The 72,089-nt window shown below is 38.2% G+C and overlaps 3 protein-coding genes across 3 annotated transcripts; 1 reads left to right on the top strand and 2 right to left on the bottom strand.

Moving 5' to 3' along the window:
* Window positions 1-15,268: 15,268 nt before the first annotated feature.
* On the bottom strand, window positions 15,269-17,830 carry Zscan31 (zinc finger and SCAN domain containing 31). The gene is given in 9 exon segments (XM_027922170.3): window positions 15,269-15,597; window positions 15,600-15,711; window positions 15,713-15,747; window positions 15,750-16,046; window positions 16,554-16,602; window positions 16,605-16,706; window positions 17,463-17,508; window positions 17,510-17,706; window positions 17,708-17,830. Coding segments are annotated over 9 exon segments (1,290 nt in total).
* A 10,913-nt stretch (window positions 17,831-28,743) lies between these two features.
* LOC114080534 (zinc finger protein with KRAB and SCAN domains 3-like) lies at window positions 28,744-35,864 on the top strand. Its single transcript, XM_071613609.1, has 6 exons — window positions 28,744-28,831; window positions 29,616-30,095; window positions 31,477-31,624; window positions 32,793-32,857; window positions 33,064-33,187; window positions 34,687-35,864. Exons 1-6 carry the CDS (start codon window positions 28,784-28,786, stop codon window positions 35,586-35,588), a joined length of 1,767 nt encoding a protein of 588 aa, XP_071469710.1. The 5' UTR covers window positions 28,744-28,783; the 3' UTR covers window positions 35,589-35,864.
* A 25,478-nt stretch (window positions 35,865-61,342) lies between these two features.
* Zscan12 (zinc finger and SCAN domain containing 12) lies at window positions 61,343-71,053 on the bottom strand. The gene is made up of 3 exons (XM_027922169.2): window positions 70,591-71,053; window positions 65,742-65,829; window positions 61,343-63,545 (listed from the first exon to the last, which is right to left on the bottom strand). The coding sequence occupies exons 1-3, from the start codon at window positions 70,996-70,998 to the stop codon at window positions 62,470-62,472; spliced, it is 1,572 nt and encodes a 523-aa protein (XP_027777970.2). The 5' UTR covers window positions 70,999-71,053; the 3' UTR covers window positions 61,343-62,469.
* Window positions 71,054-72,089: the final 1,036 nt, after the last annotated feature.

Raw genomic sequence — 72,089 nt, 5'->3', positions numbered from 1 at the left:
TTAATTTATTTTCAAAAATGGAGTCACATAAGTTTCTCAGCCTCATAAGGGCAGACTACACAGAAGCTAGTAGACCTACAAACTCAAGATGTTTCAAAAGAATTTACTAAGTTACCTGATAAGCAAGCTGTAGAGATCTACAGGGATTGTAGACATTCCTGAGACAATGAGACAATGGAAAACTTTGTTTCTTCTGTCAAAGATAAAGCACTGGCCTGAAAGGTTCATAGATGTGGCCTACTTATATACACTGTATGTTCTTCTAGTCAAATGATTAGTGGTAACTAGAGACAGGCAGCAATGAGTTTGTAATAAGAAAGGGCAAAAATATTCTACTGAAGCAGAACTCTGGATCTTGACTTTGTCTTAGCCTGTGGAACAAAGAAAATTGACTTTAAAAAAAAAATCCCTAAGCACTAACATGTATGTATAACATCATAAAATCTAAGTTTTAAAATTTATGAATTATTATTCCCAGCTGCCCTGTTAACTACCTACTGGATAGCCATGCTTTTCTTTTTTCTTTTCTTTTTTTTTTTTTAAGAACTGGGAATTAAACACAATGGCCTTCTATCACTGAGCTACATTCCCAGTCCTTTTTATTTTATTTTGAGATAGTATCTCACTAAGTTTCCCAGGCTGGCCTCAAACTTGTGATCCTCCTACTTCAGATTCCTGAGTTGCTGGGATTACAGGTGTGTATCACCACTCCCAGCTATCAAATATGCATGCTTAAATGAGGCATATTAAATAATTCCCTTCAACACAGATGCCAGAACAATTAGTCACTGAACTAAAATCAGAAAACCAAAAATGGCCTCAAGTCAATAAATGCTATGGCATCTGTGGCAGGGACAAAAAGGAATTTTAAAAATATGGAGATGGCTTGCTGATGATTCCTTTTTGCCACATCCTGGGCTTAATTAAAGAAGCCCCAGGTTGAGAAGAGGAGCCACCTGGTTGAAAAGGAAATAAAATATTATACAATAGTTTCACCTGGGGCAAAATGGAGGCATCAAGTAAAGGTTGGTAGAATGGAGGCTTTTATGATAATTTGGGCTTTGAGGTGCAGATCCACAAGTTTGCATCTAAAACAAGTTTGCTGAGAAGGTAAGGATATGCATAGGAGATCTGGGATTTGTCAAGTGCAAGAGGGCTAAGAATGAGACATTAAACAACTTGCTTTCTCCTTTCTGCTTTGGGTCAGAGGCCTAGGAATAAATGAATGTATGGCTAGGGAGTTGGGCACATAAGTCAGTGGTAGAGTTTAGCACATGTGAAGACTTGGGTTTAATCCCTAACACATGCACACATACGAAAGATCATAGCTAGGAAAATGCTCAGAGAGGGTAAAGTGCTAGATATGTAATGCAGAAGTAGATTTGGGAAAAGATTAGAGAAGAAAATTCAGAAGCTGAAGTAAGCAAGATGAGGTGGTAAAAGAGCCAAGTACTCATTACAAGGTGATAAAGATGTGGATTTCCAGCCTAAGATGTTGCAAGAGGCAGTGTTACAAGTAGAATTGGTTAAAATGTAGATATAGTCTTATGATGATCTTAGTTTCTGGCAAGGTGCTATGGTGGTAGTTGCCACAGTTGTACCGAATCCAGGAGTGTTGTTTTAGTCAGATTTTTCATCACTGTAATCAAAATACCTGGCAAGAACATCTTAAAGTGGAGAAAAAGTTCATTTTGAGGCTCACTGTTCAGAGGTTCAGTCCATACATGGACTGCTTGATAGTTTTAGGCCTGAGGTGATGTGCAAAAGGTCATTGGCAAAGGAAAGCAGTTCAGAATATGGCAACCAGGAAACAGAGAGAGCTTTGTTACCGCTGTTGACCTGTGACGGGTCCTTGCTTCCCCAATGTTGAAGAATAACACCAGAGAAGCACACCGAGGACTTCTCCCGGAGGAAGAAGGGGACCCAAGAGATGGAATCTGTGGAAGTGCGGTTGTTTCCCCTTTTTATAGTTCTTTCAGTGATGGAATGTAGGTGGGAAGGCCCGAGGGGTGGGACACAGGTGGGCCAAAGAAGTAATCTGGGCAGGAAGGACTTCTGAGTCAGCGTCTTCAAGTTTGCTTTCTTTGGGATGGGCTCTGGGCCTTGGGCTTTTCCCAGACTTCATTAACATTCCATGAGTTGTCCTGCTGTTAGACCACGATGCAAGAAAAGACCACTGACTCCAATTAAAATCAAATTAAAGAAAGCTTATTATTTCGACCGGCCGGGCTGCCTTGCCCATCAAAATCGTGGGAGCCAAGGACAGCGGCGAGGCTTCTTTTAGGCCCAGTTTTATAGCCCCCCCCCAAAAAAATTATACAAAGGGGGGGTTACAGATAACAACACTCTGAGGAGCCTAACACAAGTTTACATTTTTGCTGGCCCCGGCATCAGAATTTATGGAGATCTTAGAGACTCAGAGAGGGTCGTTATCCGGCCAGGGAAGGCCAGAATTTATGAGGCGTCACTAAGGTTTAGAAAAGGGTTGTTATATGGTCAGGGAAAACTGGACATGGGTGAGTTCAGGGAACGGGCAGGCATTCCAATCAGCTACAACATCAACTAATGGCCAGGCCATACAGACATCCTGATATTTTTACAGAAAACAGAAATGAATCCTTCATAACTTGTGAAAGCTGGCTTCTGATCTAATGAGAGAACTAGGCTAGGTATATCACTGCTTTCCCGGAATTCATTCTCAACATGGCCTCCATTTTAGATCTTACTCGATATTAGACCTGATTTACCTAACTATACTGACTACCTAACTTTAAATCTGGCTTCAGCTTCACTCACCAGGGACAATATATAAACCCCAAAGACAGACCCCCCAGTGACCTATTTCCTCCAACCACACACTACCTGCCTATAGGTACTGCCCAATAAATCCACATAGATAGAGTAATCCACTGACTAAGTTAAGACTCTCATAACCCAGTCATTTCACCTCTGAAAATTCTTGCATTGTCTAATACATGAGCTTTTGGGGAATACCTCATATCTAAACCATAACAAGTAGTATATTCACCAACGGCCTTCCTGTATATTCTACTATTTTCCCCTGATAACACCTGAATATGGCCACCATGTTTACACTTTCCTAAGAATCTCCTGAGTCAGTAACAAAACTGAGGAAATGAGAGGGTAAGCTATAATTAGCAAAGGAGATTCTTCAAGCAGAATAGGCCCTGGTTATTCTCTCATTCCAAGTTCATGGAAAGAAACAGCCATCAAAAAGGGTCTTTTAATGTTCTTTTCTTTCTTTGGTGCTGTGTTCTGTACCTTGCTTCTTGCCTTTAGGGAGGCACCTAGAACAGAGAGCCTCTGCCAAGAAAGGCCAGGGTTAACATGAGAGCCATCTAACTTTGAAGGAGAGTACACAGAATTCTTAGTATGGCCCTAGAGTCATGTTGTATCTAGAATTGTGCATAGCAACAATGTAATGGTGTATAGACATTTATATCTTGATAGAAAAATGTCTTAAGATATTGGTCATTCTCCAAAGGGCTTATCCACACTTTTTTATGGTGAGGGATACAGTCAATTCTTTCTTGTCTAAACTGGTTAAATAAACACACTCAAATGATAGGGGGAGAAAAGCCAAAGAGAATAAACTGTTTCCTAAAGAAAAGGGTAGATATTAGTTCTGCTCTCCTATCTTCATTCATTTTCAAACTAATAAATACTTCATATGTATTAAATGGCCATCAAGGATTAATAAAGCAGGATCTTGATGAATGGGGGAAAACAATAAAAATAAGCCCGAAGATTACTTAGTTGTCTCTAGCTGGCAGTACTTCCACATCAGAAGAGATTCTGCTTTTCACCAAACTTTGGAATGGCACATGGTTTTGGAGATTTTCCTTCAATCTGATTTTCCTTTATGGATTGCACAGCTGGATGATTAAAGTGTCTATAATGCCCTTGGAGGTATTTTTTTCAGGATTACATCCCTTTTATGGAGATGGCTGGACCCTTATTCTTTAGAAATTATGATGTGAATTAGGGCTAAATCCTAATTCATGGGATTTATGGGAAGAAAGAATCAGTGCTTCATTTGTCCCTTCAGGGACTGCAGGGGTAACATTAGGTCATAATTTGGAGGTCCCTTAGTTTTCCAGATAATCTAAACCTCAATAATTTAATAGCAGGTTTACATCATTCAGCATCTTGTCTTCAGTCCCAATTTTTAAAAAAAATGAAATATATATGATAAATATGTGTGTGTGTACAACAAGAGATTATTATACAAAATATAAAGAATTTCTACTCACTAGTAAGATTAAAAACCCCAAGGAATATGAATAAAGAATTCACAGAAGAGGAAGCTGTGCTGTGGTGTTCACCTATAATCCCAGTGGCTGGGGGGGAGGGGGAGTGGCTGAGGCAGGAGGATCACAAGTTCAAAGCCAGCCTCAGCAAAGGCGAGGCACTAAGCAACTCAGTGAAACCCTGTCTCTAAATAAAATACAAAATAGGGCTGGGGGTGTGGCTCAATAGTCAAGTGCCCCTGAGTTCACTTCCCTGCCCGCCCCCCCAAAAAAAAGAATTTACAGAGGAGGAATGCAAATGTCCAATAGGCATATAAAAAGGTATGTAATTTCATTATATTTAGTATTAAAAATAAAAATAAGATATTATTATACACTAAACAGCTTGACAAGTATTTAAAAGTTTGAAAATATAAATATGGAGAAGAGAATGGGATAACAACCATACTATGCTGGTGGAAATGTAAATTGGCATAGCCAATGTGGAGACATTTTGGTAGTATTAAAATTTTACAAGCACATATGATGTGATTTTTTTTATTTTCAGTACTAGAGATTGAACCTAGGGCCTTGTACATGCTGGGCAAGTGCTCTACCAATGAGCTACACCCCCAGCCCTATGGTATGATATTTTAATTCTGTCATCCCCTACTGCCTTTGAGAACAGGTTTCTGTTTTTATTTTTTAATAAACTTCTTTTAATTTTATTTATTATTTTTGAGACTGGGTCTTGCTATATCACTCAGGCTGACCTTGAACTCACTATTCTCCCCACTCAAGCTTCCCAAAGTACCTGGGATTATAGGCATGTGCCATTCACATGGCTTGTGAACTGGGATTCTTGACACAGGAGAAAGGTGTCAGAAGTTCTCTTTTAAGATGTTCCCCCAATGATCCCACATCCCAGTTTTAGAGAACTTACATAATTTTCTCCCTTTAAATAACTTGCTTCTAAACAATAGAATACATCAAGATTGAGAAACCACTTCCATGATTAGGTTATAAGAAACTGACTTTTATCTTCCTAGCAGATACTCTCCCTTAGAGGTTCTGATAAAACAAACCTCATATTAAAGAAGCCTATATGACAAGGAACTGGGTGTTGCCTCTTGCCAATAGCCAGCAATTAACTGACAGCCTGAGTCCATGAACACGTAAGGAACTGAATTCTGCCAACAACCGCATGAACTTGAAAGCAGATCTTTCTTCACGTCTTCAAGTCTTCAGATAAGATGCCAGCCCTAATCACTTGATTTCAGTCTCTGATGCAGAGGACCCACCTGAGCCACACCTGGATTCCCAAACCCATGGAAAGATTATTTAGTTAGTTAGTTAGTGACACTGTATATACGAAGACTGGTTACGAGTTGCAAGCTGTTAAAGGTGGATGGACACATTCAGGTCATTTTTTTTTCTTTCAACTTTCATCAGTGTTTTAAATTCTCTGCAATAAAAACTTTAGAAATGTACATATGCTATGGTTCTTATACTTGTGCTCAAGGAGGAAAGTACAAGACCTGCCACTGCAGTGCTGTTTCACATGGTGAAAAATAGGACAAACCTCAATATCTAGCAATAGAATTACTAAATAAACTCTGCTCTCAATTCTGTAATATTGGAGGCAAATCAATGACTGAATAGAAGGCTTTGGCATTATCTGAAATGTGGTTAAGGAGCACAGAGAGCAGGCAAATCTGCTGCCTACAAGATGTGTAACTTGGGCAAGTGAACTAACTTCTTTAAACCTCAGTTTCTCTTTCTTAAAAATGGAAATAACAATCATGTTCAGATCATGTTTAGGGATTATATGAGTTATAATATTATAATATAATATGATAATCCCCACTCCCCAAACATCCAGAGACTTCTATTCCACAATACATAGCTGACTCTTTGCTTCCAATTCCTAACACTCTTCCCATCCACCCCACTCACCCTTCAAATGGATTTATAAGTTTAAACTGTATTGCCTCACCTCCTCGTATCTCTCACGAACCTAGAATTCATGTCTTTCTGCAATGACTCAGAGAAGAGAAGTAATTTACCCATAGCCACATACCTAGATAGTTACACCACTATGCTATATATACCAAATAGCAACTCAATGTATCTCCCATTCTTCCATCTCTACTCTTTTTGAGTTCTTCCTTCCCATCAGGCTTTCATTGACTCCAGAATTCCTGCATTTCCCCTTTCTCCCCAGCCTCTCACATTCAACCACTAACATCATATGATGTTCCAGGATTCTATCAGTTTCCTCCAACAGGTGTTCTGCCAATGTGGTTCCTAAGTGCTTATAGGGTAGAGCTGCCCATTAAAAATAATTACTCAACAATCATAAATATATATGCCCAAAACAATGGGGCATCTACATTCATCAAACAAACTCTTCTCAAGTTCAAGAGTCAAATAAACCACAACACACTAATTTTAGGTGACTTCAACACACCTCTTTCATCACTTGATAGATCTCCCAAACAAAAGCTAAACAAAGAAAATATAGAACTCAATAATGCAATCAATAACTTAGACTTAACTGCCATATATAGAATATTTCATCCTTCAATGAGTGAATATACTTTCTTTTCAGCAGCATATGGATCCTTCTCTAAAATAGACCATATATTATGCCACAAAGCAACTCTTAGTAAATACAAAAAAGGTACTATCCTGCATTGTATTAGATCATAATAGAATGAAATTAGAAATCATTGATAAAATTTAAAAAAATAGAAGCTACTCCAACACCTGGAGACTAAATAATATGCTATTGCATGAACAATGGGTTGCAAAAGATATCAAAGAGGAGATTAAAAAATTCCTAGAAGTGAATGAGAACACTGATAGAACATAATGAAATCTCTGGGATACTATAAAGACAGTACCAAGAGGAAAATTCATTGCATGGAGTTTATTCCTTAAAAGAAGAAAAAAGTCAACAAGTAAATGACCTACATTACACCTCAAAGCCCTAGACAAAGAACAAATCAACACCCAAAGCAGTAGAAACCAGGAACTAATTAAAATCAGAGCTGAAATCAATGAAATTGACACAAAAGAAACAATGGAAAAAATTGACAAAACAAAAAGTTGGTTCTTTGGAAAAATAAATAAAATTGATAAACTCTTAGCCAGGCTAATGAAGAGAAGGAGAGAGAAAACTCAAATTACTAACATCCATGATGAAAAAGGAAATATCACAGTGGACATCAGAAATACAGAAGATAGAAGTTATTTTGAAAATTCGTACTGCCATAAAAATAGAAAATATTGAAGGCATTAACAAATTTCTTGAGTTGTATGATTTGCCCAAACTGAATCAGGATGATACACACAAGTTAAACAAATCAATTTCAAGCAATGAAACAGAAGATGCCATCAGAAGCCTGACAACCAAGAAAAGCCTAGGATGAAGTGGATACACAGCTGAGTTCTACAAGACCTTCAAAGAAGAACTAATACCAATACTCTTCAAATTACTTCATGAAATAGAAAAAGAGGGACCACTTCCAAACTCATTTTATGAGGCCAATATTACCCTGATTTCAAAACCAAAGACACATCAAAGAAAACTTTAGGCTAATATCTCTAATAAACATAGATGCAAAAATTATCAACAAAATTCTGGCAAATCAAATACAAAAACATAGCAAAAAGATAGTGCATCATGATCAAGTGGAGTTCATCCCAGGGATGCAAGTTTGGTTCAACATATGGAAATAAATAAATGTAATTCATCACATAAATAAAATTGAAGATAAGAATCATATGATCACCTCAATAGATTCAGTAAAAGCATTCAACAAAATACAGCACCCCTTCATATTCAAAACACTAGAAAAACTAGGGATAACAGGAACATATCTCAACATTGTAAAAGTTATCTATACTAAGCCCCAGGCCAACATCATTCTAAATGGAGAAAAATTGAAAGCATTCCCTCTAAAAACTGGAACAAGACAGGGATGCCCTCTTTCACCACTTCTATTTAACATAGTTATTAAAACACTGCCTAGAGCAATTAGATGAAAGAAATTAAAGGGAAGGGGATAGGAAAAGAAGAACTCAAATTAGCACTATTTGCCAACAATAGGATTCTATACCTAGAAGACCCAAAAAATTCCACCAGAAAACTTCTAGAACTAATAAATGAATTCATCAAAGTAGCAGGATATAAAATCAACACCCATAAATCAAAGGCATTTCTGTATATTAGTGACAAACCCTCTGAAAGAGAAACAAGGAAAACTACCCCATTTACAATAGCCTCAAAAAATTACTTGGGAAACAACAAAATAGGTGAAAGACCTCTACAATGAAAACTACAAAACACTAAAGAAAGAAATTAAAGAAGACCTTAGAAGATGGAAAGATCTAACTTGCTCTTGGATAGGCAGAATTAATATTGTCAAAATGACCATACTACCAAAAGCACTATACAGATTTAATGCAATTTCAATCAAAATCCCAATGACATTCCTCATAGAAATAGAAAAAGCAGTCATAAAATTTTTCTGGAAAAATAAGAGACCCAGAATAGCTAAAACAATCCTTAGCAAGAAAAGTGAAGCAGGTGGCATCACAAAACTATACTACAGAGCAATAGTAACAAAAACAGCATGGTATTGGCACCAAAATAGACTCGTAGACCAGTGATTCAGAATAGAGAACACAGAGACAAACCAACATAATTACAGTTATTTTATATTAGACCAAGGCACCAAAAACATATTGGAGAAAAGATAGTTTTTTCAACAAATAATGCTGGGAAAACTGGAAATCCATATGCAACAAAATTAAATCAAGACCCTATCTCTTACCATGCACAAAACTCAACTCAAAGTAGATCAAGGACCTATGAATTAAACCAGAGACCTTGCACCTAATACAAGAAAAAGTAGGCCCAAATCTCCATCATGTTGGATTAGGCCCCAACTTCCTTAATAAGACTCCTATAGCACAAGAAATAAAATCAAAATTCAATACATGGGATGGATTCAAACTAAAAAGCTTCTTCTCAGCAAAAGAAACAATCAGTGAGGTGAATAGAGAGCCTACAGAATGGGAGCAAATTTTTACCACACACTAATTTCTAGGATACATAAAAAAATTCAAAAATCTTAACACCAAGAAACCCCAAACAACCTCATCACAAATGGGCCAAAGAACTGAATAGACACTTCTCAGAAGATGATATACAATTAATCAACAAACATATGAAAAAATGTTCAACATCTGTAGCAATTAGAGAAATGCAAATAAAAAAACTACTCTAAGATTTCATCTCACTCCGGTAAGAATGAGAGCTATTAAGAATACAAACAACAATAAGTGTTGGCAAGGATGTGGGTCCCACATTGCTGGTGGGACTGCAAATTGGTGCAGCCAATATAGAAAGTAGTATGAAGATTCCTTGGAAAACTTGGAATGGAACCACCATTTGACCCAGCTACTATCCCATTCCTCATTTTATACTCAAAGGACTTTTAAAAAAGCATACTATATGGATGCAGCCACATCAATGTCTATAGCAGAACAATTCACAATAGCTAAATTGTGGACCCAACCTGATGACCTTCAGTAGATGAATGGATAAAGAAAATGTGAGATATATATACATACATATACACATACACACACAATGGAATATTACTCAGCATTAAAAGAGAATAAAATCATGGCGTTTGCAGCTAAATGGATTGAATTGAAGAATATAATGCTAAGCGAAGTGAGCCAATCCCAAAAACCAAATGCCAAATGTTTCCTCTGATATAAGGATGCTGATTCATAATGGGGATGCAGAGGAGCATGAGAGGAATAGACAAACTTTAGATAGGGCAAAGGAGAGGGAGAGGAAGGGAGGTGTCAGGGGGTAAGAAAGATAGTGGAATGAGATGGACATCATTACCCCAAGTAGATGTATGAAGACACAAATCGTGTGATTCTACTTTGAGTACAATCAGTGACATGAAAAATGTGCTCTATATGTATAATATGAATTGAATCACATTCTTCTGTCATATATAACAAATTGGAATAAATAAAATTTTTAAAACTTTACTCAATACCTACTTATGTGGCATCACATATGTTATCTAGATGGGGAAAAAAGAATAATAGCTTCCAAATTGGGAAATAAAGTTTCCATGTATTTAGTAAAGAGCCCTAGAAATGGAGTCAGTCTTGAGTGAAGACCTTTGCCATCTTGCAGGTATTGACACTGAGCAATCATTTCATTCTATTCTGTTGATACAACTATAAACATGAATAGTAAATATCATGCTTTCCTCTTCCAGGAGGATTGTGAGGACTATTTTATAAACTCAATGGAAAGCTAATTTTATTCCATACTTTAGGACCTATCTACAGGCTGATCTCTTCCCAGAACACCCTTCAGAAAGCACCAAGCTGGCTCCTTCATCTCCTCCAAATTATAATTCATATGTCTCCTTTTCAATGATACCTCCCCTGGGGCTGGGGATGTGGCTCAAGCGGTAGCGCGCTCGCCTGGTATGCGTGCGGCCCGGGTTCGATCCTCAGCACCACATACCAACATACCAACAAAGATGTTGTGTCTGCCGAGAACTAAAATAAATAAATAAATTAAAAAAAAAATGATACCTCCCCTGACCACCAGGTAAATGAAAACTCATTCCTATTTTATGCTGCTCCTCTCTGTTCTGGTATCTTTTTGTTTTGTTTCATTTCAGTACTAGGAATTGAAGCCAGGAGAGCTTTACTACTGAATTACATCCCAGTCCTTTTTATTTATTTATTTTTTAAAGAGAGAGAGAGAGAGAATTTTAATATTTATTTTTTAGTTATCAGCGGACACAACATCTTTGTTTGTATGTGGTGCTGAACCTGGGCCGCACGCATGCCAGGAGAGTGTGCTACCGCTTGAGCCACATCCCCAGCCCCACCCAGTCCTTTTTATATTTTTATTTTTGTCACAATATGTGATGGAATCAGTGTCACTCCGTGTGGATTGGGCTGGCAACAACAACAAAAAAAAAAAAAACACACACACACACACAAACACAGAAAATACCTTTTTGGGGGTTCAGGATAGCTCTGCAGCCTCAAGAATCAAGTTCCCATGCTGGAAGGCAAGGAGGCAAGAGGCAAGAGGAAGAGGCAGGCAAGAGAGCAAGCACGCTCTGAACCCTGGTGTTTATTAGGAAAAAGTTCCACCCAAATAAGGCAGGGATTGGGTTTCAGAGGGTGGAGTCTTACTTGGTGATGTCTTATGGTCAGCAGTTTTAATGACATCTTGGAAAGTCACACCTATCTCAGGTGTTGTGTGGGATCATAGGCAGAGCTAAAGGAAAGGCACACATACATGGCACAGCCCAATCAGGCAGCATCAGTCCAGTTCCCTCATACACTCAAATGTGCATAGCTCACACACACACAGCCCATATTTTATTGATTGATTGATTGAGACAGGGTCTCACTAAATTGCTGAGGCTGATCTCAAACTTGTGATCCTCCTCCTGTCTCTCAGTCACTGGGATTACAGGCATGGGTTGCCACACCCAACTCTACTTTCTTCTATTTCTAAAGCACTGTATCACTTCTAATATGCTATATAATTTAGTGATTATGGGTTTTGTATATTTCCTCTTCTGCTAGAATAGAAATTCTGTGAAGAAGGGGTTTATTACTTTGCTCACTGATGTGTCAAGGCCTTACCACAGCATCTGATGGCCTTGAGCACGGAAGTAGGTATTCAGTGGGTGCTTGCTGATTAAGTGCGCCTACCTATGGTTTGATCCTCACTTCTTTTCTAGGTCTTTGGTGTTCCACTGATCCTTCTGTCACCATCATTGAGGTTAAGTGTGGGGAAGTGATGTCATACACTACTTTGGACCAGATCAATGAAAAAGAATTTGGACATAAACAAACCACAAAACCAAACAAGTAAACCATTTCCAACAATTCCCATTTCCAACATCTCCTATAATTTTCTCTTTACTCTAGTCTTGCCCCATCAGGCTCTTTTCTCTTCCGTGACCCCCTTCTCCACTCCTTTCTCATCCATTTGGGAAGTCCTTCCTTCTCTTAAAATTTCACCTTTGCCTCTTTGGTCTCTATTTTGTGACCACTTTCTCTTCTGTGAGCTTTTCTTTTCTTTTTCCTAAGTATGTGAGAGAAGAAGGGGCTATCTGAGCTCTGAGGTTGGAGTCACAGAGGGACCAATCCAGGCTTAAGTGCTGAAAGTATTTGTGGCATATAGTAGTACCACAGGTAAAGACATTTTAGCTGGGATCTTGTCCCTGGAGCCTAAGCAGCTCAGAAAGTTCAAGAAAGGACTAAAGATAAGGATTGGCAGGGTTGTAGTATGCTCATAAACATGCAGCAGCTCCTTCTTCACCCTGGGAATTCATGTGAGGAGGAAGAAAGAGGTGCTGAAATGCTGCAGCAGCATGAGTAGTATTTTCCTAAAGCAAACATTTATAGGTACCATTTAGATTTCCAGAGTAAAGATTTGGCTGAATTTGTGTGGAAGAAGCTGCAGGTCAGTGTGAATGGTACAGGTGTGCAGAGGTTGCTCATGGAAGGATAGGGAAGGAAGCTATCATTTACTTGGCACCTCTAGTATATCACAAAAGACCAAACCTGAGTATTGGTTAATACTCAGGGCTCTCTGGGGCCTTGATATTCAAAATATACTTCATGAAGCAGCAGCATCACCTGAGAGCTCATTTAAAATGCAGATTCCTGGGATCCCTTCTAGACTTTCTAATTAGAATCTGCATTTTAATGAGATCCCAGGTGATTCTCAGGCACTCTAAAATGTGATAAGCACTATTATAATTTGGATTTAACTGGCTGGTACTTATTCTAATCATGAATGAAACAGTAAAGGAATTTTAAAGAGGTTTTGGTATGGTTCCAAAGTTACAAGGAAAAGTATATACATATACATATAATTTGGGTGGATACTAGAGATTGAACCCAGGGGCACTTTACCACTGAGCCACATTCCTAGCCTTTTTTATTTTTTGAAACAGGTATTGCTATGATGCCCAGGCTGACCTCAAACTTATAATCCTCCTACCTCAGCCACCCAAGTCACTAGGATTACAGGTGTGTGCCATCATACCCAGCAGAGCATTATACTTCTAAACTGAATTTTTATTTACTCTTTATATTCTGATTCAGATTCTAATTATAAGGAAAAATATAACAAGAATATCAGCAGAAGCATTTAATATCCTATTTAGTTTTAACTTGATTACAGTTTCACCTACCAATACCTAATACCTATTAGATGGTATTATTTCTTATGTAACTCATAGTTCTTTTTATTTAAAGCTATGATTCAAGAGCTTTACAAGTTTGTATTCACTTAGTCTTATATATTTTATGAGAATGGTAGTGATATCTGTTTTCCAAATGGAGAGACTATAGCATAGGGGCATTCCTCAATAAATGATTAAGGGCTTTAGGTCCCACAATTACAAATAGAAAAGAAGGATTTGAATCTTAATCTGAATAGTCTAGTGTCAAGAGTCTGTGTTTAAGGTAAAAGGCCTAACATGCCAGTCTCTCCAGTTAAGTACCAGCTGCCTGAGATCAGAGGCTCCTTTTCTTTATAAAGCTACTTCAATGATGCTGCTTGCAATGGCACTTAAAATGGCTAACTAACACTCAAAAGGCAATGGCAAGGAAATAATAATGCTGAAAGAAAAGGTAAGTAAAGAGGTACTTTGTGGAGAACAGAGGTTTTAATATATATATATGAAATCTTAAATATGCTAATGACCTGCCCTGAGGACTTGGAGTCAGGTGTGAAATGGGACTTAGATTTCCACACCACCAACACTGCTGGTTTTACACACAGATTTTTAAGATTTTTAAACTGTCAAGACTACATGGATACTACTTCTTAGTTAATGAGTATACCACCCCACCTCTTCTAATGAAAGTGCTATGGAAGTTACCCATCATGCTGTCTTTTTGTGGGTGTGGGTGTATGTGTGTGTGAGAGAGAGAGAGACATAGTCTCACTATGTTGAGACCTTGAATATCTGAACTGCCACCCCTGACCAGCACGGGCAGCTGAACTAAGATCACTTGTGTGAATTTGCAGGGTCACAAAATAAAACACAGACACAATTTACCTTACAGAAGCTTCAGGATGGCTTCCCTGGCTCTCGGCCTCAAGCTCCCCAAAAGGGAGAGTAAGAGAAAGTCACGAGAGGCTGACGAGAGAGAGAGAGAGAGAGAGAGAGAGAGAGAGAGAGAGAGAGAGAGAGAGCGAGCATGCTCGGAAGTGAGCTTTTATTAGGAGGACTCTGTTCTTAGAAAGTTCTATCCATTACAGTGCAGAAGAGGTAGGGCTACAAGGGAATAGGTGAGTGTAACTCAACCCTAGGGTTGCGCCCACAAAGAAGACCTCCTTACTATTCAAGCATTCTCTGCCCAAGCCACAACAAATGCAGTGGTTGGTCAGAGCCTGAGGCATCAGGACTGGAAGGTGTGGTCATTCAGTGTGGCTCCCCACACTGGACTCAAGTGATTCTTCTATCTCAGCCTCTCAGGTAGCTGGGACTACAGGCCTGTCTTCCTGTCACATTGTTAGAGAAAACCACAACAATGATTTCCTATGAGAATGACTCCTATTCCCAGAAGCTTTAAGTGTGTTTAAAAAATAACTCCTACAGAAAAAAAAAAAAAGACTCACCTCTATATATCCTTTCAATTTACCAGGTCTTTAAAAAGTATGCATTCGTACTATCCTTTTAGGGTTGGTCATTGGTCAATATTCAGCATTACTCAAAAACAACCTCTCAATGCCAATTTATTTCCAGATAAGATTTGGTCCATTTAAGGGAAATCATTAAGAATGAACCAAGGGACAGGGAATAAGGAGGCTGCCCATATCCACAGACATCCACCCAGGAGACACCAGCCTTTGATTTATAGATAAGGTATTCATTCCTAAGCAAAACAAATTTGATAAAAATAGAATAAGTCACTTAAAAATCTTACTTTCCAAGAAAGTCACATTTAGGGGCCTGGAAGTCCATGAAATGAGACCAGTTCAGCAACAGTATGGATTCTAAAATGGCTAATAAGGTGGCAGTGATGACCAAAGTTTTCCCACACTCATCACACTTATAAGGTCTCTCTCCAGTGTGGCTTCTTTGATGTTTCATAAGGAGTGTCCACCTACTAAAGCTTTTACACCACTGACTGCATTGATAAGGTTTCTCATCAGTGTGGATTTAGAGATGCTGGAAAAGTCCTGCATTCTGACTAAAGGCTTTGCCATACTGATTACACTGATAGCATTTCTCTTCAGTGTGTAATCTAAAGAGCTGAGGCAGAAAGCCTTTCCACATGCTTCACATTGATAGGGTTTTTCTCCTGTGTGGATTCTTCTGTGTCTGATGAGGCCATTGCTGGCACTGAAGGATTTCCCACACTCCCTTACATTGATAGGGTTTCTCTCCAGTGTGGTTCCACTGAAAGCCTTCCCACATTCTTCACATTCATGTGGCTTCTCCCCAGTGTGGATTCTCTGGTGCTGAATAAGGACTGAGCTCTGAGTGAAGCTTTTCCCACATTCATTCCACTGGTGACATCTTTCTCCAACTGAATGGCAACTCTGCTTTTCTACCTTGTTCTCATGTTTACAAGTTTCTCTGTACTTAGAATCCAGAGAAACATTTTTTTGGAATCTGCTCTCCCCAAAATGTTCCATTTCTTTTAAGACTTTCTGTTTTGATACCAACTTCTGGTTTTCAGGTATAGTCTTACCCCCTGGAATAATAAATGGACCAAACAATGTCATCCTTCTCCATTATGAAAAAGCACTATCATAGGATGGAAATCAGATGTATATATTCTAAGAATGCAAACCTAACAGTTTAATGTCAGGAGTTTTAAATGGGGATATTAAGGTCAAGAGCATTGCTGAAATTGCTGGAAGGGATTACCCAGAAAAAGCAAGATTCCCAGAGAGGATGCACATGACCAGTTACTACAAACTATTCACCACAAGACTAGCACTGTTCTAAGTGTTTCATACATATTAACTTGTTGAATTCTCAACTGACTATTTGACTGAGGTATGATGATTAGCCCCATTTCATAGATGCATCAATTGAAGGAACAGAAAGCTTCCCTGAACCGCTTGTTGTCAAGAGCTACAGAATAGCAATGCTTAAATTCCAACTCAGGCAATTTGGCTCCAAAGTCCACAGTCTTAAACAATTTCCTACAGAGAGCCAATGGAGATCTCCTGAATGGACCTGTCAAAGTCCTTACCTTGTTCTTGAAATTGGTGGAGGCCAAAAGCTTCATATTTGAACTGTGTGTCACCATAGACTGGAGCTGGATGACTGTTGATTCCTGCTTGCCCTTAGGATGTACCATGTCCTCTGTAAGCACGTTAACATGTCTGTATTCCTGGTATGGGGCCTGAAGGCAGGTATATTTGGGTTCATAAGAGAAAGACTATGAGAGTCCAAGCTAATACTTAATTAAAGAGATCATATGGAATAATTTGAAACATTTTCTAAAGCAGTGGCTCAATGGAAGGAGCAGAGTTTAGTTTCATACTCTAAAAGAGAACAGGGGGATGGTTTAAAATAGGTAGTTTTTGATAGTCCTCCCTTTAAAAGACAGAGTCTAACTCCCCTTCCCTCGAGTGTGTACTGTACTTAATGGCTCACTTCTACTGAACAAAAGTGTGACAGAAATGATGGTATATAACTTCTATGTCATGAAAAGCATTGTGGCTCTTTCCTTTCTTTTTCCTCCTGAGAAAACCAGCTGATATGTCATAAAGATATTGAAGCAGGTCTAAGAGGAGACTGATGGAGCAAAGAACTAAAACCTCCTGCCAACAGCCAGAGAGAAAATTAAGCTGCCAACAACCATAAAAGTGAGCCATCTTGGAAGTGGATCCACCAGCCTCATTCAAGTTACCAGATGACTATAGTCTTGGCTGACATCATTACTGCTACCTAACAGGAGATTCTTCTAAGTAGCTCCCAAATTCCTGACTCATAAAAACTGATGTTGTTGCTATTGTTAAGCTAGTAAAGTTCAGGGGCAACTGTTTATACAGTAACAGAGAACTAAGACATGTAGTTAAAGCCAACTAACCTGTGTCACCAAACTTCACTCTTCATTTAGTATTCAATGTCTAGAAGCCCATCTTCCTCCTCTTACCTGGTTCCCAGGCTCACTAAGCTCTTGCTCCAGATCTTCCACCACAGCCACTCTCTAGATGGTGCTCCTGCACCCAGGCCTGTAGCTCCTCAGGTAGAATGATCAGGAGCTGCTCTAGCACCAGCAGCTCTAGAATATGCTCCTTGGTGTGAATCTCTAGTCTCTGCCACTGATGACAGAGTTCTTAGAGCCTGCTTAGAGCTTCTCAAGGACCAGGAGTCTCTTAGAAACAAAATTGCCTAAAAAAGTCCGTGTGAGGCCTCCTGGCCAGAAAAGCTGTTCACTGGAAGGTAGGTTTCTTGATCCCAGAGAGGATCTTCTTCCACCTTCACAATCTTAAGTTCATCCTGTTCCTCTGCTGAAGCCATTCTGGAACTAATTTAGAAGTCTCACACCAACTTGGGGTAAAAAAGAAAAATCTGTGATTTAAGATTTAATCTTCTTTTTAAATTTTTTTTGGTAGTTGTAAACAATAACTTTATTTTATTTATTTTTATGTGGTGCTGAGGATCCAACCCAGAGCCTTGCACGTGTGAGGTGAGCGCTCTACCGCTGAGCCATAACCCCAGCACTTTGATTTAATCTTCTTAAGGAGGATATACCTAATGATAGAACATTATGTATTAACAGAAAATAAAACAATAAGAAATGCAAAGTATTAAAATAAATGAATAGAATACTATCATTTATGTTAATAAACAGTATATTAGGTATTTAGTTTGTTTAGAAACCGGAAAAAGAGTATGGCAGAATACATCAATGGCCTCAAGTCTTCACCCTTCTCTGTAGTCTATACTTAGTAGTGCCCTCCCATTGTGATTCTGGGCTCAACTATATGACTTTGACCAATGTGATATTAGCAAATGTGACACAAACAGAAGCTTTAAAAGCTTAAAAAGGTTTTCTTACTCTTACCCTCTGAAATCTCCATGCCCAGGCTAGCCTTCAGATAATAAGAGGCATGTAAGGCAAATCACTCCACTGGAGCAGCTAACAAACAGGTGACATGTGAGTGTGCCTAGTCTGAGATCTGTAGGGCTGTTTATATTGTTTGATTGTTCTACCATACTTAATGAAAGAGATCACATAGAACCATACAACCAAGCAAACAATGTAAGTAAAAGTAACAAAGAGTCTAAGGACAGGCTGGGAATTCAGGTGGTTAAACCACAAAATGTTCAGTGTGAGAAAAAAATGTGTGACAAGAGAAAAAGATGCATTATATTAGAATTTAAAAACACTTTCAATTCTAGAATAAAATGTTTATATTTTATTATATGAAAACTGAGGGAAAGTTAAGATAACATTTAAGCTGAGCTTTTAAGTATAAATGGAATGGGCAACATGGAGTAGGATTGAGGAATGGGAAGAACTATTCAAAAGGCCTTGACACAGGGCATACTGTGGTCAGAGAAACTAAAGGATTGGATTTTATAAATACAACAAGAAACCACCAAAGGCTTTAAAGAAGGAAAGTGACAGAACTGGCCTTATGTAATGAGAAGTTCTGCTACTGGACAAAGAATAGCTGAGGGAATGAGGGTGAAGCCATTAGTGGAAGCAGAAAAGTCAAGAGTTGAAAGCAGGTGGGTGTGGAGGGTATTGTATGCAATTTGGAAAGACTTTCCATTTAGATGTTACTGCATTCAGCAACTAATATAACTTTGAAAAATACATACAAATGAAAGGAGAAACAGCTTAACTTTCATAAATGCAGTTCAGTCATTGTTCAAATATTTATGGAATTATGCTAAGAATTGTGAATACCAGAAGCTTATAGCTAGTGGGGATAAATGCACAACACAATGAAATAAAAGTTATCGTTTAGGAGGTGTGTATACACAAGGCATGCTCCTGGAGGAAGTAGGAGAGTTCTTTCTAAATTCAATATTCAGTTTCTATACATTAACTGTAATTCACAAAGAATTCATTTCACAAATATTTATGCCTACTATGTGCCTATTATTTGTGCCTATTACATCAGGCAGCAAAGAATGAAACAGAGTTTGATGTGTCCCCATTTTTCTTCATTACACTAAAAACAGCAGAAAGCATAAAAGATCATTTCCTCATTAGCTTCAGTATTTTTAGCAATAACAAAGAGAAAATATAAATCATAAACTACCTGTCATAAAATAAATCCCAAAGGATAACCAATCACAACAAGAAGGAAATAGAGGAACAACTTAAATACCCTGAAGAAACAAGCAAATCCAGAAATGGAGATACCATACTGGTACTCCTTACTGCCTTACTTCTTCAGAAAGGCAATAGGATGAAAAAAGGAAGGACAAGGTTGTATTAAATTAAAAGTGATCTTTAAAACTACTTGCAGCAGGGCTCAGCGGCACAGGCCTGTAATCACAGTGGCTTGGGAGGCTGAGGCAAGAGGATCAAGAATTCAAAGCCAGACTCAGCAGCAATTTAGAGAGACCCTAAGCAACTCAGTGGGCCCTGTCTCTAAATAAAATAAAATATGGTTCAGTGGTTAAATGCTCCTGGGGTTCAAGTGAGCGCCACCATGCCAGCCCCAGGCTGTAATAATCATTTTTGTCTGGTTGCATTCAAGATTTGTTTTTTTATCTTTGGTTTGTGCACCATGACTATGATATGCTTAGGTTTATTTTCTTATTTTTCATCTCGGGGCTCATTGAAGTTCTTGGATCTAGATGTTGATGTTTTCCACCATCTTTGGAGCAGTTGCAACCCATTATTTTTAAAAAATTTTTCCTATCTTATTCTCTTTCCTTTTTTTTATAAGACTCCAGTTTCATGACTATTAGGCCATTTTATATCATTTACAAATCACTAAAATTCTTTCTATTTTTCTTCAATCCATTTTCTCAGTGCTCTTTGGATTGAAAGCTTTCTTTTCCTATATCCTACATATTGTTAAGACCATCCAGTAAATTTTTTTTTCATTTCAGAAATTTTACTTTTCAGTAGTAGAACTTGATTTGCTTACCCTCTTGTAGTTTTGATTCCTTTACCAGTTTTCCCATTTGTTTACTCATTAAAACTATATTTTCTTTAATCATTGAACATATTTAAAATTGCTGCTTTGTACTTATTATCTACTAAATCATATTATATTATATTTATTATCTACTAAATAATTTAGGTCATCTCTGCATTTGTTTCTATTTAATCCTTGGAGGGGGACTTATGGATATCATGTTCTTACATGCTTTGCATGTACAGTAATTTTTAATCATATATTATATATAGCAGATGATATATATTAAAGCATAGAAATATGATTTCTTCCTGCAATGCATTTTGTTCTGGAAGACAGTATTTTAGGGTTTTGGTCTGTTTGTTTTTTTGATATTGGAGATCGAACCCAGGGCCTTGCAAATGCTAGACAAGCATTCTACCACTGAGTTATATCCCCATCCCTGAAAGGCAGTTAGTTTTATGATAGTTTTCTTTGATTCTTAAGAAATTGATTTTAGATTTTGTTAGTGTGGATATAGAGAGGCTCTTACTCAAGGGTATACTCCTTACTTATACACCTTTACTCCTAAGGAATATTTTTGTTTGTTTATTTGCTTGTTTGGGGGTTTGGGGTAGTTGTTGTTTTTATCTTATAGATTTTTATTTTTGTTTTTTGATAGGGCTGGAAAAGGTATGATCTTTTTTTTTCTGTGAATAACTTCTTTTTTTGGTACTAGAGATTGAACCCAGGGACACTCTACCACTGAGTCACATCCCCAGCCCTTTTCATTTTTTTATTTTCAGACAGGGTGTCACTACATTGCTTAGGGCCTCACTTAGTTGCTGAAGCTAGCCTCGAATTTATGATCCTCCTGCCCCAGCTTCTTGAGCCCCTCAAATTACAGGTGCGTGCCACCATGCCCAGCTGCTTAACACAAAAAAAAACACACAATAGCAAAGGCAAAGAATACAGTCATTTTAAATTAGAAAAATTGTATACTTTTGTGTGTATGTATGTGTGTGTGTGTATATATATATATATATATATATATATATATATATATATATATAATTAATATTGCTATTGGTTAAGAGTATATATTAAAAGTAGAAATGGGAGTTTTCACATACCAAATAGAAATTCAAAAATGTATCAAATACAACTCTTACTAAGTTCAGTCTTTAAAATATTCAAAACTTTGACTAAAGCTAGTAATAGTGGCACTTGCCTGTAATCCAGCAACTTGGGAGGCTGAGGCAGGAGGATTACAAGTTCAAGACCAGCCTTCTTAGCAACTCAGGGTAGCCCTCAACAACCTAATGAGATCCTGACTCAAAATTAAAAAAAAAAAAAAAACTAATTCTGAGAACTTACCATAAAGAAATCTTAATTTTTAAAAAAAAAATAACAAAGTTGTTTATTACCTATTATTATAATGGCACAAAATAAAAATAAACTAAATATGAAGCAATCAAAGAATGATTCGATAAATAATGGTACAAATTTTTGATAATGGTAAGAAAAAGATGCTGTTAATGCAAAAATGCTTACGTAGGGAATGGAAAATGCTTACGTAGTTCAGTGGAAAAGCATGTGCTCACCAAAAAAAAAAAAAAAGTTTATAAGATTAAGTCTAAACCATGCCTCGTGGCACATACCTGTGATCCCAGCCACTTGGGAGGCTGAGAGGCTGAGGCAGAGGATCATAAGGTCAAGGCCAGCCCGCACAACCTAGCCAGACACTATCTCAAAATAAATTTTATATATATATATGTATAATTATGTACATAAATTATATAAGTTTTATATATAGTATATATACCATAATTATATCTATACCATATATATGTAATATAGGCCATATATAAATCATATAGATCATATATATATATATATCCAGTCCTTTAAATAAGTATATATATGTTTATTTATTTATTTAAAGGGCTAGGTATATAGCTTAGTTGACAGAGCACTCCTGGGTTCAATTTCTAGCAAGATACAGTCTTTCATGTTACAGTTGAATTCTCCTGATGTTATCAGTCTTTCCACTTTTACTGAGCTTGAACTCATATAGGACTGAAGTAAATCCTCAACTTGTATGATCTTTGTTCTCCTTTGATCCATCACTGTAACAGTCAGAATATAGACTTTTGGGGGGAGAGGAGTTACTGGGGATTGAACTCAGGGGCACTCAACCACTGAGCCACATCCCCAGCCCTTTGTGTGTGTGTGTGTGTGTGTGTGTGTGTATTTTATTTAGAGACAGGGTCTCACTGAGTTGCTTAGCGCCTCACTATTGCTGAGGCTGGCTTTGAACTCAGGGATCCTACCAAGCCACTGGGATTACAGGCATGCATCATTTCCCCCAGCTTCTTTTTAGAATTTTGTCCTTTGTATGGTCAACTCAGCCCTCAGCCAAGGATGCACAGGAAACTTCCAAACCAACTTCTCAGTTTCCCCATCTGTACTGCCTCTTTTTTTATACTTTAACCTCCCAAAACTCCAACTGCTTCCAGCAACCCTGAACTCTTATGTCTGTCTCCACACATTAGTGAGATTGTGATGCTTTACAGAGGCTCAGACTCCCTATTCTGTGGTTGAGAAATTGTTTCCAGGCAGAGAGACAGGGTAGTGGTTCCTGTTCCAGAGCTAGTTCTCAGCACTAATTATGTTCACAGGAAGAAAGCCCCTGTAACACTGAAATAGATAGGATGTAGAACATTTTCCCAAGCTTGCACACAGGAACCACAGTCCAGTACACTTGGTTAGATGTACTTTGGGGAAAGGAGGAATATACAGCTTTTAGTACCTTGCACAAAGTTTGAGTTGAGTTGATATTGATATCTAGGTGCCAAAGTGTCATTGTAGCCCCTGTTAGAATGTGTATATGATGAGGAACAGACAAGAAATGAAGTTCTAGTCTAGATAAGACTCATATTGGGTCTATAGACATCTCCACCCCACCACACATACATCTGTGTTAATTGCTTCACTCATCTCTGAATTTAAAATGGAATGACAAATTCCAGATTTGGAGTAATCCTACATTGATCTTTTTGGCTAGAGTTAAGAGTTAATACACTGGAGAAAACCAAATGGTAGTTGCTGCCCTTTTTCCAGCCAAAAGATTAACAACAACAATAACAAATTAATCCCAGCAGGAGTGTGGAAAGGTTAATGCAACTTTAAAAGTAAAAGAATGCATCCCTCTCCTTTACCTCACCAACCTGGCCCCTGTTTTAAAAAGAAAGAAAGAAAAGAAAAGAAAAAGATTCCAGGGAGTGACAGTTAACCAACAAAAACTCAACAAAATAGTAGTCCCAGTTGGAGCCATGATGCCAGATATGGTATATTTTCTAAAACAGATTAATATGAACTCAGTTCTATAATATACATTGATCTGATAAGTGCATTCTTATACATCCTTTTAGAAAGGAAAAACAGAAATGATTCATATTAGCATAAGACAGACAAAAGTTTACATTTCTGGTTGTTTCCCAAGGTCCATGTCAGCTATCCTGCCCTCTATTACATTATAGTCAGAAGGGATATAAGCTAGCAGGCATTTCTAATATTGGATGATAAATTATACAGACCACAGGAGCAAAATGTACTATGTTGGAAATCTTGTTAAAATGTATTTGCTACAGAAGGAAGGAAGTATATCCCAGTGAAGATTCAAGTGCCAGCCATGCAAGTGAAGGTTTTAGATATTCCAGTTATCTGGGACATGACAGACCTTCTCTAAAGTAAAGATGAAATTACTGCATCATGCACTTTTATTTTTATTAAAAAGAAAGTGGAGACTTTCATGTCTGTAATTCCAGCAACTTGGGAGGCTGAGACAGGAGGATAACAAGTTCTAAGCCAGCCTCAGCAAGTTAGAGAGACCCTGTCTCAAAATTTAAAAAACAAAAGATGGGTAAATGTCTGGGAATATGGCTCAGTGGTAAAGTGCCCCTGAGTTAAATCCTCATTAACCACCACCACCACCACCACCACCCCAAAAAAAGAAAAAAAGAAATGATCCTAGATTCTTTTTAAAATGTGAAAGTTCTTTTTGACTTTTAAGTCTTTATGCTTACTGAAATTGATTTTTGTACAACGTGTGAAGTAGAAACCCAATTTTATTTATTTTCCCATTAGATATCCAAATTACAACAGTATTTGCCAAGTTAACTCCTTCTTTCCACAATGATTCTGAATGCCATTCCTTATTTATTGAGCATCTGTACATACATTGGTTTTTCAGTCCCCAATTCTGTTTAAATTATCTAGTTACTATCGTTGTGCTGCTACACTGTTTTAACTGTTATACATTTACAATAAATCTTTACATGGGCCCCGCAAAGGGGGCTAGAGAGGCTGAGGCAGGAGGATCAAAGCCAGCCTCAGCAAAAGTGAGATGCTAAGCAACTCAGTGAGACCCTGTCTCTAAATCAAATACAAAATAGGGCTGGGGATGTGGCTCAGTGGCCTAATGCCCCTGAGTTCAATTCCTGGTACAGCTCCCCACACCCCAAAATCTTAACATATCCAGTAGAGACAGTTTCTGCACCTCCTTCATTCACTGAAAAAAAAAATTTCTTTGATCTTCTTCACTCTCTCATTATTCCATAGAAATTTAAAATAGGCCAAGTTCCACAGAACACACTATTGGGATTTTTATTGGCTTTGCATTGAATTTATGTATTATTTTAGGAAGAAATGACATTGTCATATATTTAGTTCGCATATACATAGATATGGTATGTATCTCAATTATTTATCCTTAATAAATAAAGCTTTATAATGTTTCCATTAAAGCATTTTTTTTATTTCTTTGCTTCTGTAATTGTTGTCTTTTAAAAATCACTTTTCCTAACTTGTGCTGGTGATGGGAAATGCAATTATGAATGTCGATATTTTAAAAATTTAACTTTTGCCAAACCCTTTTATTAATCCCCATAATTTAAGTGCTAGATTACCTTGAATTTTCTAGGCAAACCATTTGGCATGCTCCTTAAAACTGTTATGTATTTTTAATTAATATTTTAATTAATGCAAACAGCTCTTAAAAATACATTTAATAAAGGTATGGTAACACTCTTCCTCACACCCTTTCCCCTTTTCACAGTTTCTAGCTTTCACCTCTCACAGGTAACCACTATTATTAATTTTCTTACGCTTTTTTTGTGACCATAAAAGCAAATATAATTTAAATTCTTTTTACTCCCTTCTATTCCCAAACGTGGCAAACTATATACAGAGTTCGGCGCGTGATTTTTTTCCTTTGTTATCGACGGAAAATGTTTTGAAGTCTCTTTAACAGCAAGAAGAGAAGAGAGGGGCGGCGAAGAGGAGGGGAGCCAGCAAACGACTGAGTGTCAGTCCGGGAGGTGGCTAGAGAGGCCCGGAAGTGGCCTCTGTGCCCGCCCTGCGGGTGGTTTGCTAGTTTCGGACACTTTTGTGAGTATGGGGGTGAAAGGGAGGCGTCCATATGGCGCCCACTTTCTTGTGTGGGTTTAGTTCACCCGTGGCTGTCCTGCCAGTCCTGCCCTTCTTTTGTCCCCGAGTAGGCACAGAGGAGTCCTTTCCTGGCAGTGCCTTTGCAGTCTGCGGAGAGGGAGACCCTGGGGGAGGCCTTGGCGCGGGCGGGGAGGGTGCTCCTTGGCCGTAAGAACTGGTGTCGGGAGTGCCTACGCCAGGCGCTTTGTGATTCCCTTATCCAGTGCCTTTTCCGGGTGTCTGGGTGGTCCCTTAGGGTGTCTGGAAATAGGATTCGTGGGTCACACAGACAACACAAGCATTGAAAAACGGGAACCCTTAAATTTTTACTCGTCCTGGAGACAAGGTCAGTTCTTTAAGTTACTATGTGAGTCAGGACTTTGGAGTTGTATTGCCTGGTTGGATCCCACCCCTACCACTTATTAGCTGTGTGATTTGGGACCAGTCCCTTAACCTCTCTGTACCTTATTTTACTGCTTCATAACATGGGGATTGATATCACCTAACTCACTGGGTCAATGTGAAGATGAAGTGATCTAATATGGGTAGGATGCTTTTTAAAGTACCAGGTACAGAGTAACCACAATGTAAAGATTGGCTGCTGTTATTTGTTATTTCTAATGACAACAGCACATTGTCTTCAGTGAGTAGTGTTAATGACTGGCTTTTGTTACTGTTTTTTCTTTCTTTTTTGAATTTTGGTGTCATTTACCAGTTCTCTTTGTAATGGATGATTTCTGTATTTTAGGAAAGAAAAAATAAGATACTCTGAATATTCTATCCCAAAGCGAAAATCAAAGTGGTTTGGTTTGTGTGTTGTAATGTCCCAGGGACAAGCTCTCTTAATTTATTTTGCAAAGGAGAAAGGAAGTGTTGTGGAAGAAGGCAGTTTATTTTACTTAAGGGGGTTGAAAAAGAGTCCAGAAAGGAGGGGACATGTAAGTTGGACTTCTGGGCTTGAGTGCTGTTTACTCTGAAGATACATGGCAGCATGTAGGAAAATACTTATTAAGAGCATAGTTAAGTTTGGTAGGGTAGCTGCTGAGCTCTTGCAAATTCAGGGTATCTTTATGCCTTTTTAAAAAACAGATTCCTCTGTTGAATGTACATAGTCTGGAAGACACGAGTGTCTGAGCCCTATCTGAGCTCCCACTGGCCCCTTTGGCTGAGTGGTCTGAACAATGACACCTACATGACCGACCATTCAAGATAGTCTCTTAGTTCATTTATGGAGAGAGGATCGCCAGTTGGTTGTGATCAGAAATAGGTGCTTATCTGGAATTAAAACATTAGTGATTTTAGGCAGGAGAAGGCCTTGGTTAGGTATTTTAGAGAGCACTCTCTGGTGGCAGCCTGAAAGATGTAGGAAGCTGGGTGGGTTAAAAGTACTTAATTAGGCTAGAGACAAAAATGAGGACCTGAGCCATGCTGATAGCAGGGAGAATAGATTGAGAGACATTCTAGGGGTAGAATAGATTGGAACAAGTGATCCTTGTAGCAACTAGAGGTAATCAAATAATTCTAAAGAAGCCTAGTGACTAGTTGCTGCTGTACTAGGGAATATTTAACTGGAGAAAGAATAGATGAGGCAGCAAGAAAATCAGCCTGGGTCAGGGCATACCGAGTTGTGTTTGTTTGCAAAATTTCCAGGTAGAAGTGTCTGGGAGGCAGCTCAAGATAGAAATCAAGATTTGTGGAGGAAGGGGGGGTAACTAGGTGACTGAACCTAGGTTATATTCTGGTAAAGAGCTCTACTACTGAGCTAGACCTTCAGCTCCTTTTTAAAAATATATTTATTTTGAGACAAGGTCTCACTAAATTGCCAAGACTGGCTTTTGCCTTGGCCTCCTGAGTAGCTGGGATTATAGGCATGTGCCACCACACCCTGTTTATATCAAGACTCTTTAACTTAAAAATTAAATCAATAGCTTAAGAAATATGAGTTAATATCCTACAAGTAATTCAAGAATGTGGAAAGAGAAAAGAAAGGTCAAGAACAGAATACCCAAAGCACATTCAATTAAAAGGAGAAAAGCCATCGAATTATACCATTAGCTGACATTAATATAGTACTCAGCACACACTAGGCACTGTTCTAAAAACTATTCAAAAACTTGATGTTCATAGAATCCTTGTCTGTTATTACTATATCTTAAAAATGAAAGTGAGACACAGAAATGTGTAGTTTACTAAGATCACCTAACTAGTAGGTGGTCAAATCAGGTTATGAACTCAGGAAACGTGGCTTGAAAGTGTGCATCTAACCAGACTGTGATAGAATGCTGGGAAGAGACAGGAAGGATGAAAGCAGAACAGAATTCAGGTCCCTGAATCCAGGGAAAGTGAGTTTCTGGAAGTAGACACCAGCATCAGCCTTGTTGATTTAGAAAAAGCCATGAAAAATGGAAACAGAAGGAAGTATCCCTGGTTACTTCTGCAGGAGAAATTTTAATGGCTTTCTTCCTGGTTTGCTGTGTACAGTGTGTTGAAGGCTAAGTGGGAGCTTAGGAACAGAGTCCAAGTCTGGAAGACTTTCTTTTAAGAAGTTTGGACTTGAAGGGGAGTAAAGAGTGGCAGATTAAAGGAGTGGCAAGGATCGGGGCAGCCACTGCTATGTTCAGAGCAAAAGCTTGGTGATATTCTTTGATATTTCTTAGAGAAACAGAAGATCCTCCAGTGCAAAGTTCAAAGAAGTCTGGGGGAATTTTTTTTTTTTTTTTTCACGAAGATGAACCCAGGGGCACTTTACCACTGAACCACATCCCCAGCCCTTTTTATATTATATTTAGAAACAGGATTTCACTGAGTTTCTTAGGGCCTTGCTAAGTTGCTGAGGCTGGCTTTGAACTTGAGATCCTCCTGCCTCAGCTTCCTGAGCCACTGAAATTACAGGTGTATGCCACTGTGCCCATGGTCTGGGGAAATTCAACTTTCTCATTTGAATGTAAGTTAATTTTCTACCAGTTGTTTGGACGAGCCTCACAATCAGAGAAAAAAATTCAGTTCTATTTCTTTTGCCACAGAGCCTGCCATCTTTTCTTTCTCCTCCTAAACGTAGCACCTTGACCACAGGGACCTAGTATTTATTTCCTATTGCTACATAGCAATTTGCCAGATATTTATAACTTAAAACTTATTATTCCCAGTTCTGAGGTCAGAAGGCCAGGGAGGCTCAACTGAGTTGTCTGTTTAGGGTCTTCCAAAGTCAAGATGTTGGTAGAGCTGAGCTCTTATTTAGAGGCCACTTAAAAGCTCATTAAGGTTATTGGTAGAATTAAGTTCCTCCTGATTAGTCTGGTAAATCTGAGATGATATCTCATCATACTCAAAGTCCTGGGAATTAGAACAGCTAATCCTTAGGGTCATCTTAAAATTCAGTCAACTACAGACCTGGTTGCTAATGGGATCATTCTGAGCTAATCACTGAGAGAAGCTTCCAAGAGTCCAAAGTAGCCTGCTCTTTGCTGAAAGTTGGTTGCTCCAGCATCAGTTTATATCTGGATTAGTGAGTGCCTTGGAGGGTGTCCACATCCACTCCCAGGACATCCTTTGAGGATCTTAATGTGGGGTTCAGGTTTGGAGTGGTTCAGAGGATGTAGCTGCAGAGGCACTTGAACCTGGGGTAGAAATCTCTGCAACTGCTCCTAGGCAACATCCCCAGGAACCTGAGCATGAGAGGAGGGCACTCTTAGCAAATTGAGTAACTAATAAAGATTTTCACCTTACAGGAATTTCCAAAAGTACAGCTTGCAGCTACAGTGAGGCCGATATTGCCTTGGCTAAGAATGGCTAGAGAGTCGAGGGAAAGCACAGCCCTGGATGACCACTCTGCAGACGACCAGATGGGGCTTCTGGTCATAAAGGTGAAGGAGGAAGAGGCCTCTGCCTTTGCAGAGGAAGCCAGTTTGCCCTGCAGCCCCGACCAGGGCAAGGAACACTGCCGCCAGCGCTTTCGTGCTTTCTGCTACCCTGAGACAGCAGGACCCAAAGAGGTGCTGAGCCAGCTCCGAGAGCTCTGCCGACAGTGGCTGAGGCCTGAGATGCACAGCAAAGAGCAAATCCTGGAGCTACTGGTGCTGGAGCAGTTCCTGACCATCCTGCCCAGGGAACTGCAGAACTGGGTGCGGAAGCAGCATCCAGAGAGTGGGGAGGAGGTGGTGGTACTGTTGGAGTATTTGGAAAAGCAGCTGGATGAGCCCACACTGCAGGTAGAAAGAACAGGTTTATTATCTGAGAGCTGTGGTCTGTTCCTTCCTGAAGATCAGAGTGAGGGGCATTCCTTTAAGATCAAGAGTTCTATCACTTTTTGTACTGTGAACCAGTTTAGCAATATTCTGGACCCCTTCTCAGAATATTTTTAAATACATAAAGGAAAATATAAAGGATTACAAAACAACTCCATTGTATTGATAAACATTTAGCAAAGTATTAAATTTGTGATGAAGCTGTATATATGCCTTTTTAAAAAAATTAATGCACTAAGTTAATAAGATCTAAGGACGGGGCTTGAAGATTTTTCTGCTGGGAAAAATCTGCAATTTCTGTTGAGGACAATCTTGCAACTACTTATACCACATTGGTTTGTTGCTTTCATTCACAATTCAAGTAAATACTACATTTTTCTTAGAGATTCGTAAAAAAAAAAAAAAAATAAGATTAATTTTTTTCCTGTCCAAATTCATAGACCATTTGGTATGGAATCCATAGACCTTTGCTTTTGAACCTCTGGTAGAAAATGGGTTCTTACCTCCATCTTCTGGCTTGTTTTATGAGGCTGTTTCATTTTTGCATTATCCGAGCCCTTGTACACATTCCCTCAGAGAACATTTGGCCAGAGCCTTTTAACCAGTGACTAGGAGACCAAAGTTCTTGACTTGGATCTATTGCACTGAGCTCTATAACAGAAAGTCATTTCAAGTCTCTTAACTTATTTATAAAGGATGTGGGAATTTCTGAGTTATACAAAGAGAGTGACTTAGAAAATATAATTTAAAAATTTTTTTTTAGTTGTAGATGAACACAATACCTTTTACTTTATTTATTTTTATGCAGTGCTAAGAATCAAACCCAGTGCTTCACGCCTGATAGGCAGTTGCTCTAGCACTGAACCACGACCCCAGCCCAGAAACTAGCCAGCCAGATCCTGTGTTGGTTGATTTCACATACTGTAAACTTACTTACTTGTTCCAAAAATTCTTCAAGCTAAAAATTATTATCCTCATTTTTCAGATAATAGTTTGTTTGTTTTTTTAGAATGTCTCACCAGTTTCCAAAGTGCTTATATACATTTGATAAACGCACAAATGTATATAATGAAGGGACATAGATTTAAGAACATGACTCTGGTGCCATTCTGCCTGAACTCTCATCTTAGCACTTATTAGTCACTTATTAGCCAAGTGACCGTGGGCTAACCTGTCTCAGTTTCCTCATAAGTAAAAATGAGGATAAATAATAGTATGTACCTTTTAAGGTAGCTATTCATGTTGTTATTTTATAGTACTTTTATATACAGTGCCAGGCTTATAAAAAGTGCTATAGAAGTATTTGATGAATAAATGAAAATAAAAACAAATGAATGACTTCTAGGTCCCAGGTGATGACCAGGGGCAAGAATTGCTCCGTTGCAAGGTGGCACTGTTGACACCAACCCTAGAGTCACAAAATAGCCAAGTCCCACCAGTGAAGGCTCTGCTCAAGTGTGAATCTTTGCAATGCCAGCCCTTACAAGATAGAGGTGAGTATTATCTTCTGACCTGTATGAATTCTACAGATCTCATCCAGTTTCACTGAAGATTCACCTAGAAGATCCATTTACCTGTTCGTCATTGATCAATCCTATTTTGAAACTAAGACTAAAAGGGAAATTGCAAACACAATTGTGGAAATCTTTCCAAGTCTCAGCATCATGAATAAGATGTTACTAAAATTTGGGTATGGAAAGAATTTTCTCTAAATACATTTAACATGTGAATTACAGAGGACTCTTATGTTGTAGCCAATGTTGTTGGCACTGGGGATATAGCCATCAGTGAGACAAACATTGCGCCAATGGAGTTTCCATTCTATTGTAGAATATGGCAAATATACAATTAATAAAACAATTTAGTAGTAAGACCTGTGAAGAAAATAAACAGAAATCTATAGTGCCAGCCAAAATATCCCAGTTTTAAGACTATTACAAATTAAAAGCTCTAAATTTTCTAAACCCTGGGTCTGTTATTTAAAAAAAAAAAAAAACATGAAATTTACTCCAGAGGAAACAAATATATGCTCTCTGGTGTTCTCTCAAGTTCCCTGAACGTGTGTAGGTTCTTGTGACACACAACACTGGGACACATCAGACAATGTGCAATCTTTATTTCTCAACAGAGGTTCTAGCCTAAACCAACTGTTTTCCCCCATTTTACTGTTTGCCTCCTATAAGGAAACCTGAAGTTCTTTTTCATGTTCTGTCTCTTGAACCAGAGTGCCATTTCTGCTTTTCTGGGTCCAACCTTATTTGACTCCTCTTAGTTTTTCAAAACCAAAGCAGAATTCACTCTCACAGCTACTAATCAAAAATCCCATTGTTTCCCCCCTCCCTAACAAAATTCAAAGGATCCTCCAATGGAAAGCTTGTGTATGTGTGTTTGGTGTGTGTGGGGGGGTGTTGTTCCTTTCATTTTGCTATTCCTTACAAGGGTCCTGAATTTTTGCATGCTTTTTTTAAATGTCTACAGAGCACACCAGATGTCTTTAGCCCTAGAATTGGAGCTGTTGGGATCAGGCACTTTGGAAAAGTATATGCTCTGTATAAACTTGTTTGGCAGAAATTTATTAACCCAGGTTTTGAACTTGGATTCCACAAGGCAGAAAGTCTGACTGCCAAGGTAGATCTAATCCAGAGTGTCTTTCCTTCTTAGTTGCCCAGGGAGACAGCTGCAGAGAAGACACCGTGTTAGCTGCCAGGCTCACTCTAGAGTCCCGGGTGAGCTAGAGCCCCTCATCTTCCCCCAATCCCTTTTACTATTGTTGTACTTCCTAGGGCATTCCCTCCCTATGTACCCCACTAATGTCCTGACCCTAAATGCTCCACTCATATCCTAGGTGGGATATGAATTAGTGACTTGGGGAGTTGTCTATGCTTCCTAGATGTTCCCTACTGCGTTTGGTCAATCACTTCTGTTGCTATAGGGGATGCTGAAAACAGAAGATGTGGACTTGACTCTGACCCCTGAGTGGACACAGGTGGATTCATCTCAGGTGAATCTCTACAGAGATGAAAGGCAGGAAAACTGTGACAGCCTGATCTCCCTGGGTAAGACTAACTTCTCCCAAGGTTCCTTGGCATCTTTTGTTTATCAGAAAACCTGTAATTCTGTTAGGTTGGTAGAAGCTATTGATCCCATTATGTTTGGATTCAAAACCACCATTTTGAAACCCTGTTACTACACTTAACTCATTAATCCTTTATGTGTGTGTGTGTGTGTGTATACGTATGTATGTATATATGTGTGTGTGTGTGTGTGTATATATATATATATATATATATATATATATGATTTTAAAAATTTTTTTTAGGTGTAGGTGGACACAGTATCTTTATTTTATTTGTTTATTTTTATGTGGTATTGAGAATTGAACCCAGTGCCTTATACATGCTAGGCAAGTACTCTACCACTGGGCCACAACCCCAGCCCCTTATTAATTCCTTCTTAACTTACCTTCTTTATTGCCTTGTCAGTGGTTTAAGGGGCTAGAATCTCTACTACAATTCTGGTTCATAGGAGATGCCAACAAATGTGACTGGTGGTATAGCTCAAATATAGAATGTTTGCCTAGCATGCATGAGGTCATGGGTTTGATCCCCAGCAGTGAGGGGGAGGGTGATTTCTTTTCCTTCCCTTCCTGTTCCTATCCCTAACTAAGAGGGCAGAGACTTTTCAGGAAATGGGCCATGAGTCATAGAGCATGAGAGTTAGAAGCTACCTTAGATGTTGACTTCAGATCCTGAAGGGTTATCTGACCTGTCAGAGGTCTATAGCTGACAAGTTGGGGCTTCAACTTAGATATCCTGGTGCTGATGCCTGTTCTATTTGGGAATTGTATCTCTACCTAGGGCACATTCCAAGATAACTGCCCTTGTCTTTGGTCAGTGCCCAATTAATGAGTCTCCACTTTGGATATTTCAACACTTCAGAAATCCTTTCATTTACCCTGTTCATTGTCGCCTTCCACTCAGCTTTTTATTTTTTTTAATGTTTTTAGTTGTAGGTGAACCCAGTACCTTTATTTATTTATTTTTATGTGATGCTGAGGATTGAACCCAGTGCCTCACACATGCTAGGCAAGTTCTCTATCATGGAGTTACATCCACTTAGTTTTTTCAGTATCTAATTCTAGATGTATAGCCCTGGGCTAGGGATATAGCTCAGTTTGTAGAGTGCCTGCCTCACATGCACAAGGTCCTGGGTTCAATCCCCAGCACCACAAAAAAAAAAAAAAAAATAGATGTATAGCCTTGCCCTTACCATTCTTACTGCTTAGAGACCATCCCTAACCCATGTATCCGCGGCACAGTCCTTGGGCCACCTTTTCTTCACTCATTTCATTCCCAATTGTACCCATCTTCCAATGCCCCATTCTCATTCTCAGGTCTCCCTCCCTAGCACTCTTTATTTCTATCCTTATTCCTGCACTTAAGTCTTCTTCCTTGGCACATATAGACCTCTGTAATACTAGTTTCCTGGTACTCATCACAGAGCTTTCTTCCCATGGCACAGCACAATTGACAGTTGTTGGCCTTTGTTGTTTCAGCTGGTGAAATGCAGACTAAGATTGGAGATTTGCCTCTAGCTGAGGAACATCCAGAACAAGATCCTGGGAAGATACCATGCCACCAGGGTGAAGATGTTGCCCAAATGCCTACGTATGCAGAAGCTAGTGAACAGGAGGCCAGATTACACAGAAAGCAGAAAAATGCCACAGGGAGTAGGCGACACATTTGCCATGAATGTGGAAAAAGTTTTGCTCAAAGTTCAGGCCTGAGTAAGCACAGAAGAATCCACACTGGAGAGAAGCCCTATGAATGTGAGGAGTGTGGCAAAGCCTTTGTTGGAAGCTCTGCCCTTGTCATTCATCAGAGAGTTCACACTGGTGAGAAGCCATATGAGTGTGAAAAATGTGGCAAGGCCTTTAGTCACAGCTCAGACCTAATCAAACACCAGAGAACTCACACTGGGGAGAAGCCCTATGAGTGTGATGACTGTGGAAAAACCTTCAGCCAGAGCTGCAGCCTCCTTGAACATCACAGAATTCATACCGGGGAGAAGCCATACCAGTGCAACATGTGTGGCAAGGCCTTTAGGCGGAGTTCTCATCTCCTGAGACATCAGAGGATCCACACTGGGGAAAGAAATATTCAGGAACCTGACTGGGAAGGTCAAGGTAGAATGGAAAGCCAGTGGGAAAATGTTGGAACTCCTGTGTCTTATAAGTGTAATGAGTGTGAAAGAAGTTTTACTCAGAATACAGGCCTTATTGAACATCAAAAAATTCATACTGGGGAGAAACCCTATCAGTGTGATACATGTGGAAAAGGCTTCACCCGAACTTCATACCTTGTTCAACATCAAAGAAGCCATGTAGGAAAAAAAAATTCTGTCTTAGTGACCGGTGCTGTACATACTAAAGTTGGAGTTCATTTGTCATTAAACTGAAGCCAGCCTGGAGCCCTTACTGGTTACAGAAGTTTGAGGCTGGGGTTTTATTTACCAGTACATCATCAAGTATTAGAAAATATAATCTGGCTGAGATACATTATCTTCTACATTCCACTTAGTTTTTTCTAACAAGGTTATTGGAACGAAACTTATTTATAGGAAGCTATGGGAGAGTTGTTTGGAATTAAATTGATTTCCAAACTGGTTAATTGCTCTCAGCAAGCACTTTATGATGTCTATTTTTTTTTTTGGGGGGGGGGGGTTGTGCATGATTGTGATCTGGGGGCTTGCTTCCCTGACCAATTCTTTTTTACTATAATGAATCTTTGATGCTTGGTCAGATTGTGAGATCTTACATCCTTCTCTGAGCCTTGTACACAGGTGCTAATAAACATTTATTAAATGCACCAGTGAGATTACCTACATAGCTCTGAAATCTGATATTGTCTAGATTTCTGTGGAGCTTCACACTAAGGCCATTTTGTGATTGTATCTAAAGAATTGATTCTGAGTCAATATAGTACATTTTCTGCCAAGTACATAGAATTGGCGGAGCAGGGATAAAGATGGGATTACCATGATAGAATTTACATTTCTTTACCTGACTAGGTAAGAATGCCTTAAATGGCTTATTGTTGAATCATTGTGAATATTTGCCATCTGTGAAATTTTATTCTTTATTTTTTCTCTGATGTTAATTTTGCTACTCTTGTGGGAGAAAACTTTTCTGTTCAGGTAGTGTGAAAATCTAGTTATAAGGTCAGAATAAAATGATAATTTTTTTTCTTTTGGGTACTAGAAATTGAACTCAGGGGCACTCCACCACTGAGCCACATCCCCAGCCCTTTTTTGGTATTTTATTTAGAGACAGGGTCTCACTGAGTTACTTGGCACTTAACCTTTGCTGAGGCTGGCTTTGAACTTGTGATCTTCCTGCCTTAGCCTCCTGAGATGCTGGGATTACAGGCATGCACTACCACGCTTGGCTAAAAATGATAAATTTTTTAAGGCTTAGCTTCTTAGATTTTGTCAATTGTTTATCTTGGGCCTAAATCAAGATCCCCTATACTGCCTCCTCTCCCTTCCAACACATACTGTACAATAAATTGCAGAAAACTTATCCCTCCTGAGGCATTTCCTCCAGGTCAGTGGATTTGCACCAGATATTTAAAACATTCATCACTTATGGTTTCAGAACTCCAATATCAGTGTGCAACAGGCTTGGTCTTATATATTTATTCCCAACTGCATAGTAGCAGCTCCTTAATTATTTATGATGAGAACTTTAACCGTAAGTTATCTACTTGATCAGGTTATCTGCTTTTTCCTTAAACACACCTCATAGAACATTCCTTTTTCTTCTCATGATGGTCAAGGTTTCAGTATTGTGAATTTAAATGAGAAAACTTTTTTAGTCAGCTCTATAGTGGTATTTACCAGGTATATTTTAAATGGAGTTGTTTCTACAAAAGTATTTCCAGATGACTGGAGTCTTGCAATTATTTTGCTAGTGCATCATTTATTATAGAAACATGCATTCATTACTGCATTTATTTACATTTCTCACTTGGATTCTGGCACCAACAATCTCTATATCAGTCTAAGATTCTGGAATTCTTCAGATACTGCAAGGTTTTCTAATCATCTTTTGCAATTAAGATTTGGGCATTGTGATACATTCTCTTCTTCTAAGTGTATTTTGTTCATTAGGAATTGAGTCATTATCCAAAATCCTTTGCAGATCCATCCAGGTCTCTGTTTTTATGTCAGTTTCTAAGACTTGGTACTTCAGGGTTTTCAGGGATCTAACAGACACAAATCTAATAAGACCTAATGTAAATGATTTGTATTACAGAAATAAACCATATTAACTTTGTTTGATCTTTTTGGGTGGAGGGGAGTGTGGTACTGGAGATTGAACCCAGTGTTTACTAGGCATATACTCTACCAATAAGCTATATCCCCAGCCCAATGAGTAACTTATTAAAACAGTAAAAATGCATTGTATGAGATGGGTGTGGTGTTGCAAGTGTGTAATCCCAGTAGCTCAGGAGTCTGAGGTAGAAAGATCATAAGTTCAAGGCCAGCCTGGGCACTTTAGAAGACCTGTCTCAAAAAAATGAAAAAGGGTAGAGATGTAGCTCAGTGATAAAGTACCCTTGGTTCTGATTGCCAGTATCAGGGGGAAAAAATGCATTGCATGATTTCCAGACTTCCTAGATATATATAAGGATCTACAGAGAAATAGAATACATGTATGTGTATATCTAATTGTGTATGTTTATTGTAACAAATTGGAGACCCAGGTGAATAAGCCAGTGGTGTGAGTTCCAGTCTGAAAACTGTTTCAGTTTGAATATGAAGGCTGAAAAGGACCAATGTCCCAGGATATAATTCAGTAGTAAAGCTCTTTCCTAGCATACAAAGCCCTGGTTTCAATCCCCAGTGCCTCAGGAAAAATAAATAAAAACTAAGATAACTTTTCAACATGTTCCCCACTTTCGATTTCTAGTTCTTTTCATTGGGCAGTCCTGGGAAAGATGTTTGACAGCCTCAGGATAGAGAAGATTGGCATGAGGCTGAGAGACAAATGACTGACTCATCATTATCCATTATCCAGTGTATCCTCAGCATCTAGCAGAATCTTGTTGAATGAATGATTCTAAATATCGGCTAATTCTATTTGTTCTTTTGTATTAACAAAAAATTGCCTGGCACTTACTGCTAAAGACCAAAGTGTTCACATTCCTATTTCCAGAAATAAAAATTTTCCATATTTCTAAGCAAGTTATGTCTTTTACAGCTTGTGTTAGGTCAGCTGATGAAGAATCAAAAGTTGAACAAGCAGTCTCTTCCCTTGGAGAGCATGAAAACTCCACTTTCCTAACCTAAGGTACTTTTTCCATGACTGTCCTCATTTTATTGTCAACTTGTTATGGTTTGGATATGAGGTGTCTCCCAAAAGCTCATGTGTAAGACAATGCAAGAAAGTTCAGAGGAGAAGTGATTGGGTTATAAGAGTCTTAACCCAATCAATGATTTAATCCCCTGCTAGAGATTAACTGAGTAATAACTGAAGTTGGTAGGGTGTGGCTGGAGGAGGTGGGAATTGAGGCATGACTTTGGTGTATATATTTGTATATATTTATATCTGGCAAGTGGAGTCTGCTTCTTGATCACTATGTGAGCTGATTCCCTCTGCCACATTCTTCCACCAAGAGGTTTAGCCTCACCTGCTGCCCCGTGGAATGGAGCTGGCCTTCTATGGACTAATAAGACCTTGAGCTCTCTAGTAAACTTTTCCTCCTCTCTACAGTTATGCTGGTCAGGTCATTTAAACACAGCAGCAAAATGCTGATTAAAATACAACTTAATAGTCCTTTCTTCAGGGGAATGTCTACACCATGGCTCTCTGGCAATTTACATGTGCCACAATGGACCAGGATTTAACACCAGCTGATATAAACCTTATAGTACACTCAGAGCACAGAGCTGATTTTTGCTGTTTGTTTTTGCAGTATTGGGGATTGAGCCCAGGGCACTTCCCAACCCTGTTTATATTTTGAGACAGGTTCTTGCTAAGTTGCTGGGGCCAGCCTTAAACTTGCAATCTTCTGCCTCAGCCTTCCAAGTTGCTGGGATTATAGCCACTGCACCAGGTACATAGTTGGTTTTGTGAAGAGCTGCTATAAAACCATTTCTTACTCAGCTCTCTATCATGGAGGCTGTTAAGAGAGAGTTTTCTTTGATGAGGAATGAGGCTTTCTACCTCTCCCTATTAAAGGTAAAACTGCAAACCATAAAACTGCTTATCTGCAGCATGACATGAGCCCCTTGGCAACAGAATATTCCAGTGACTCTATATGATGCAATCATATGGCCTCTTTTGGTTCCTTCCTGCTGGAAAAGGGACACAAGGAGCTTGCACATTTTGTACTCTCACTTTCACTCTCTATAAAAATTTTAAAAACTCAAGAAATACTTCTTTTCTGACCAAATAAATAAGTCAGCCTTCCCTGAAAAATCTGATGCCAAACAATTGGATTGGTAAATGCCCTTTTGGAACAAAAACAGATGCAGTCATATGGGACAAAATATGTAAAACTTGCTAGAATCTGGTAAGATATATTCTTAAGTTGGGGTGGGGAGAGGAATAAAAGTCTTTCCACAGTTGTACCTATATTACATTTGCTATGTAACAGAAACTAGACTCCCCAGGATCTAATAGCATATGTTACTTATTGAATGTTTGGTTAAATTATTGAAGGTAGGATTAGATGGAAAGGCAAGGGACAGTTGCTTAGTGTCTGTGTTGTTTTTAAAAGTTTGTTGAGGCCAGGTGTGGTGATATATGCCTGTAATCCCAGCAACTCAGGAGGCTGAGGCAAGAGGATTGCAAGTTCAAGGCCAGCTTTGGCAATTTAGCAAGACCTTAAGCAACTTAGTGAGACCCTGTCTCAAAAATAAATAAATAAAAATAAAAAGGGACTGAGGGACTGGGATTGTGACTCAGTGGTGGAGTGCTTGACTTTCATGTATGAGGCTCTAGGTTCGATCCTCAGCACCACATAAAATAAATAAATAAATAAAGGTATTGTGTCCATCTACAACTAAAAAAAATATATTTTTTAAAAAGGGTGGGAGGACTGAGGATGTGGTTCAGTGGTTAAGCGCTCTTGGGTTCAGTCCCTGGTACCAAAATAAAAAACAAAAAAGTTTTTTGAGGTTGAGTGGATGACTACTTAAAGGGGGATGGGGGGAAAAGCAAGTGCAAATCTGTGCTTGCTTGTGTGGAATCCATCCTTTCATGCCCTTTATTTCTCCTTGTACTATGTCACAACCTCAGTCACTTTTAAGGAAAAAAAAGTCTATCTGATGTCCCAGCCTACTCTGCAGGATGGACTCCTGCAACACACTCCATCACTTCATGAGTTGCCAAACACACAACCTGCTCTCCTGACAGTTGCTATCTTAACTTTTTAAGTGCTAGCATTAAAATTTGTGTTTTTGTAAGAACAAAAGTACAAATTCAGCCAATAAGAATTTGGGGGAGAGGTATAATTAAGATTAAAAGATAAGGAACCTTGTGAGGGAGGGAGCATGGGAGGTAAAATGGGGCATGAATGATCTAGTGACTGACACAGTTGGCTTTCCATAAATGGGTATACTTCAGTCAGAAAATGTTCATTCATAACTTTTGCTCTTATCTAACTGGACTATTTGTTGTTTAGCAGTTGAGATTTGGTGAATTCTTTCTATATTCTAGATATACTTCTGTCAGATATATGGCTTGCAAATATTTTCCCCTATTTGCAGCTTGTTATTTTATTCTCTTACAGGGTCCTTCACAGAGCAAATGTTTTAAATTTTGAAAAACCAAATTATTAAATTTTCCTTTAGTTTCCTTTAACTTTTGATGTCAGTTTTAAGGATCTTTGCCTAGCCTTAGGTGCCAGCAATTGTTTTTTCTTCCTAAAGTTCTAGATTTTCTATTTTAGCTCATGATGCATTTCGAGTTTTATTTTTCCATTTTTGTTCTGTGGGGTGTTTTGTTTGCTTATCTTTGTTTCTGGCTTATGGATGTCCAGCACCATTTTTTGAAAAAGAATTCTTCTAATGAATTCTTCCATTGAATTGTTTCTGCACCTTTGTTAAGGATCAGTTGGGTCAGGCACATGTGGCGTCTGCCTGTAATCCCAGCAACTCAGGAGGCTGAGGTAAGAGAAGGCAAGTTGGAGCCAGCTTGAGGTTGGTCTTGGGGATCTTTGGTACAATACTTTAGGGGGAAAAAAAAAAACATTTCTCTCTAAATGAGGAAAGACAGAAGAGGAAAAACTAAAAGGGTGAAGGGGGGAAAGTGATTTTTTTTTAATCCATGGAAAAAAATCATAGCTTGCTTTACTGAGAACTGGCCATGAGACTTTTCTCCTTATTAGACCTCCAGTCTCAGTCAGCCTTTCCCTTCTCCCTTTCTCAGGTCTAGCCCACAATTTTTTTGTTTCTCAAAATCATCTCCCCCCCCCCTTTGAAGCCATCATTATATAGGTTATACTGAGAGTATGTCAATTTGGGTACTCAGGAATTTGGGTTTGGGGGTTGGGAGTCAGTGACCAGCACCTGGAGAGGATTAATCTTGAAAGAGATGAAAACTATCAATGTATGCTTTTCTTTTTCACTCCCTTTTCCCAGGACATGTATCTTGGGGTTTTTCATTTTCTGTATCTAACGTCATTTGCTTCCTACGTAATTGACATTTATCTTGTTACTGGCTTTTGTTTCAGTCTATGTATTTGTGACTAGCTTTATAACTTTAGCAGGTAAAAACACACTGCTATATTCCCAGCACTTTGTGTTTTTTATTTTGAGGCAGTTTTGCTCCATTGCCCAGGCTGGTCTCAAATTTGTGATCCTCCTGCCTCAGCCTCCTAGCTTTATAACTTTAGCAGGTAAAAAAACAGGTGATGTGTTCTTTGTAGCCCACTTTGTTTCCAAGCCCAATTGTTCTGTTTATAATAACTGGATTATCTTGATGAAGTCATTGGATCCCTAAAAGCTTCAGTTTACTTATCGTATCAATTATAACTGCTTAGTTTTAGAAGAAATAACCAAAGGCAGTTACAGTAGAACTTGGCAAATAATAAATAATACTTAGTCTAGGTTACTATAGCCCTCCTCTTGATTCTTTCAATATTGAGTACCTAGTATGTGCTAGGGATCTGGTATATGGCCACTGACCCCAAAGAGCTTATAGTAACCCAACATCTAGGCTTCTTTCTCTACTGGGGATTGAACCCAGAGGTGCTTTACCACTAAGTTATATCCCCAATCTCTTTTTATTTTTTATTTTGACTCAGGGTGTGGCTAAGTTGCTTCAGGTCTCAGGTCTCACTGGGTTGCTGAGGTTGGTCTTGAACTTTTGATACCTAGCTTTCTCACTACACCTAGCATCCAAGTTTATTTCTTAGGCATTATTACCAGAAGTTTTTTGTCGTCTTAGAAGCAGATGATCACCAATTCATATTAGAGGGCTACTTTACAACATACCCAAATATGTGATTTAAAGCTGATTAAATTGTCAATATCTACTATAGTTGAATATATGCATGACCCAGCAATTCCATACCTGGTGGGTATGCATCAGAATATATATATGAATATTTATATGACTGCATTATTTGTCATAGTTTCAAATTAGAAGCTACCTAAATGTCCCATCAATAGCAGTAATGGATTTGCTTTATCACTGTCCTTCAGGAATGTCCCAGAGTAGGGGTGTGTAAGGCTGCACCCATTCACTTTTGCACATTGTGGCATGCCATGCAAAGTCATCTGTAAATCAGACCCAAATTTTTGTTGGTTTTTTTTCATCATCAATAGTCATAAAATTTCCTGAGTCCACAGGTTCAGGAATATCAACAGGAAGTAATATAGTTAAAGAGTAGAAGGCCATGGACCTTTGGGCCACTTCCTCATGCAACTTATTTTGTGTCTTAAGGTTCTGCTTATGCTTGTTTTTTTTTTCCCCCAGAGGAAAGGGGATTGGTACTGGGGATTGAATCCAGGGATGCTCTACATTCCCAGCACTTTTATTTTTAATTTTGAAACACAGACTTTTAAGTTATTGAGGCTGGGCTCAAACTTATGATCCTCCTCCCTCAGCCACCTGGGATTATAGGCATGCACCACCATACCCATCTTCACACCTTGTTTTAGTCAGCTTTTTTGCCACTGTGACTAAAGGACCCAACCAGAACAATGGTAGAGGGTGGATTTGATTCATTTGGCCTTCAGGTGAAATATAAAGAATTGGTCACTGCTGAAGTTGAGTGCTGTTAGATGTCTAATTAAGTAAGGAAAGCAGATAAAGAGGCAGGTATTGATAAGTATTCTCTATATGCCAGGCATTGTGCTAGTTAGTTGCCTGTATTTATTTATAAGTTTTGGGATTGTAATCTGTTTACAATTGAGGAATTGGAGCTCAAACTAGTTTAGTGACATACTTAGTTTAGAAAAGAATAAATTATTGATTCATGCAACATGAATCACAAAATAACCATGCTAAATTAAAGAAGCAGATCCCCAAACCCCCCAAAAGAGAACATACTGTTGTGTCCATTCATAGAAAGTAAAAACTAAATTTGTAGCAACGTAAGGCAGAGAAGAGATTGCATGGAGATGGGAACAGCAAGTAAGGTTGGGAGGAATTATCAAGGGAATGTGAGGAAAGATTTTTTTGGGTGGAGATACATTCATTATATTAACTGTGGTAGCTGTTTTACTGTTGTACACTTTAAAACTTATCAAACTGTATATTTATATTTGTACAGTTCACTGTGTATCATTTTGCCTCAGTAAAGCTGTTTAAAAGTCATACATAGGCTGGACTGAAGCCCATGGAAGAGTGCTTGCCTAGCATTTGCAAGGCTCTGGGTCTGATCCCCAGAACTGCAAAGTAAATAAATATTAATAAAATTAAAATAAGTCATACCAATTACATTGCAAATTCAGGCAAGTTAACTTGAAAATCTGAATGTAATGGGTAATTTCCTAGGCAAAGATTAACAAAAGGGGCCCTCTTCCCTATATGAATATTATAAATACAAAGCCCAACCAGACCATTTTCTTGGGGGGGGCGTGGATAAACAAACAGAAGAAATCACTATCCCTCAAAAAAGAACCCGGTCCAGATTATGGATTCTTAAGGATCGAAACTAGCTAGTTTCAGTCCTTCATAAATTGTTCTAGAGCATTTAAAATTAACAAAAACTTAATTCTTTTTATGATTCAAGTAAAAGAATGAAAGCTAAATCTTAAAAGTATTAAAAAAGAAAATTATGGACCAATTTCCCATGAATATTGAAGAAAATATACTATATTCACATGAATATTGAAGAAAATGTACTATATATTTACCACTCATTAACACATTAAGAATTTATTCCAGAATTGCAAGATTATCTCAACATTAGTAAATCTTTTTATGTAATGTTAAGGGGGGAAATGTGATTTCCATATTAAAGACTAGAAAAACCTTTAACAGAAGGCAGGCCATTTTGCAAAATAGAGACTAACCAAAGCAAAACATTTAGAGATATGCAGCAGATACAAACCCAGGATTCTAGAATCATCACTGCAAAATTTTGCAATACATGCTTTCTATATTTAGTGATCTATGAAACATGTACACTTCATGCTGCATAAGTGGAAATTAGGCTACACTACTAATTGAAGGACAGCTTCTGAGGATTCTTTTCAGTCTGTAGGTTTTAGAACTGAAAAGGATAATAATCAAGTTACTTTAAAGTATTATTCCTTATAATGTTATATTTTGTGTTATTAAGGGAAAATATCTATCATTATCTTTCAGTAGGCTATTGTCAAGTAACTTTTTAAGTATTAGGAATTAAACCCAGGGCCTCATGCATGCTAGGAAAGTTCTCTTATCAAAGTGCTATATTCCCAGCACTTATGTATTTTTTATTTTGAGGCAGTTTTGCTCCATTTCCCAGGCTGGTCTAAAATTTGTGATCCTCCTGCCTCAGCCTCCTAAGTAGCTGGGATTACAGGTGTGAGCCATCATAACCAGATCTATTTCTATATTGAAAAAAAAAAAAGTACTTTCTGAAGGATACCTGCATGACCTTCTGTTGGAGAAAACGAGGCAGTCCCAAATTTATGAAAGGGCCCAATAATTCAATAATGTGGTTCTTTTACTGAAAGGTCATAAATGTGATTTTAAAAAAATGTCTCAGGATACCTATATAAACCTATTTAGCTCATAAAGAAAATATATATTCACAGTCAATAATAGACAGAAAATATTGTTGTCCCTATTTGCTGAATGAGTTTAAAAAATAGAGCAGGCATGGGGAAATAACATACTCTCCAACACACATATAAATCATCTAGGAGGTAGATCGAAAGTCCAGGGTTGCAGATTTAAAGCTTATTTCAAAAGTCCTGGTTGTTTACATACATAGATACCTCTGGGAAAAGGGAAAAAGAACTTCTGACCTCATTTTTTTAAATCTGAGACATAATTTAATGACCTTACTGGCTAAAATGAGCAATTTAGACTACTATTCCACAAATAACGTGCCCATTTCCAGTATTGTGGAGACACTGCTGTTGAAGTTTACCTCTGCCCATACAACTTTTTACAATCCTCAGAGTCTAATATGAATTTGTTTCCCAAGATCCAAACTTTGTCTGAAAACCTTTCCATACTCAACACAAACTCAGGGCAGATGATTCCATATTCATGTATGTAAAATCTCTTTCCTGTGTAGACTCCATGGTGCAGTGAGTCCTGACTTTGGGTAGAGGTCTTCTTACATTCTTCACATAAGGTTCTCTAAGGTTTCCTTGCTGAATAAAGGCTGCCTCACAGTTATCACATTGATACATGTGGCTTCTTTGACATCAAATAAGGCCACTATGACTGAAAGCTTTCCCACATTCCTTACTCTGATTTACCTTGTGTTGGATCTCCTGATAGTAAAAGAGGGACCCATTATAAACAAAAGCCTTGTAAAATTCATTGATCTCAAAAGACAATTTTTTCCACTATGGACTCCCTGGTGTGAGTAATGACTCACCAATAACTAAAGTTTTTACTACTTATTACACTGATGTTGTGGTTCTACAGAAACTTGGGACCAAGACCTTATTTTCATTCTCAGTTATAACATACCTATTCTAAGTTTCTGAATTGGTATCTCAATTTTGTGACATGCCCAAGAAGTTATGTAAAGGACCAGTTTGATAAAAGATAGACTGAGTCTAGAAGAGCATGGAAATTTTTCTCACAAAATGAAAAAGAATCAGGAAGGTATAATTTAAAAACATAAGTGATTCACTCTGAATCCAGAGTTAAGAAACCTAGAATATTATGAAACCAAGATAAAGTTTAATATGCTAAGGATAGTTGTAAGGACTATTTATACCTACTGATTGATATTATCTAGTCCACTCCTATAGACCTATGAAATGCTCAATAAGTACTTAAATGGATCAATAAACATTGGCATATGATAAAAGTTCACTTGAGACAAAAACCAGTTTTGAAATACATACTACTAATGTGACATGGGGAAATCCAGTAAGCTAGAAAATTTACAGGGGGAAAATAATTTTTGAGATAATATCCAATCCTAAAACATAAGAAACAAACAGTTTTAAAACTAAAGAAGTTGAATAGGTAAAAAAAAAAAAAAAAACCTCAAACCTCCACCCTTCAAACTCACAAATATGGCTGAGTTTCAAGAATTAAGTAGATATTAATAAGATTGGTAGATGTAAGTTTTTTGGAGTTATTGTTTGTTTGGCTTTGGTACCAGGGATTGAACCCAGGGGCACTTAACCACTGAGCCACATGCCTAATCCCCTTTTTAAAAAAATATTTTTTAGTTGTACTTGGACACATACCTTTATTTATTTTTATGTGGTGCTGAGGATCAAACTCAAGGCCTCAAACATACTAGGCGAGTACTCTACTGCTGAGCCACAACTGCAGCCTAAACCCTTTTTATTTTTTGAGACAGGATATTTTTATGTTGCTTAGGGCCTTGCTAAATTGTTGAGGCTGGTATAAACTGAGCCCCCTGAGTTGCTAGGATTAAAGGCATGCAGCACAACGCCCAGCAAAGTTTTAAGGAACAGGATACTACTAAAAGTTTGGAATAGCTTCTCTGAGGTTTCCATTGTCTGATTTTCTCTCCAGAGAGCCTTTCTCATCCACTTTCTATATCAAAAGGCGATAAAGCTCAGAGTTAAACTAACACAGTGACTTAGTTGTACTATCTCTGCCAAAATATATCTTTTTCTATCCTTTAGCCTGGATCTATTGGCAATGAGATGAAGATGGTCTTGGAAAACTTTTTTGAAGTTTTTTTTTTTTTTTTAAACTCTTATGTAAGAACAGCAAACAAAAACTCAACATAGAAAAAGAAGGTTCAAAAAAATAAAAAAGGAAGAAAAGTTTCCATGAACACTAGGGGGAATTAAAACCCATGAGGCGATGCTGGTAAAATCCCAAAGTTCAGTTTTGTTGCTTCTGTGCTATTCCCAAAGCCTTTCACTAGTAAAGCCATAAATGAGCCTCCCCCAACCCTTCCCACTTGTGGTTAGTCCTTCATTCAAGATATCTCTTCACTTCATCCAGCTAACTGATGCCTCCTCTCCACATTCTGGACATTATACTACCTAGGTCTGTAGTTCCCCCAGCAAGGGTCAGGACTTGTTCCAGTACCTGCTCATTGGTATTTATTTCCCCTGTTGGTATTTATTTTCCCTCTGACTGCCCTTTAGGTCCAGATATTTATCTTCTAGTAGTAATAACTTAAAGTTTATTTAAGAAATATCTGTGACTTCTTTGCAACCTGCTTCTTGGTCCTGAGAACAGTCCTCTTCCTCTACCGTCAGTCATTATTAGAGATCTTTCCTAGAAGAGAATTGCCATTCTGGAATGAGAGAGTTGAGGAGAAGATTCACAGCAGCTTGTGGTTCACACTGATTTTTCAGAAGTATTTCCTTGTAGCCACTCTTCTTCCTGAGACATTAAAAAAAAAAAGTTAAAAGGCACTTTTTATATTTTGCTTAGCTTTTACCCCAAAATTCACTCACCTGTACAATGTACTTTGGATGGAACTTTGTCAAAAGCTAAATAAGGAGAGAGTATGTGGGAGTGACTTTGCAAATTATTATCTAACCCATCTGCTAGTCTTTTACTTTTTAATTTTTTAAAAAATTTTGAACTCAAAGATGGACAGAATGCCATTATTTATTTTAACGTGGTGCTAAGGATCAAACCCAGTGCCTTACACAAGCCAGGCAAGCGCTCAGCCCTTCTTTCTTAAATGTTTATGTAAATAAGGCTAGAGACAAAGTCTAGGACCCTTTCTCCCTTAGGAAGTAGAATCTCATAAAAATGGCAGAGAAAAGAACATCAGAAAAAAACAGAAAGTATTTATTTAAAGTATGTTATGAGGGCTGGGGGTGTAGCTCGGTGGTAAAGCACTTGCCTAGCCTTTGGGTTTGACCCCAGCACTACAAAACAAAGTGTACTACGAATTTAGTCATTCAAGTAGATACTATTATATTCCACTAACAGATGAATGACACACGCCCTGCAGATTAAACAATTTACTCAAAGCCCCACAACTGTTTGAATGCATTCTTTCTTTGTACTCAAGGGTCAACTGATCTACTATTGAATCACATCATTTCCCTCCAATAAACCCTCCTTTCCTTGTATCAAACCAAGAACGACAGGCATTCCTCTTTTTCTCAACAGCCCCCATATCCTGAGACCTCAAAACTTGGAAACCATTCTTAACCCTCCCTAGCAGCTCTCAATGATCAGAACTAATCTCTCCGGAATCTTTAAAGTGCTGAATCGGACACAGAGTTTGAATGCGAGATCCACGAACTTAAGACCACTGCAGCCCCCAACGGTTCACAAAAGGTCAGAGGGGACAGTCGTTCTAGGTCTTGCTTCTCTAATGAACCACGACAGCATTCGGGCTCCTCTAGGATTCTGGAGGTTTTCTCGTCTCTGTGGTTGCCCGGCCGTACTCCGCTCTAACTGAGCAGCGCGGGTTTCCGCTTCACAATCAGGTAACCCCAGGGGCCTCTGTAATGCAGCCCCGCCGAGGTTGGGTCTTCCTGCTAGAAAAGGTAACAAGAACTCCAAAAACGAATGGCGGCGGGAACCATGAGCTACTAGCTATCTCTGATAACTAGGAGATAAAAGACAAAGAAGTCTGTGCTCCGGCTTTGGTGCTATTTTGTTCTGTGCTGTTCAGCAGTTCCCAAGGGAAGAAAGTAAAATTGAAGTGGGTGGGAGCTTTTCTCCTAGGGCTAGGCGGACTTTGCCACAGTCTAGGGAAACTTGCATGGTTACAGGTCACTTTTGACATGGGCATAGGGCATCTACAGCCGGCACATTCGAAAGAGAGCACAGTAATAAAACAGTAGCAAATAGTTATAATGCATTTAATGTGTACCAAGTACCTTATATTTAACTCATTTAATCTACACAATTACCCAATTAGGCAGATACTTTTATTGTCACCCTTTCATCTCTGAGGTAACTGTGCAGCACAACAGGTTAAACTGTTTGCCCAAAGCCACTGTTGAGAATCGAATCCCAGCAACATCTTCTAGAACTCTTGCTCTTAAACTCTGCTTTATGACTATGTAGGAAAATTGGCTACAAGCTGTGGAGTCTCTAAACTGCCTGTTCCTACTTCCCACTGAAGTAGGCAGAACAAAGGCATTAGATCAAAAAAGTAAGGTATGCATGCCAATCTTGAAAATAAGGAAGATTTAATTTTAAATCAGAGGCTATAAATGTCCTCCACTTAGGAGTCCTCCTTGGCAACACCAAGGGGCAGGCCCTTTGGCCTCAGGAAGATAACTGGCAAGAGCAAACAGACATTTCCTAGAGATAAGGAACTCGGATGGATGGATGGATGGATGGATGGATGGATGGATGAAAGCTCTGGGAACCTTGACTGATGAGCTTCCAACGCGTAAAGTCTTTTGTAATATGCATGAAAAGAGTCAACCAAATCAAAGAAAAACTGCAGGCTCTTAATGATCATCTTACAATGTGAGCTACGGAGATAACCAACTGAGTTTAAAACACATCATGGTTTGCTTTATAAAAATCAAATTACATACATAAAATCAAATTATATCTAATATATAAAATAAAAACAATTGATATAATCATACATATATTCTTCTAATAAATGTGTGACATGCAGAAATACTACATATGTATAAGAAATTACAAGGACTCCTTACCAATTATACCCAGAAACATATGGAAGGAGAGATGATCCAAGGAAATCCTAAAAAATAGTTGTAGGAAGGGCTGTGAAATGAGAACTTTTCTTTGAGAAATGATGAAAGTTGCAAAGACATTCAACTAAAGGCTATCAAATGATTTTCCTTAGGATGAACAGGCATTTGTTGCTCAAATAAATTATGGCCTTGTGGATTCAGCAGGGGCACCATTTGAACCATAAAAAAGGCAGATCTTAAGCAAACAAAAACTATTTTGTGTACTATATAATTGTCTTTTATTTCTAAATCCATGAAGTGCCTTCAAATATCATATCACTTTTAAAAACCCTCAAAGATAGGCCCATGAACAGATTATTAACACATCTAAATCTTTATGATTTGTATTAAAGAAGACAACCAAATGTCCCTTATTCTGTGAGAAACATGTAGAAATTGAATTATGGTTCTAAGTTAGGAGGTTGATCCAAAAGCTGAGACTGATGTTTACAATGCCCAAATCTCATCCAAGATTTGTATGCAGAGAAGTGCTGACATAACCTGAGGTGTTTGTATTCCAGACTTTAGGGTTTCCAAAGTATTTTTCAGAATAATGGTGGGTGATGAAAAATTTCTACCAGTTATTACTCAAGACACTGAATACCATAGCAATAGGTGGTTTGTTTAACTGAAAACAAAAAAATTATCTCACAGAGATTAAAACTGTGGGCTCTAGCTGGGTGCCATTTTACACACCTGTAATCTCAGTGATTCAGGAGGCTAAAGCAGGAGGACTCACATATTCAAGGCCAGCCTCAACAATTTAGCAAGACCCTGAACAAATTAGCAAGACTCTGTCTCAAAATTTAAAATAAAAAGGACTGGAATGCAGTTCAGAACTAAAGTGCCCTGGGTTTAATCTCCACTATGAGGAGAAAAAAAATGTGGGCTCTGGAACAAGGCTGCTTATATTCAAATCTTGGTCCCATCATTTACCGTATGACCTTGAGCAACTTTAATTCATTTATTTCATTTTCATTTCCCATATAAAAATAATGTTAAGTAAAGCATTTAGTAATATCTGGCCATTAATAAGCAGTTCAGAGATGTTATGTATTATTGTGTTTTTTTTTTTAGCTATCTAAAAAAATTCTTTATTAGTGCATTAAAGTTACACGGAATAGTGAGGTTCATTTTGACATAATCAAACATGGTTAGGACATAATTTGCTCCATTTCAGTCCCCAGTATTTCCTCTTTCCCTCCTGTCCTCCCTCCCCCTGTACCCCTTTTTCTTCTCTACTGGTCATCCTTGTATTTACTTAGGTTTTTTTTTTGCTATAGAATGTGTTTATTTTTTTTCTCTGTGTATCATCTGTTTATTTTTATTTTTTTATTGGTTGTTCAAAACATTACAAAGCTCTTGACATATCATATTTCATACATTAGATTCAAGTGGGTTATGAACTCCCATTTTTACCCCAAATACAGATTGCAGAATCACATCAGTTACACATCCACATTTTTACATAATGCCATATTAGTAACTGTTGTATACTGCTACCTTTCCTATCCTCTACTATCCCCCCTCCCCTCCCCTCCCATCTTCTCTCTCTACCCCATCTACTGTAATTCATTTTTCTCCTTGTTTTTTTCCCATTCCCCTCACAACCTCTTACATGTAATTTTGTATAACAATGAGGGTCTCCTTCCATTTCCATGCAATTTCCCTTTTCTCTCCCTTTCCCTCCCACCTCATGTCTCTGTTTAATATTAATCTGTTCCTCCTGCTCTTCCTCCCTGCTCTGTTCTTAGTTGCTCTCATTATATCAAAGAAGACATTTGGCATTTGTTTTTTAGGGATTGGCTAGCTTCACTTAGCATAATCTGCTCTAATGCCATCCTTTTCCCTGCAAATTCCATGATTTTGTCATTTTTTAGTGCAGAGTAATACTCCATTGTGTATAAATGCCACATTTTTTTATCCATTCATCTATTGAAGGGCATCTGGGTTGGTTCCACAGTCTAGCTATTGTAAATTGTGCTGCTATGAACATCGATGTGGCAGTATCCCTATAGTACGCTCTTTTAAGGTCTTCAGGGAATAGTCTGAGAAGGGCAATAGCTGGGTCAAATGGTGGTTCCATTCCCAGCTTTGCCAGGAATCTCCGTACTGCTTTCCAAATTGGCCACACCAATTTGCAGTCCCACCAGCAATGTACAAGAGTACCCTTTTCCCCACATCCTCGCCAGCACTTGTTGTTTGATTTCATAATGATTGCCAATCTTACTGGAGTGAGATGGTATCTTAGGGTGGTTTTGATTTGCATTTCTCTCACTGCTAGAGATGGTGAGCATTTTTCCATGTACTTGTTGATTGATTGTATGTCCTCCTCTGAGAAGTGTCTGTTCAGGTCCTTGGCCCATTTGTTGATTGGGTTATTTGTTTTCTTATTGTTTAATGTTTTGAGTTCTTTGTATACTCTGGATAGTAGGGCTCTATCTGAAGTGTGAGGAGTAAAAATTTGTTCCCATGATGTAGGCTCCCTATTTACCTCTCTTATTCTCTTGCTGAGAAAAAACTTTTTAGGTTAATTGAGTCCCATTTGTTGATTCTTGTTATTAACTCTTGTGCTATGGGTGTCCTATTAAGGAATTTGGAGCCCGACCCCACAATATGTAGATCGGAGCCAACTTTTTCTTCTATCAGACACAGAGTCTCTGATTTGATATCAAGCTCCTTGATCCATTTTGAGTTAACTTTTGTGCATGGCGAGAGAAGGGGATTCAGTTTCATTTTGTTGCATATGGATTTCCAGTTTTCCCAGCACCATTTGTTGAAGATGCTATCCTTCCTCCATTGCATGCTTTTAGCCCCTTTATCAAATATAAGATAGTTGTAACTTTGTGGATTAGTCTCTGTGTCCTCTATTCTGTACCATTGGTCCACTCGCCTGTTTTGGTACCAGTACCATGCTGTTTTTGTTACTGTTGCTCTGTAGTATAGTTTGAAATCTGGTATCGCTATACCGCCTGATTCACACTTCGTGCTTAGAGTTGCTTTTGCTATTCTGGGTCTTTTATTTTTCCATATGAATTTCATGATTGCTTTATCTATTTCTACAAGAAATGCCATTGGGATTTTGATTGGCATTGCATTAAACCTATAGAGAACTTTTGGTAATATTGCCATTTTGATGATGTTAGTTCTGCCTATCCATGAACAGGGTATATTTTTCCATCTTCTAAGATCTTCTTCTATTTCTCTCTTTAGGGTTCTGTAGTTTTCATTGTATAAATCTTTCACCTCTTTTGTTAGGTTGATTCCCAAGTATTTTATTTTTTTTTGAGGATATTGTGAATGGGGTGTTTTTCCTCATTTCCGTTTCAGAAGTTTTGTCGCTGATACACAGAAATGCCTTTGATTTATGCGTGTTGATTTTATATCCTGCCACTTTGCTGAATTCATTTATTAGTTCTAGTAGTTTCTTTGTAGACCCTTTTGGGTCTTCTAGGTATAGAATCATGTCACCTGCAAATAGTGATAATTTAAGTTCTTCTTTTCCTATTTTTATGCCTTTAATTTCTTTCATCCAATTGCTCTGGCCAGTGTTTTGAGAACTATATTGAATAGAAGTGGTGATAGAGGGCATCCCTGTCTTGTTCCAGATTTTAGAGGGAATGCCTTCAATTTTTCTCCATTCAGAATGATGCTAGCCTGAGGCTTAGCATAGATAGCTTTTACAATGTTGAGGTAAGTTCCTGTTATCCCTAGTTTTTCTAATGTTTTGAACATAAAGGGATGCTGTACTTTGTCGAATGCTTTTTCTGCGTCTATCGAGATGATCATATGGTTCTTATCTTTGAGTCTATTGATGTGGTGAATAACATTTATTGATTTCCGTATATTGAACCATCCTTGCATCCCAGGGATGAATCCTACTTGATCATGGTGCACAATTTTTTTGATATGTTTTTGTATCCAATTCTCCAGAATTTTATTGAGGATTTTTGCATCTAGGTTCATTAGAGATATTGGTCTGCAGTTTTCTTTCTTTGAGGTGTCTTTGTCTGGTTTCAGAATCAGGGTGATGTTGGCCTCATAGAATGAATTTGTAAGAGCTCCCTCTTTTTCTATTTCCTGAAATAACTTGAAAAGTTTTGGTATTAATTCTTCTTTAAAGGTTTTGTAAAACTCCGCTGTATACCCATCCAGTCCTGGGCTTTTCTTGGTTGGTATTCTTTTGATTGCTTCTTCTATTTCATCCATTGATATTGGTCTGTTCAAATTGTGTGTATCCTCCTGACTCAGTCTGGGCAAATCATATGACTTAAGAAATTTATCGATGTCTTCACTATCTTCTATTTTATTGGAATATAGGTTTTCAAAATAATTTCTAATTGTCTTCTGTATTTCTGTAGCATCTGTTGTGATATTGCCTTTTTCATCCCGTATGTTAGTAATTTGAGTTCTCTCTCTTCTTCTCTTCGTTAGCATGGCTAAGGGTCTGTCGATCTTATTTATTTTTTCAAAGAACCAACTTTTAGTTTTGTCAATTTTTTCAATAGTTTCTTTTGTTTCAATTTCGTTGATTTCCGCTCTGATTTTAATTATTTCTTGCCTTCTGCTACATTTGCTGTTGTTTTGCTCTTCCTTTTCTAGGGCTTTGAGATGAAGTGTGAGCTCATTTATTTGTTGTTTTTTTCTTTTTTTTTTTTTTTTTTTTTTTGAGAAATTACCTCCAGGCGATGAATTTCCCTCTTAAAACTGCTTTCATTGTGTCCCATAGATTCCGGTATGTTGTGTCTGTATTTTCATTTATCTCTAAGAAATTTTTGATTTCCTCCTTTATGTCTTCTGTAACCCACTGATCATTCAGTAACATATTGTTCATTTTCCATGTGATGTAGGATTTTTCCTTCCTGCTTTTATCATTGATTTCCAGTTTCATTCCATTATGATCAGATAAAATGCATGGTATTATCTCCACCCCTTTATATTTACTGAGCGTTGCCATATGGCATAATATATGGTCTATTTTTGAGAAGGATCCATGTACTACTGAGAAAAAAGTATATCCACTTGATGATGGTTGATATATTCTATATATGTCAGTTAAGTCTAGGTTATTGATTGTGATATTGAGTTCTATAGTTTCTTTATTCAACTTTTGTTTGGAGGATCTGTCCAATGGTGAGAGAGGTGTGTTGAAGTCACCCATAATTATTGTGTTGTGGTCTATTTGATTCTTGAACTTGAGGAGAGTTTGTTTTATGAACGTCGCAGCACCATTATTTGGTGCATAAATATTGATAATTGTTATGTCTTGTTGGTGAATGGTTCCTTTTAACAGTATATAATGTCCTTCCTTATCCCTTTTGATTAACTTAGTCTTGAAGTCGATTTTATTCAATATGAGGATGGCCACCCCTGCTTGCTTACGAGGACCGTGTTCGTGGTATATTTTTTCCCAACCTTTCACCTTCAGCCTGTGTATGTCTTTTCCAATCAGATGTGTCTCCTGGAGGCAGCATATTGTTGAATTTGTTTTTTTAATCCATGTTACCAGCCTATGTCACTTTATTGGAGAGTTTAAGCCATTAACATTTAGAGTTACTATTGATATATGGTTTGTACTTCCAGCCATGTTTGATTATTTATCTTTTTTTTTTAAATTTAGTTTGTTTCTCCATGATTAGCTTTCCCCCCACCCTCTGTCTTTACTGAGGTACTTCCCACTGTTGGTTTTGGTTATTGTTTTTCATTTCTTCCTCGTGTAGTGTTTTGCTCAAGATGCTTTGCAGTGCTGGTTTTCTGGCTGCAAATTCTTTTAACTTTTGTTTATCATGAAAGATTTTTATTTTGTTGTCATACCTGAAGCTTAATTTTGCTGGATACAAAATTCTTGGTTGGCATCCATTGTCTTTCATTGTTTGAAGTACGTTGTTCCAGTATCTTCTCGCTTTCAGCGTCTGTGATGAAAAATCCGTTGTTAACCTTATTGGTTTACCCCTGAATGTAATCTGCCTCCTTTCTCTTGTAGCTTTTAATATTTTCTCTTTGTTCTGTATATTGGATATCTTCATAACAATGTGTCTTGGCATTGGTCTACTGTGATTTTGTATGCTTGGTGTCCTATATGCATCGACAATTTGTATATCCATTTCCTTTTTTTATTTCTGGAAAGTTTTCTATAATTATTTCATTCAGCAGGTTGCACATTCCCTTGGTTTGAACCTCTATACCTTCCTCTATCTCGATGACTCTTAAGTTTGGTTTTTTTATGTTATCCCATATCTCTTGGATGTTTTTCTCGTGATTTTTTACCAGCCTTTCTGAGTTGGCTAGACTCTTTTCAAGATGATATATTTTGTCTTCATTATCTGATGTTCTGGCTTCTACTTGCTCCACTCTGTTAGTGATACTCTCATTTGAGTTTTTAATTTGGTTTATAGTTTCCTTCATTTCTAGAATTATTGATTGATTTTTTTTATAATCTCTATCTCCTGATAAAGATGCTTATTTGCTTATTTTATCTGTTTATGTAATTTATTTTCAATGTGTTCGTTCACTGTTTGAATTTGCTGTCTCATATCTTCTTTAAGATTCCATTCCATCTGTCTAAGGTATTCCTTGAGTTCTTTATTTGGCCATTTTTCTGATGCCTCCAGGTCCTCCTGAATATTTAGGCTGTCCTGAATTGTTTGTACTCCTTTTCTTCCTTGCTTTTTCATGCTGCTTATGTTACTTCTTGTTCTGTTTGACTGCTGAGTAACTGTTTACTCCTATAAATTTATTTGATGCTTGGGAGGAAACGTATTAGAAGGGAAGGGAAGAAGTCACTAAAGAGAATGAGAGTAAGCAGGTAGAATTCAAGGAAGGGGGAATAAGGAAATTGAAAAGAAATGAAAAGACAAAAGAAAAAAATAGAAAAGAAAAAAATTTTAAAAAAATAATCAAAAAAATAAAAATTAAAGTTAAAAAAATAATAAAAAAATATTTAAAAAAATTTAAAAATGAAAATGAAAAAAAAAAACCCAAATTAAAAAAAAAAATTAATAAATGCAGTCTTAGAGTTTGATTAACTTCTCTTCCAGTAGGTGGAGCTGTGCCCACCGGGCCAAGCTTCTCCTCTCAATACACGGGAACCAATCACTGTGCAGCAGTTCCTCCTCCCAGACCGAGCGGGTCTCCAATCCTGAGTGCCTAGGGCCTTCTCTTGTGTCTAGTCACTTCCCCACTTTTCCTCAAGCCAGGCCCCGCTCACAGGTGATGCTCACCACAATACTGGCTACACGCCAGGTCTGCTGCGCCCAGGAGCCCTATTTTCTTGAACGACTGGGCACACTCTCCCTGTTTGCCATTCCCTCAGACCCTAAGTTTGTGGAGCTTGGGGCTGAGAACCCTCAGTGAATTTTGCTTGCCCTCCGGTAGCCACGCCTCCAGTAGCTGGTGCAAGAGACCTCAGTTGTCAGCACTGGTGGGAGCGGTAGCCGGGGGTTCCACGCCACAGGTCCCGCGCCACTCCTGATTCCCTTGGTTTGACTATTGCGCTCACGGGAGAGCTGGGAGGGGCCCTTAAGGTTTCCCCGCTGTGTGAAGAGGAAGGGCTAGGGGGTTACACACCTGTCGCTGCCAGTTTCAATGAAGTTATCTCCTCCGCCGCATTCTAGTGACGTCAGTTCTCTGCCCTGGTGGTATCCCATGCAAATGGCGACAGTTCGTTCCCTTTGCCGGGTGACCGATGCAACGGGTGGGTCCTAACTGGCTCTCCCAAGCCCCGTCTCAATCCTGTGGCCACTACCTATGAAGGCTCGGTTGGTATTAACCTCCGCAGGTTCAGAAGGGCCGATCAGTTGTTTCAGCGGGATCGTTTAGTGCTGAGTCACAGCGGTTTGTCTGCGAGACGCAGGCGAACGGGAGCTTGAATTCAGCCGATACGGGCTTGGTGTGTGTTCTGAGATGCCCAGACTGTTCGCCCCAGATCCACATCAGCTTAGCATTGCCTAGTGATCCTGAGCAAACAGCATTTAGACGGTTTACGACTCCGTATGCCCGCGCAGCTGAAGAGGTCAGAGACTTGATCTCTCCGCGCCTGCTGCCATGTTGGATCCTCCCTGTATTATTGTTAATAAATCCTTTTTTTCAATTCCAGAAGATAGCCAATAATTAAACTTTGTTTTGCCTATAATAACGCTACCTACTGATACTAGCCAAAGAGGCAACTTCTAAACTGAGAACAGGAGTGCAGAACTTTTTTAAGCTCTTATATCATACAGTGCTCTCTACGTGTCCTCACCATACAGTTGAGACTTCTCAGTTCAGAGTCCTGCTCATTCCCACTCTCCTTCATTAGTTTTATCTCATATTTCAAATTCCAGAAACCTCTTTATACAATTATTTTTTGAGAAGCATTCTTCTTCCCTTTTCAATCCCTTTCCGCTACCTAATTGTTAGGTTATTGTGTCATCCACAGTCATTTTTTTTAATATTTATTTTTAAGTTATAGGTGGACACAATTTATTTATATGGTGCTGAGGATTGAACCCAGTGCCTCACACATGCTAGGCGAGTGCTCTATCTCTGAGCACAACCCCAGCCCCCACAGTCCATTTTTAACTTCACTTTCTATTGCTCTGGAAACCTGGCTTTCCCAACTTCTCCAGGTGCTTTCTACCTTTAACACCTGAATCAATCTACTTCAAATAAATTAGAAAAGAAAGTCAATTTTATCCTTATTATAAACCACTGCTTTCATGATTCATCATTTAAGTTTTACACCAGTTACTTTACTACCTGGTTGTTGTGCTACTACTATTAACTGCCATTACATCTAACCTTGGACCTGTTTCATTTCACATTCTTCCTTTCCTTCCTGCCTCCTAGTATTATTGATTATCTCATAGCATATATAGATAATAAGATGTTTCAAAGGTCTTTGATTTCCTAGATCCTGTCATTGTCACAACACATCTATCTCATATCCATTAAGATGTATTCTTTTGGGGAGGTGGAGAGGGGTACCAGGAATTGCACTCAGGGGCACTCAACCACTGAGCCACATCCCCAGCCCTATTTTGTATTTTATTTAGAGACAGTCTCAGTGAATTGCTTAGCGTCTCACTTTTGCTAAGGCTAGCTTTGAACTCACAATCTCCTGCCTCAGCCTCCCCAGCCACTGGGATTACAGATGTGCGCCACTGTGCCCAGCCATTAAGATGTATTCTTGATCATCAAAAGGCATTCTCTGCTCACTGCATTACCCAATGGGGCACTCCATTTCCACATCTAACATGGCATGTCTTCCATTTGGCTCTCAGGGCCTTCCATGTCACCAATTTAGTTCCAAATAGTAATTAATAATTCCATTATATTATCCTGAATAACTAATTTTATCCCTTTTGATGCCTACCTGAAAATTTCATACCCTTTATCCTTTTTTTGGATACTCTGATTGCACAAGAAACAACTAGAACAAAAAGCCCACATTATCAATCAAGTTATGAACAGTATCTTTCTATATAGTAGGCACATTCTATTATTCTGGGTCTTTATGGTCCCTTTATATTAGGTGTTTAAGAGCTCTAGTGCGCAGAAAGGCAAATAGAGGAACTTTTGTGTATAGACAGTACATGTTAAGCTGAAAATGAGCTGGAAGATTGCCAAATAAAAGTATTGAGAGGACTAGGAAGCAAGTTTAAAATAACATTTACATTTCAGTGAACAGTCAGTTTAAAGAGAAAGCCTATGAAGTTGCAGTGAAGAGTAATTTTAGTTTGGATAACAAATCTGTGAAATCAGATTAGATGAGGAATATGGACAACATAATCATGGTAAGGAGGACATATTCATAAAGGTCCTCATCAATAAGTAAAGTCCCCTCCAACAAGAAGAGTGACATAAGAGTAAGAAATAGGAGGCAGGGAAGCTTAGATAGGGAATAAGCTTCACAAACTTATAGCTACACAACTCTCTGGCTCAATCTGGGATTCTTGTTTGTTCCCTAGAAGAGAAAAACAGTTTCTAATCTTGGTTGCCTCTGCCTTACATGTACAGCTCTAATATTGGTGTTGAAAAAGCCTAAATAAGCTGTCTCAACTTACAAATGAGTTGTTTTTCAACAGTTCATCTGCTTTTCTGTTGTTAGTTGAGTAATGCTTTTCAGAAATAGTCACATATATTCCAATCCCCAAAGCCAATTTAATATATGCCTAAATTATAGTTATATTAATATCATTAATTATATTAATATTAATATATTATATTAATATCATTATCACTTATCGTTGGGCCTCAAAAAGGGATAAAAAACATAAAATCATAACAAGTTCTCAAGAATTCAGAACATAATGATACTGACAGAACTGGGAAACAAAGGAAGATTTAAAAGTAAAAGAGAATACCAGTATACCTCTGTAAGTAGTAAAACAAGCAAGGCCTTGCACTCAGAAGACCCTTGAGAGCCTTAGAATGTAGGTCTCTTTTTTGGAAACATTTACTTTCAAAGGGATGGAAAAGCCATCTTGAAACTACTTTGGAGGCATGACAGTAGTCTAATTCCCTGTTCATTCTAAAAAGCTGGTGGCCATTGTCCCCTGTAAGAATTTCCTTATGCTAAAAATCAGTGACCCTCTAAAAGACTATATTCAGGTTTTTTCACTTCATAGGCAACCATGAAGGTACAGTAGTGATTTAAGGCAAACTTTCCCAATTTAGAATAGGTCAGGTGACTGTAGAGCTATAAAATGAAGATATGCAATTCCTATCCTAGACCTAATGAAGTACAATATCTGTGAGTAGGACTCAACACATTTTATTATTTTTTAAAGTAGTATTTATTATTTTGAGATGAGGTCTTGCTATATTGCCCAGACTGGTGGTCCAACTCCTGAGCTTAAGCGATTCTGCTACCTCAGCCTTCCTAATAGCTAGGACTATAAGCATATGTCACCATGCCCACTTAAAACTTCAGAGCCATGATATTTTTTCACCCAATGCCGGGGATCAAACCCACGGCCTCACTCATGCTAAGCAAGCACTCTACCATGAGCTATACCCCAGTCATTTAAAATAAACTGCACAAGTGATTCTGATGTTAATCAAATTCAGTGATTCACTAGTAATAATGGACAGGACTAGCAGTCAGAAAGCAGTAATTTAAGCTGTTGATCTTTTCTTTATTATAACTATGTCACTATCTCTCTTAGGAAGAGGATACTCATTTTTAAAATGAAGAATAACTGATTTAAAGAGGTGCTTATGGAATTGAGAAAAGTGCTCTGTGTCAAAGCATAGAGCTATTATATGAAATTATTGATATTTTAGCCCTGCCAGTCTATTCCCAAGTTGTTTCCAATTTAATGCCATCAACTGCCCAAGTTTAATGAACTCTCTTAGATTGGCTAGTCTCATCATTGATGCTTCCAAACCACATGCACATTTACCTCTGCTTTTATCTGTTTTGCCTAAATATTTTCTCCCTTTTGCCTTCCATAACTGCCCACTACACCCTCATTTTCAATAAATTCTTTCCTGAGTAGTCTAGGCAGAAGTAATCTGTCCTTCATAATTTAGAGCACTTACCAAGTAGTACTTTAACTCTAAACTATGTTGAGCATGAAATATATGACTCTGTAGTCTCATTTAATTCAATATGTGGGGTTTACATATCCCAAACTGTGTTGTAAACTTTCAGAAAAAAGGAATCTGCTGTTGTGCTTCTTGTTCTCCACAGTACCTAATATAAAGAGCAGCACACAGTGGGTTCTCATTAAATATCTGAGGTTTTCTTATACCAACAGTAATTGAAGTTTTGCCCCAAATCATTACAAAAGCTGGTATTTCTTACCAGCCTGCACTTTGTGAGATGGCTTCTCTGCAGCCATCACAAAGAAACAGATTTTCCTCTTTTATGGATAGTCTGATGTTGTGTAAGAGCTGAGTTCTGACTGAATGATTCCCCACACTCTTTACATTTACAGAGACCACCTCTATTATGGATTCTCTGGTGTTTACTAAGATCTGAACTCTGCCTGAAGGATTTGCCACACTCATCACATTGGTAGGGTTTCTCCCCGGTGTGGATTCTCTAATGTTGAATGAGGCTGGTGATTCCTCGGAAGGTATTTCCACATTCATCACACTTATAGGGCCTCTCTCCAGTGTGGATTCTCTGATGTTCCGTGAGGACTGATCTTTGAGTAAAAGCCTTCCCACATTTATCACATTTATAGGGTCTTTCTCCAGTGTGAATTCGCTGATGCTCTATAAGACTTGTCCTTTGAATAAAGGCTTTTTCACATACATCACACTTGTATGGCTTCTCCCCAGTGTGGATTCTCTGATATTGAATAAGGCCACTCTGACTGAAGGATTTCCCACATTCTTTGCACTGATAGCATTTTACTTTGTGGTGGATCTCCTGATGGGAAACAAGGGATGAGTTATAAACAAAAGCTTTTCCACACTCATTGCACTCATAGGGCTTCGCACCAGTGTGAACTCCTTGATGCTGAATGAGTATGGAACGTCGACTAAAACTTTTATTACACTGAGGACACTGATAAGGTTTGTCTCTTGTGTGACTCTTGAGATGGTGAAAGAGGCCTGCTTTCTGGCTAAAAGCTTTGCCACATTCATTACAGTGATAGTGTTTTTCTCCAGAGTGAAGTCTCTGATGTTGATTAAGAGCTGACCACTGTCCAAAGGCCCTGCCACACTCATTACACTTATATGGTTTCTCTCCAGTGTGTATTATTTTGTGTCGAATAAGTACAGTTCTCCCACGAAAGGTTTTTCCACATTCCTCACACTTGTAGGGCCTGTCACCAGTATGAATTCTCTTATGTTCTATGAGGCAAGACTGCTGATTAAAAGTTTTTCTACAGTCATTACATTCATAAGATTTTTCTCCTGGACAGGTTCTCTTTTCAGCATGATCTGAGTTCTCAGTAGAACTCACTCCATTTTCATCACATATAGGTTGTTTATGTTCCCTGGAGCATCCAGAAGATTCTTCTGAATTTTGAGTTTCTCCACACTTAGCAGACTGGTTTATATCATTTTCAAATCTGCTAGACACATTCCCACATGGTTTCATTCCTTCAGGAACTTTTTGTTTTGGAGTTAAATTCCTGTACTCATTTTCAGTCTTAATATCTGAAACTAAAAAAAGGATAATAAATAGTAATATTGATAGAAATAGTGATAGTAAATAGTAACAGTGATAGTAAACAATAACTTCGTTAGACAACATTAAATTATTCATATGAAAAACACTCAAGAACCTAGAGTTTGTGCATGACTATAAAATGGCATTAGAAAATAGAAAGGGGGCTAGGGTAGCTCACTGGGGGAGCACTTGCCTAGCATACATAAGGCCCTGAGTTCAATCTCTAGTACCACACACACACTTGCACACACACACAGAGAGAGAAAGGGTCGAATATATAAAGCACTCCACACATTTTTATGAAAGAAATCAATAATCCATTAGAAAACAAGGCAAAAGGAAAACTGATGGTTTCCAAGAAAGAAAATACAGTAACTCATAAACATAAGAAAAGATGTTCTACTTCATCATCAAAGAAAAGTAAATTTAATACTGAGATATATTTTTTCACCTATCAGATTTGACTAATCAGTTTGGTTTAATACTGTGCTAACAAAGTGGAAATCACATATAGTCAGGAGCATAAGTTGACACAAACCTTTTAGGAGGATAATTTCATAATATCCATCAAAATTACAACAGTTACAATTTTGGGGGTGTGGGGGTATCTGGGATTGAACTCAGGGGTACTTGACCATTGAGACATCCCCAGCTCTATTTTTTATTTTATTTAGAGATAGGGTCTCATAGAGTTGCTTAGCACCTCGCTTTTGCTGAGGCTGGCTTTGAACTCGTGATCCTCCTGTCTCAGACTTCCAAGACACTGGGATTACAGGCATGGGCTAAGGCAGCATTAGTTTTTATTTTTTAATTTTTATTCTTTTTAGTTGTAGATGGACACACTATCTTTATTTTATTTATTTATTTTTATGTGGTGGTGAGGATCAAACCCAGTACCTCACACATGCTAGGCAAGGGCTCTACCACTGAGCTACACCCTAGGCCTACAGTTACAATTTTTGACATAGTGTTTCCACATAATAGTAATTTATACTACAGATATACACATAGTTATTTATTGCAGCACTGTTTGCTGTTGTGAGACACTAGACACAAATGTCGCCAGTAGGAGACTGGCTAATTTAATTGTGTTTTTTTCCTTATAATAAAAAAAAAAAAAGCCAGGATGGTGGCACACGCCTGTAATCCCAGTGGATTGGGAGGCTGAGACAGGAGGATTGCTAATTCAAAGCCAGCCTCAGCAATGGCAAGGCACTAAGCAATGCAGTGAGACCCTGCCTTTAAATAAAATACAAAAATAGGGCTGGGGATGTGGCTCAGTGGCAAGAAACCCTGAGTTCAATCCCTGGTACAAAAAATTAAAAATGTAGGAGTCTAATATCTTAGTGATAAAGAGAGGAAACAATATTTGTTTCAATATGAAAAATATATATAATATAAACAAGAAACTAATAACAGTGACAATTTATTTCAGAGTTGGGAGAGGAAACTAGATGATTAGGGAAACTGAACATCAGTGGATAATTTTTTTTATATCTTTGTTTTTAAGCTATTTTTACCTATTTAAAAATTTTTACCTATTTAAAAAAATTAAGTGACGGGCTGGGGCTGTAACTCAGTGGCAAAGCACTTGCCTAGCATGTGTGAGGCACTGGGTTCGATCCTCATCATCACATAAAAATTAACAAATAAATAAAGGCATTCTGTCCCTCTACAACTAAAAAAAAAATTAAGTGAAAAAGAAAGAATACAGAGAAAGAAAAAATAAAGATGGTAAAAGGATTTTTCATCCACTCACCAACCTTTACCATTTTGTCACATTTGCTTTATTATTCCTTCTCTTAATGGGTACACATTTTTTTCTTGAATTATGTGAGAATTAGTTGTAGACATCATGCAGCAAAGGCTTATCTACTAAAGAAGGAAGGATACAGTCCAAGTGGAAGAGAGTGGTATTGCTTAGTAGAACCAAGCCTAGAAAGAGCAGAGAAATCAATATAAAGGAAGGTAACTATCAGAAAGTCTAAGTTAAGTCATCTCAAATAAAATACAGTTGGAATTTAGGAAAGAAAATTGAAGAATGAGAAACCTGGCTGAGAGTCTATCCATGAGCATCAGATTCCTGGAGGGATTTTCTGATCAGAAACAGTATTAAATACAAAAGAGCCCAAATATTCTGTGTTAACCCTCCCTTCCCTCTTCTCTCAAAATGGGTCTTCCTTTATTACCTTGCTTCTCTTGAGCTTCAAGTTCTGGAGATTCACACTGGGTTTTCATAGACTGGAGGGACACACTGGGTTCTTCTGTTCCTGCAACCTGAGGAAATGAGATATAGATAAATGCAGAAAATAAAAGAGCATACTGTTCTTAGCAGTGGCACCTAGCTTGCTGAAAACTGAAATGAAATGACCTTTTTCCCAGATAGCAGTTTGCCATAATTATATCCATTCTTCAATGCCAATGTAAATATCACCTCCTCTTCATAACCGTCCTTTTCAGACTAGAGTAATTTCCCATATTACTAACTGCTAAAGATTGTTGGTTGTACCACTTTTACTGCTTTTTTTGTGCTCAAAAAAGAAGGGAGAAAAAGAAAAAAACAAAGGAGAGAAGAAAGAGGCAGCAAAGAGGGAAAAAGACAGAACTTAGGAGAAAATAAAATGAAACATAAAGGAAAGGGGAATAATAAAGGGAGTAATGTGGAGAAATTATTTAAAAAGAAAGGCAGTACCAGGTAGAGTTGTAGGAGCCTGTATTCTCAACTACTTGAGAGGCTAAGGTTGGAGGATCACTTGGAGGCCAGCCTGGACAACATAGCAAAATCCTCACCAAAAAGAAAAAGAAAGAAAGGAAGAAAAAAGAAAAGGAGAAGAGAAAGGAGGAGGAAGAAAAAGGAGGGGAAGAAAAAAGGGATAAAAGAAAGTAAAGGAAGGAAGGAGAAATGTAAGAAATCTCTTTCATATTAATTATAGAAGCTATTCCCAGTGGTATTTGTCCTTTTGAGGTTCCTTTCCATTTCTCTCAAAGAAGATTACCTTATCTTTTATTTATCCAAGATCACAATTATCTCAAAATCATCTATCTTTCATATCTGTTGCAGTACCACCACCACTCCAGTGCTGGGGATTAAACCCAGGGGCTTGTGTATTCTAGGCAGGCATTCTACCACTGAACTATGCCCCCAGCACTATCCTTTACATGTTTATCTCTACCCTCATACATTTCTTTTTCTTTTCTATTTTGAGAAAAATATCTTCTGTTTTCAACACTCACATCTCTACTTTTGCTCTTTCTGCTTCCCTCTAACCTTTGTTCCTCCAATTAACACTACTTTAGCAATTTCAGCCTCTCTGGGGCTCCCATTTCTCCATGGTCCCATTTCCCTCTTGAATATCACAATAATAGTTTTCCCTAGCATGATACTATGAAAAGCAGGGATTTGCAATCAGTATTCTGTTTCTTAGTTTATTAGTTCTGTGATCTTGGCCTAGTTATTTACTTTCTCTGAGATTATACACCACCATGTATATAAAGCACTTAGTACAAGACCTTAGCATACCACAGGTCATCAAATTACTGCTCCATTCTTTTCAATGTTTAAATTAATTACATTCAAAAAATCACCTATACTGCTTCTATTTCCCTGTCCTAGTTTCATTTTGTAACTTGTCTTCAGAATAGGAGCCAGAGTTAGCAGAATGCTACCTCAGATGTACAGCAAAAGATATTCTGATACTTCAAATTTTGAGAAAGGGAAGTAGGGGAAGGCTAATATGGTGAGCTGTGCCTTGGTAGGTCTTCGTTAGCTGTCCCAGGAATGCTTTCAGAGTTTTGTGTTTGTTTGCTTTTTATAGTATTAGGGATTGAACCCAGAAGTGCTCTACCACTGAACTACATCCCCAGCCTTTTTATTTTTTATTTTAAGTTTTTGGTACTAGAGATTAAATCCAGAAGTGATAAACCACTGAGCTACATCGATAGCCCTTTTAATTTTTTATTTTGAGGCAGGCTCTCACTAAGTTGTTGAAACTGGTCTTGAACTTGTAATCCTTCTGTGTCAGTCTTCCAAGTCACTGGGATTATAGTATGCACCACCATGCCTGGCTCTATCTTATGTCTTTATATACCACCCACATTTTGAGAAGTTCCAATTGTTTTTCTAGCACAGACCCCTGCACTGAATTCCAACTTGTTTTATTCAATTGCTTGCTCAACTTTTCCACTTGAATTTGAATAGGAATTTCAAAATTAACATGTCCAGAAATGAACTCTGGATTTGTCCTTTAACTTCAAATCTACTTCTCTCTCAGCCTTCGTAATCTCTGTTCATCTCTGTATCCTTCCTTTTCAGATAAACAACAACAGTATCTCTGGCATAATTCTTAACTTACTCTTACATTCTAAATCCTATAGTAAAACAAATTCTGTCAAAGTCTACTTTTAAAAATATATCTAGAATCCAGTCACATCTTATCACTTCCACTCTACTATCCTAGTTCGTTTCACCAATATCTCTTGCCTAGATTATGACTATACCTTTATCCTCCTAAAATGGTTTCTGTAATTCTACCTTTGACCTATATCTTTCCACCCCCACCACAGAACTTTCTCCATATAGCAGCCAGAGTGATTATTTTAAAGTTTAAGTCAAACTGTATCTCTTTTCTGCTCAAAACCCTCCAATGATGTGCCATCTCTGAATAAAATCCAGTCTTTATAATGGTCTACAAGTCACTACATGATATAATTTCCTTGTAAGTATTTTTCAACTATCCCCCAGCAAAGCCTATCTCTACCATGACAAGCATACCTTAAGACTTATCCATGTGTCCAGGCGTGGGGGTTCATGCCTGTTATCCCTGCATCTCAGGAGGCTGAAGCAGGAGGATCACAAGTTCAAGGCCAGCCTCAGCAACTTAGCAAGATCCTAAGCAACTTAGCAAAACCCTGTCTCAAAATAAATAAGGACTAGGGACTTAGTTCAGTGTTAAGTGTCCTTGGGTCAATCCCCAGTAGTTTGAAAAAAAAAAAAAAAAAGACATATCCATGTACTATTTCCACTGCCTGAATGCACTAAATGTCTGCTATAAAAATGTCCACTTACCTGAAAACCTTTCCTAACCCATTTATTAAAAATAGCAATCCTCATTTCCTTCACTATTCCTTTTCTCTGCTTTATTTTTGTTGTTTTTAAAAGAACTTATCACCACCTAACATTTTTATTGATTTTTATATGTTTCTCTGTAATACTAGAATTTACATAAGAGCAGCAATCTTCTGTGCTTTGTTCACTGCTATATTCCCAATGTCTAAAACAGTACATACTACCAAAAGGTATTTAGTAAATACCTGCTGAATGATCTCTTTTAGTCTTTTAACTCTCAGAGTGTCTTCATCACATTACTCTTTCAAACTCCAAATTCCTAGTGCTGAGCCTAGAACAGACTACTCAGTAAAGAGCTGTCCATTGTCTCTTCCTTCTTTATAAATCTTATCTGTCATCATTTCCATTAAATTCTTACATAAGACATGCCTCATCCTTTCTAGTCACATTTTCACGATGCTATTCAAATTTCTCTCTTTCTGCCACATATTCCTTCCCTCTCTACTTTATACCCTAATGCTAAGTTACACTTGTTTTATTATCTATTTCACACTTTTTATTCTAAGGTTTCATAACTTTTGCTCTGTTGACATGCGGGTCTCATAATTCATTGTTGTCTGGGGTTTTCCTGTGTGTTCCCTGCCCCCTACCTACTGTGTGCCCACAACCTGTAAGCCCAATTACTTACGAGGCTGAGGCAGGAAGATTGCAATTTCAGGCTAGCCCCAGGAACTTAGTGACAGGTTATGACAACCAAAAATTTCCCAAGATATTACCAAATACCCTCTGGAGCATAAAATTACCCACTGGTTGAGAATCACAGTCTTATATCATCATTAAAAGAAAACAAAAACCACTCTGGAGACTGAGGCAGGAGGACTACAAATTCAAGGTCAGCCTCAGCAACTTAGTGAGAACTTGTCTCAAAACAAATAGGATCTAAATAATTTGGTTCTCTTTTATCTCTTTTTTTTAAATTATTTTTTTAGTAATAAATCTCACTTAGACTCAAGGAGAAAAGGTTTAGAGCCTATCCTCTGTCCTACAGAAGAAAATCTAACTTTAGAGACAGATAGTTAATATCCTTGATTATCTCAACTCTTTCACTCACAACTCACCTTTCCAACATAATTGGGCCTTTTACTACTCAGAGAAACAAGGATCCCTCACCCTGCCCTTCTCTCCTAATTTTTCATTCTACTCCTATATCTCATTCTTCAGGCATGGTGATTTTTATTTCTCCATCTTTTCATCTTATAATGGAGAATCAGAGCAGTGGCTATATTTACAAAACCATATGACAATTTCTTAATTATTACAAGTTTTGTTTTTTAATTATTCAATAACATTAATTGTACAAATCAGTGGATTCACTATGATATTTCCACACATGCATATATCAGGCTTAAACCACATTTCTTATTTATTTTGTATGGAACACCTCTTTCAAGAGGCTGCTTTCTACCTTGCTACCTAACAGCTTCTCCCTCTACTCTTTAATACTCTCTCTATATTAGAAGTCTTGTTTCTAAGTTGAGCAGTATGTTCATCAAATAGAAATTTTTAGTTAAGTACAGAACACAGAAATACAAAAACGCTCTACAGAAAAGGTATAAATAAACTAAGATGACATTAACCAATTTTCCATGAAACTCATATCCCTTTCTGATGCATCAAAGTGTCAAGATGCTTTGTGAAACAATGCCACACTTCACTTTGATCTAGAATACACATTTTTTTTTTTTTTTTTTTTTTTGGTACTGGGGGTTGAATCCAGAGGTGCTATACCATGAACTACATCCCCAGAACTTTTAATTTTTTTATTTTAAGACCATGTCTTGCTATATTGCCCAGTTTGGCTTGAATTTGTCATCCTCTTGCCTCAGCCTCCCAAATAGCTGGGCTTACAGGTATTTGCCTGCAACCAGCACAGTTTACCTTTTCTCAAACAGAAATCACATCTTTTTTCTTACCTGATATCCTGGTTCATCTAGCTCTTTCTCTAAATCTTCCAGCACATTCACCACCTCCTCTCCATTTTCTGGATGCTGCTCCTGTAACCAGGCTTGAAGTTCCTCAGGTAGGATGGTCAGGAACTGCTCCAGCACCAGCAGCTCCAGGATCTGTTCTTTGGTGTGAGTCTCTGGCCTCAGCCATTGATGGCAAAGCTCCCGGAGTCGGCTCAAAGCTTCCCGAGGTCCAGATGTTTCCTGGTAGCAGAACTGCCTGAAGTATTGTCGAAAGACCTCTCTGTTGTTCTTTTGAAGGCTCTCATCCTGTCTGGAGGTATATTTATTCTCTTCCTCCTCCTGGTCCTCTATCTTTACTTCCAGAAGTTCTTCCTGGTCCTTTTTGGCCTGGATATTCCAAGTAGATGACATTATAGTTGTGCAAAAGCTCTATCAGTAAGATCTCTCCTGGAAAAGTTCTTCCTGAATGGACCTGAAGAATAAGCCAGCACTATGAACACAACTTACAGTACACAATGACTGCCAATATTAAAAAATTAAGTATGAGTCATGAAAGCCTGCTTCCAGGTTAATTTACTTATACTCAGGGAAATATGTGCTTGGATATAAAATCCTTCGGAATAGACTAAATGAAAGACTACCGGAAACTTGCCAAGTTGTTTCAGGACTTTTAAGAAAGGAGGAGTAAGACAGGAAACATTTTTTAAAAGGACAATTAAGTGGAATAAAACTAACATTCAAAAAAGCAGATTATTTTTTAAAGTTGGGATACACTTGATTACTTGCTTTATTTATTTATTTAGCTGAAGTAGGGATTGAACCCAGGGTCACCTTACCCATTGGTACAACCCCTGGCGGCCCCCACAGCTGCCTTTTTTGAAACAAGGTCTCGTTAAATTACCCAGACAGGCCACAGACTTGGGATCCTCTTGCCTCAGCCTCCAAGTCGCTGGAATTACATAAGCCACCACAACCGACTTGATCAGTTGTTTTTATAGGATTTTAAAATGTCTGATGTCTGGTGGAAACCATAAAATCATAAAAGCAGCGCATTCGCAGGATATTACGTCATCCGGGACTTACTCTGCACTTCATTCTTCATTTATTAAGTGAAAAGGCTGGAGAGATTACTCTTTAAAGCTTTCTTATACCCTCGATTTATGTATTCTAAGGAAAGGTAAACTCAGAAAAGCGTTCTATGCCGCGGACCAGCGTCTGTAACCCAAGAGTGTCCAGAAATGTTGCGAAGCTCCGAACCCGAGGACACAGTGCCTCAGGAGGCCTTGAGACAAACTCGGAAAGTACAGCCCGGCTCATCGAAGCTGCCGGGGACAGCTCCTTCATCCCAGGCTCAGATCTGTACAAGGGCCGGCGGAACGACCCTGAGGTATTGTATTAGATAGGCTCGCCACCCGGCCGCCGGCAGCCGAGGCAGAGGAGGATCGCGCAGACGCGCAACAGCAGGAGCCGAGCTTGAGCCGCCCACGCTGAGGAAACGCAAC

This window comes from Marmota flaviventris, chromosome 6, assembly GCF_047511675.1.
Source record: "Marmota flaviventris isolate mMarFla1 chromosome 6, mMarFla1.hap1, whole genome shotgun sequence".
In the NCBI taxonomy this organism is placed as follows: domain Eukaryota; kingdom Metazoa; phylum Chordata; class Mammalia; order Rodentia; family Sciuridae; genus Marmota; species Marmota flaviventris.
The sequence above is the reverse complement of the archived record's forward strand: the minus strand, read 5'-3'. Positions and strand labels throughout refer to the sequence as shown.

What these genes read in the sequence shown, in the direction of transcription:
- LOC114080534 (XM_071613609.1), top strand. Translation starts at nt 28,784, where the DNA reads ATGCCACTGTGCCCATGGTCTGGGGAAATTCAACTTTCTCATTTGAAT. An exon ending in TTCAACTTTCTCATTTGAAT is followed by an intron (nt 28,832 to 29,615) that starts GTAAGTTAATTT and finishes TTCACCTTACAG; the next exon opens with GAATTTCCAAAAGTACAGCT. An exon ending in GGCTCACTCTAGAGTCCCGG is followed by an intron (nt 32,858 to 33,063) that starts GTGAGCTAGAGC and finishes CTGTTGCTATAG; the next exon opens with GGGATGCTGAAAACAGAAGA.
- Zscan12 (XM_027922169.2), bottom strand. Translation starts at nt 70,998, where the DNA reads ATGTCATCTACTTGGAATATCCAGGCCAAAAAGGACCAGGAAGAACTT. An exon ending in TAGATGAACCAGGATATCAG is followed by an intron (nt 65,830 to 70,590) that starts GTAAGAAAAAAG and finishes TCATTTCCTCAG; the next exon opens with GTTGCAGGAACAGAAGAACC. An exon ending in TGAAGCTCAAGAGAAGCAAG is followed by an intron (nt 63,546 to 65,741) that starts GTAATAAAGGAA and finishes TCCTTTTTTTAG; the next exon opens with TTTCAGATATTAAGACTGAA.